Here is a 72,089-nt window from a genome sequence, read left to right on the forward strand (position 1 = left end):
GCAAGCCATCATCATAGATCATGTTGTCTACATTTTTTTAGTTGCATTTAACCAAGTCTTGCATACACATCTTAGAGAGTCAAGATCACTTCTGTTATGTGACTTATTCTCCAAGAGAAGATAAAGTTATGAAATAAATATTTTACATTTAAAAAGAGAGATAAAAAAAATAAAGGATATTATAATCCTTTGGCTTAGAGAAAGATTAGTAAAGAATGTTAATGAAAACTCTCATAAAAGAGAGGTATAATTGTATTAATGAAATGTTAAATAAAGGTGACCTTTTTTGAAAGGGTGTGATGGTTTAGAAAACCACCCCTTAAAAGGTTATATAAGTCATTTATGTGAGACTTGAGAAGGGCATGGAAATCAATCAAGGAAGAAGAAGAAGGTGGTTTGGTGGGCTATGGGCATGGGAGGAAATATAGGAATTTAGAGGGCATAAAGGAATGAAGGCTAAGGTCATTGGTTGGCATGGGAATTGGAGAAGGGGCACACAACATGTGTCCAACTCGGGGTACGGTATACGCTCAGGAGTGTCCTAGCTAGGGCTGTGTGTATTTCATGCCGTGAAGGCATGTGGGGTTCTGTGTAAGAACCGGGTTTATTTCATGCTGTGAAGGCATGCAAGATTCTGTGCAAGAACCTATCCTCCTGGAGTGCTTACTTGTTGTAAAAGAGCCTAGACTTGTGACTATTCCTTTGAATTATAAATAATATGGTTGGTTTTGTGTAAGAGCCGGTTTCCTCCGTGGGGTACCATAGCCATCAAGGACCCAAGGCCACTAGAATCTTCTTGGAGTGAGAATGACTATTCCAAGTACTCAAGATTAAGATAAGTATTGGAAAACCTTGATGCTATAAGATATTGAGAATGCTTTATATATGATTTGCCAATAATATGGTTGAATTAAGTGGTTATGTTATTCTATTTATTGTGTTGTTAATTTGCTTTATAATTATTATCAAATAATTACATGTTATAGTTACATTACTTATTTACATCTAATTTAATGATAATTACTTTTAATAAAGGAACTAAACATTAACATTTAATCTATTGATTCCGCTGCAAATAATTAATTAAGTCTTGGAAAAAAAGTGTCATTACATTTGGTATCAGAGCCTAAAGAACCTAGTGGTTATTATATCTTATAAAAGCATTGTTTAATTCAAACCATCTTATTCTAACAATAGCAACATATAGATATAAATTATGTTATAGAAATATATAATTCTTAAAAAAACAAAAAATGAATTTATGAATTTCAAATTGATATGCACAATTTATATTACTCAACAAACTAATTTCTTTTGAATATTGACTAATATGTGAACATTGTAACTAGAAGCAAATCATCAAGATTTAATGAAACATCTAATAATTCTTGATATACAAGATATTTATTTCATCATGAAAATTATATATATAACAGATCGAGTATTACAAATCCACACCCCATCAAAATGCCACCAATCTATTATGTTCTTTGCTTCCAAAAATGTCTATCAACTACACAACTTTACAAAGTCATGATAGTCATGTAAAATTTGTACAATAAAAAAAACTAGAAAGTCGACACCTCCCTTATGGTGCTATATGAATTTTCCCAAAACATAAATGAATCCCTTTTCCTACTTTGGGAAGAGACGAAGAGACCAACTTGGTTCTCCCTTGGCTATCATTCAATGTAGAAAACTCTCGGCTATAACTACCTATATGAAGAGTTGTGTCCCATTTTTTTAATTTTTAATTTTTAAGTATTTATAAATAGTTTGAAGGATGGCAATCTTGTCTATATTCTCCTTCAAAGAATGTGTCATAGAGTTTAAATTCTCTGATCTGCAAACAAATATCATAGAAAATGTAAATGACAGTACAATATTTCTTCCCTCCATTTCAAGTTTATTGCCAATGATGCTACGTGCAACTCAGATAGTTTCGATAAAGGAATCGAGACAACATTAGTTAATTTTCCCTATCATATTAAATTTCAAAGGCCACCGCTTGATATTTTCTTATCGACAATTAATTGTTTATTGAAATTTGTTCAATTTAACGATACTTCAAACTTTAATGATCTACGCAAATGGGGATGTGTTTTCCAAATAGATATGTTTGTGAACTCTTCTATAATATGCATAATTTTATCACAGATCCTTGATTGTCTATTGTGCATTATTGTTATCTTCTTGTGTTTGCCTTTCTTTTTCTATAGTTGAGCTTCTTTTATCAATCTTAATATATTTGTCTACCTTCCCTAGGAATAGGTCATAGGCATCCAAGGTAGTAATTCATGGTGCCCATGAAGAGTCGATTCCTGTGAAATTTCAGTTGTGAATCCATTCTTTCCTCCTTGCTTCCCAATCTCAGATTTTGTACTTGACACAGTCCTTTCCTCCTAAAAATCCACAACCATTACTAGTACTTGAGTTGCATTCATTGCACTCACGTTTCTTATACATATAATATTTGATACTTTTCAGGCAATCCTCAGACTGGTCGTTCCATATACCTCTTTTTGCAAGACCAAAGGAACAATGAGGGCATCCGCTTTCCTCTTAGAATTGCCAAATGATCTATTACACCGCTGAGGTGTAGCTCCTGGTTGTAAGATAGCACAACTTTCACGAAATAGGGATGTTTATGTTATCTGCCTTTGCTCAAATAACATGTCACCTGCACTTTCTTCACTGGATTTTTCCTTCTTCCCATGTGCACCTTGGTCCGATCAGGGCTCAAATCTCTGATACTCTTTCTCACATCCATATCAAAACACATTTAATTGAATAGATTTGGGACATCACATACATAACTAATGGAAAAATAAAATAAAATAGAAGATATATTCAAACAGCACAATGCATGGAAGACCTGGGAACTACGTGCTAGGTATTTTTTCGACCATTGTCCAAATTAGAACTGCAACAGCTCCTTATTCTTCACCACTCTTGCCTCCACGAAATCAACGTTTTGCTGCCCAAAAGATTGGTAGTTGTAATATTTGTTCAATATGCTTCTCATACTAAAATTATTATCATGTGCTTGAAAAATACAATGACTGCAACCTCATTATTGAGATTTTTAAACACTCCTTTGTATCATTCACAAAAATTATCGGTCTCTGTATTTTCAATGGCTATTTTGTTTCATATGAAAAAAAAAAACCAGACTTACTTTAGATGACTATTTTCACAATAACAGATATTTTTAAAGGAAAAGCAAAATTGATTTTTTTTGTAACATTAAATATAGATATTACTGTGTACAAAGAGAATCTAAGATCTTTTTCTATTTTGTTTCAAACACTTTTTTTTCTTTTTTTTAACTATTTTTCAATTCTTAATTAGAAACTAAACTAGTATATATATCACATAATGATATAAAAAATCTGCATCCCAATAAAAAAATGTTTAAAAAAATATTCTATAATGATATTTGCTTATGAAAACATAATTATATTTTTGTAAAATTCATTTATATTATAACATATATAGATTTCAAAAGAGAAATAAAATACTAACAAATGTTAATAGAATTTTGTTTTGTTAAAAAAAGAAAATTTGATTTTGAAAATAAATTTAAAATATTAAAACAAACATTTAAAAAAAGAAAAAAAAGAAGAAGAAGAAATAAAATAAATTAAGTATTTCTTTTTTAGATTTATAATAGAAAATATCCTTACAATCAAGAAAAGATTTCTTTTATAAAGAAAAATAAATAAAAAATTAGAAACTTGAGTTTTTTTTTAAGGATGTATAATAGAAACATCTCTCTATTGATAATTAATTGAAAGTGTCATAAGTTTTTCATTTTTATAAATTAAAAACTATTTATTAAATTTATTAAGTTTTTAAGTAGAGGGATCTTTCATACTCATATAAAAGCCCAATTTTGAATAAGGAAACTTTAAAATAATAACATATTTAAATGATTCATAAAGATCTATCACAAGATCTAAAATTAGAGATAATTGTTTTAATTACATTAATCTCATACTTCTATGTAGGACATACCTTCTTATAGAAGTTGTCATTAGAATAGGCGCTAGTGTATTTGTACTTGTGAAATTTGTATATCCATATTATTTTGATTTGGTTTTATTTTCCTTGGTATGTTGACTCCATACCAAAGCTATATTGTGATCCCATATCCAATAGTTCAATAGGTCCCATATTCAATAGTTCAATTTGACATCTAGAAAAAATATATTTAATTGAGTTAAAACATCGTAAGAGAAAACATGGGGACGTCAAACTTACAAGGGGAGAAACAACTTTTAAAATTTCATGTTTGAATAGAATAGTATCATTGAGTTAAAATAAAAATAAAAATACATTAGTTACTTAAACAAAAGAAAGGTTAGAACCATCTGCTATGAAGGTCTTTGTGGGTGGTCATAACTTATTACTATTTCTTTTAAGATGCTAATAACATTATTTTTAGTACTATCTTTATCTATTGTACTTTTTTATTGGACTTGATCAACCCAATAACCTTGTACATGTGATTTATTTTATAAAAGAGGATATTCATGTAGTCCGGAATGCATGATTATTGTCTTTGAATATATGTTGAATATATAATAATGAGTGACTATATAGTATGAGATATGCATATGTCCCATCATGACATAGGATGATACTTTTAAATTTAGTGTTGAACTTACATATTAAATATATATACTAAAGAACTAAAGAAAATAGATTACATGATAATACAATTTGATGAAGTTGAAATATATGAGATTAAGCATTTGGGATATACTTATAAGAAATATGTGTATATATAGTTCTCGTCAAAATTTCGATTGCCAAAATGATTCTCTTGGAATTGTTTCTTAATTTAAAAAAAAAAAGAAAAAAAAAAGGAAGAAAATAATATATTTGATGTAGTATAAACATATAATCTGGGCATATTCAATTACTGATTATGGTATTTTTTTTGAGTTGTGATGTAGATACATCTCATGCTCCTAAGGACAACAACTAAATTACAAGGGGAGAAATGTTATGTGACTTATTCTCCAAGAGAAGATAAAGTTATGAAATAAACCTTTTACATTTAAAAAGGGAGATAAAAAAAATAAAGGATATTATAATCCTTTGGCTTAGAGAAAGATTAGTAAAGAATGTTAATGAAAACTCTCATAAAAGAGAGGTATAATTGTATTAATGAAATGTTAAATAAAGGTGACCTTTTCGAAAGGGTGTGATGGTTTAGAAAACCACCCCTTAAAAGGTTATATAAGTCATTTATGTGAGACTTGAGAAGGGCATGGAAATCACTCAAGGAAGAAGAAGAAGGTAGCTTGGTGGGCTATGGGCATGGGAGGAAATATAGGAATTTAGAGGGCACAAAGGAATGAAGGTTAAGGTCATTGGTTGGCATGGGCATTGGAGAAGGGGCACATAGCATGTGTCCAACTCGGGGTACGGTGTACACTCAGGAGTGTCCTGGCCAAGGCTGTGTGTATTTCATGCCGTGAAGGCATGTGAGGTTTTGTGTAAGAATCGGGTTTATTTCATGCCGTGAAGGCATGCGAGGTTCTGTGTAAGAACCTGTCCTCCTGGAGTGCTTACTTGTCGTAAAAGAGCCTAGACCTATGACTATTCCTTTGAATTATAAATAATATGGTTGGTTTTGTGTAAGAACCGGTTTCCTCCGTGGGGTGCCATAGCCATCAAGGACCCAAGGCCACTAGAATCTTCTTGGAGTGAGAATGACTATTCCAAGTACTCAAGATTAAGATAAGTATTGGAAAACCTTGATGCTATAAGATATTGAGAATGCTTTATATATGATTTGCCAATAATATGGTTGAATTAAGTGATTATGTTATTCTATTTATTGTGTTGTTAATTTGCTTTATAATTATTATCAAATAATTACATGTTATAGTTACATTACTTATTTACATCTAATTTAATGATAATTACCTTTAATAAAGGAACTTAACATTAACATTTAATCTATTGATTCTGCTGCAAATAATTAATTAAGTCTTGGAAAAAAAGTGTCATTACAACTTCGAAGCAATAATTCATGCCATTAACATGTGTTCAAAAGGAAAAAAATCAAATAGATCCTAACAACGACCCCTTGGTCAACCCAACATGGAATATGGATCTATCCACACAACAAAAAACACAGGGTTACACACCCGCAACAATGCCAACAAACCCAAACAAGATGCCTTTCCTTGATGAAATACGACATAATTTGACAAAGGAAGAGCTCAAAGCAGCACAACAAGACCCTGCAACATTAATGATCCTCAATGCTCTCATTAATAGTGACACAGGTAGGTATCTCATTATCTTAGTACAAAATGGGACCAGACTACCGCCAGGGGTGGATATTTCAATAATATTGCCACAAGGTATGACATTAAGCCAGAATATACCTTAAATACCCATTACAACACAGACACAAGCAGCAATTGCTACAACAACACAAGGTATACCTCAAAATGCAAATATGGCTACAACCTCAATACAATCAAAAGTGACACCACCAAGTGCCAATCTTACAACATGGGAAACACCAAGTATGGCTACAACCTCAATACAATCAACAGTGACACCACCAAGTGCCAATCTTACAACATGGGCAACGCTAAATATGACGCTATAAGCTCCAATATCTCACATCACTACCTTGGAAAATATAACTCAACCAACAGTCTCGGTTGGTTCCTCCTACAATAGTCAGAATGTGAATCCAGGGATAAAAAGCTTGGCTCAGCCAAACGCTACTCCACAATTTGCATACTTCACACCACCTGCTAGGACTTATGGGACACAATTACCTGGTTTATCTATATTCCAACAAGCTCAAAGGTACTCAAATACTATTCCTTTTGTAGGCAACATTCATCAAGCTAACACACAAATAACCAAAACAAAACTTCTGACTCAACAAATGGAGAACCTACAAAAGAAAATGGCCAGTATACAAGCGAGGAATTATAAAAAGAGCTATACCATGGAAGATCTTTGTCCTTATCCTTTTGACAGAAAATTATACATGCCACCTTTTCCCCCACATTTCGAAATGCCAAAATATTACAAATATAGAGGGAAAGGAGATCCTCGAGATCATATAAGAGAATTCTTCATGACATGCATTGAAGTAGCTCACATTGATACATACTTGATGAGATTCTTTTCAAAGAGCCTGGGAGGGACAACACTAGGATGGTTTTCGCACCTTCCGCCAAAAATTACTTCATGGGGAGAATTAGCTGAGTTATTTATATCCAACTTTGCCTTCAACATAGATAATCCAATCCCATTAATGGATTTATGTGCAACAAAATAAAAAGAAGGTGAGAATTTCACTACATTCTTACAAATATGGAGAGGACTATATCGTAGATGCCTCAGTCACATCCCCGAAGCGGAACAAGTAGATATCTTTAATGCAAATCTTGTGCCTTCGATTAAATATCATTTACAAATGCAATGCCTGAATAATTTCAAAGACATAACAGGAAAAAAGAATCAAATGTGAGAAAGGTCTATTAGAAAAAGGGATATTGAAAGACCAAAAGGATAGTGGACCAACCACCAACACAAGCAATGAAAGACCAAAATTTTGGTCTAGAAACAAAAATGTCATAAACGACGAAGTTGTTGATGCATGTACTGTGAACAGAGCTCAACCACTAATTTCTTTGCATGGGCCAACTGATAAGAACTAGTCTTTGACAAATGACACCAATGTGCTACAGTCAAATATAATCCAAGGCCTCCAAGGATAGGCGCACCTAGAAGGAACTTCACACCCCTTGGAGAACCTATTGAATCAGCACTGAAGAAGTTGATACAGAGCAATGATATAACTTTACCAGAAGCTAGGCCATATGAACTAGGTCCATTTAAGCCTGCTTGGTGGAATGACAATGACTTCTACGAATATCATCGTAATAAGAGTCACAAGACAACAACCTGCTACAAATTGAAGAACTCATCCAAGATCTCATAGATCAAGGTGAGATTACAATGGATAATAAAGAAACAAATATAAATCATACCATTTTCAAAGATCCTTTTATCAAACATGACAAGGGAAAGACTTCCATTTCTAATACATGAGACAATACTTCCAATTATACCAATGTAGCATTTGACTATGCCATTAACATGCTAAGTGAAGGACATGAAATGGTAGCTACAATCATAGTGAATCCTAGAAGCAGAGATTGTGCAGTCATTACAAGAAGATTGAAAGTAACATTACAAGGAGTACCTTCGAACCAGCCTTCAATAACTAGCAACTATAATATGGTGGATCAATTGAAGAGAACTCCAACCCAAATTTCATTATTTGAGTTGTTGCGCATATCACCAGCCCATAAAGCAGTCTTAGATAAAGCCTTACAAGATTCAGTTGTTGCTAGGGACATTGATGAGAACACATTTCAATCAATGGTGGGAAACTTGTCAACCTCAAAGGTTGCATTCACTGAACATGATGTTCCTGCAAACTGACTCATGCATAATGATCCATTGAACTTAGAAGCTTTCATTGACCAAAAAAGGTTCGAAGAGTACTAATAGATGGTGGCGTGAGCCTCAACATTTGCACTCTACATTTGATCAAATCTTTAGGATATTATGAACATTATATTGACTTTACTAAGAGAATCAATAGAAAAGCCTATGACGATGAGGAACTCACTTCCAAAGGTATGGTGAATTTACTAGTACAAGTGGGACTGGATACAACAAATATCACCTTCCAAGTACTAGATAGAGAACTGGGGTACAATATGCTGTTAGGTCGCCCATGGATACATACAATGCAAGCAATACCATCAACTTTTCACCAATGTCTAAAGTTCCCATATAATGGTAGAGAGATCATTGTCCATGGTGACCTGAACCCTTTCCAACATTGTAATCATTTAAGGGCAACCTCAGATAATCAGGTACCAAACAATCAGGAAGCTCCTATTCACCTACAAATGGAATCATTATTGATTAGAGAAACAGAGAAAAATACACCAACTACATCTTCTTTGAATATTAAAGAAGTTGGTTGTGGAGAATATTCCATTTCAAACACATCAGATGACAAACAATCATCATTTTCTTCAAGGTCCTTTGGGAAGCCTCAGAACACAACAATGAAGCAAGATAAAGGCAAAGAAAAAGTAAATATTCAGATTATTGTTCCTTCATTAGATGGGGAGATCTACAAGAAGAATCTCTAAATGAAGATATTAATCACTAGATATATAGAAAGGAGGATGACATGGTAGTACCCAGGATACCTCTACATCAATATGGAAACGACTTCAAGATGTTACAAAAACATGGATATGATGGTACCATGGGATTAGGGCTACAAAAGAAAGGAATATTAGAACCTGTTTTGCCAAATGAAAACCCAAAGAATCAAGGCTTGGGATATAAATATGTGCCACCAATAATAGAAGCTATACAACAAACATTGGATATATTAAATAGACCAAAGGTACCCTCAAATTTCATACCTATAAGCCAGACGGATTTCTTTCCACCTCAGAAAAGAAAGAAACTACCAACATCTTCTATCACAGAATTAGACGGTGAAGACATGCGGTAACTTCTACAAGAACCTAACATAGAGACAACCAATAGTACAATACCTGAATCATCTGTGCAAGCAAACATGGCAACATATATAAGCTTAACACTAGCAGATGAACCAAATCCTTGGTTATTGTCAATACTCTTGCCAAGAGAAACAACTTCAACACCTCCATTTGAATCATATGAAGAAAGACTGCAAAGACTAATACTAGGCTTAAGAAGGGTATCCACAATACAAAGGAGGACTACTCATCTACAACAAATTCAGTTACCAGAACAAGAGTAGATAAGTGATACAAAATCAGAAAGTGAAATGTACATAGAAAGCATCACAGATTCTCATGACTATGAATTTCCATCTGAAAATGAAGACAACTCGTCACCAATGTATGATGAAGAAACAACAGATCATAATCAAGTATGCATGATATTTGGATCATCTAAAATTACAAGAGATAGATATTTACCCCTCATACATCCATGTTTGATTGACTGGGGGCAAGAAAGAGAGCCACAATTAGATTGGTTCCAAAATGACAAAGGTATAGCATAATTATTAGGTGCAAGTGATGGATTCCCTTATAATGATCACAAAGATGGCTATGCAGTAGATCTAGATAGAACTGCATATTTTGGAGAGGCAAGCTCTTCTCTAAATCATGATAGTGATGATAAAGATGAACACATAATAGCTTCCCTACCTATTGGTAAAGAGCGATCAATATTATTGGTAGAAGAAACTAAGGAAATCAACATCGGTGATGCTGAGAAGGTTCGTAACATTCACCAAGAAAAATCCCTCAATTCAGTGGAAAAAGAGAAATTTATCAACTTCTTTAAGCAAAGACCCATCAATTTTGCATGGTCTTATGCAAATATGCCTGGATTAGACCCAAAATTAGTCTTACATCACTTGCCTTTACTTCCAAGGGTAAAGTCATACAAACAAAAGCTCAGGAAAATGCACCCTCACATTTCCTTGTCAGTCAAAATTGAGTTACAAAATTGTTAGATATGGGTTTCATAAGACCTATAGACTATGCTGAATGGATTTCAAATTTAGGTCCGTTTGTCATAACGAAAGTAATTGGAAATGGTGCTTATCATTTGCAAATAATGGAGGGAGATTCACTCCTTGATCCCATCAACATTATGCACCTAAAAAGATATTACATCTAAGGGTGGGTTCATTTCAATTCCAATACTGCATTTGCATATCTCTTTACCACATTGCATTATTCCTTTCTCATATAGTTGCATCAATAAAATAGGGTGATTTTTTGAGTCATTCACCTGTTTGCACTGAAAGGAACGAAAGTTGTCTCATTTCCTAGATACTTGTTCATGAAGTCTTTAAGAGGTCTCTAGTCATCCATCTTCAACATCATGTTGTGATTATGCTTTATCCTTGGCTGGGTAGAGGGTTCCTTATCAATTCTTGTTACCAAAAATCTATCAATTGCTATATCTAACACATTAATCAAAAGCTCTAAGTCATTACAGATACCTAGTTGATCATGTGGCTAGTGAAAAATCCAATATTTTGCTTTAGCCCCGCTGTAATTGTCATACCCAAGCTGGTTTCATTACTTACAAGTCAAGACAAGAAAACAAAAGAAAAAAGTGTTATGTCCATCTCAAGACAAAACAAACAAAAAAATGATATATTACTGAAATATCATGCATACAAATGCGACAAAAAAAAAAGAAAAGAGCTTGACTATGGGAACATGCAAGTAACTCCATCAAGGCTATGGATGCCTATTGGCAATGGAGCAATATTTGAGATATTATAGTGCATAACCTCGTCGAAGCCCTAAAATATTGCTGGCAACAAGGCTCTATCTAGGTTGCTTTTGAAGTCATAATAACTCACATAACTAGCCACATAGGATTCCAAGGGTCTTTAATGGTTTTAAGAGTCTGAATGAACTCAAACGCACACACATGGGCAAAAGAAGATCAAAGTTTCAAGAATTGATGGAGAAGTTTTTCGTGCCTCCAATCATAAATCTTGGTTACATAGTGTGTTAGGTTGGATGGTCTAAGTCTTTTGAGAATGGATTGAACTCCTATCTCTGAAACATTTCGCACCTTTAATCCAATTAGTGCATTTTAGAATGAAAGACACACACACTCATCCTTGTTCGAATAGGAATAACATTTTTGTCATGCATCCTGCATTAGCATAACTCATATCAAAAGTTTATTGTCTCCACCTCATTATGCATCATCATGTTATACTTGGGGTCACAACTGAAAAAATTATTCCTAAAAATCATTAAATGTCATGAAAAAATAAAAAACATTCGAAAAATGATCTTGAAAAAATCCTAAACAATCAAAAAATGATCCTAAAAAATAAAAAACATTCGAAAAAAGTCCTAAAAAAATTAAAAATCAAATGTCATGAAAAAATCCTAAACAATCAAAAAACGATCCTGAAAAAATCCTAAACAATCGAAAAACAATTCTGAAAAATAAAAAACATTCGAAAAAAGTCCTGAAAAAATTAAAAATCATAAAACATCAAAATCAAAACAAAAACATTCAAATACGATCCTGAAAAAAGAATAAAAACATTGAGAAAATACCAAAAAATCCTAAACATCAGAAAAGCTCTTCGAAAACAAAAAACAATCAAAATACCAATTGTAAAACTTGCAATAAATTGTCTCACAAGAAGAAAATGCCCCAACAGATGTCCAACAAACACTTCGCACGAAGTTAAACAAAGGATACAACTATGTAACCAAGATTTATGATTGGAGGCACAGAGAAGTTTTCCGCACCTCCAGTCAAATCCTCCATCACATGTCGATACTGACCCCTATCCTCCATCAGTCATTGCAACAAAGTAGCGACCAAATCCTCTAAACGCCTAACCTGATCTCTCAATCCCTCCTCATCTCCTCTATCCACATCTACAGACTCTGCATCCTGGGACATCTCCACATCATAACCATCATCCCCGCCCTCATCTCCATCACTACTCGATGACCCTGATCCTGACTCATAACTATCATCAGAACTGGTCATGGATGCAGTATCTCCACCAATATCCACATCCTCCCTATCACTGTCCACCTGCCTTGTGACCGTTGCTACCAGATCTATACCTCCTCCATCCCTACCTCCTCCACCCCTACCTCTTCCATCTCTAACTCCTCCACCCATACCTCCTCCATCTCTACCTCCTCCACCTCTAACTCCTCCACCTCTAACTCCTCCACCCCTATCCTCTCCACCTCTCCTTTTGGAACCCCTACCATGTCTAATTTGGTGAGCACCAATCAGAACTATCGAATCTGTCAAAGGTATAGGCCTATGATGTATCCACCATACACTATATTGCATTGTGGACCTTGTATCTGCTACAACAAGCCACCATCCTAAAAAACATGAGCAAGAGCATCAAACTCAACAATAGAAACATGAGGTTGTATACAAGCACCTCAATCACCAACCTTTCGAGTAGTGTAAGCAAAGTAAGTTGTCACGTCTAGAATACCCTGTACTTCCCCGAACTATCTGAGCACACAACCAAGAAGATGCATATCAATAACCCTGTGACTACCAATGTATCAACCAATAAGATATATTTGTTGTCGACAAGAAGGAAGATGTTGAGCATCATCAGTCCAACCAGAACAAGTAAGATAAGGTCTCCATGAGAAGTACTGTAAGATATCAATCTGATGATGCCAATACAAGATGTTACCCAATGCCCTATGCCTCACACCGACAGTATATCCATAAGCATATGGCTGCTCTAGCTCTAAATATATATGTAATGTAGGAGGAAAAATAGCTATGTGTTCCCAGGCTCATGTCTAAAGAAAAGTAATACCACATCCAACTGATTTTTGCTGCAAGTAAACAACCCCATGCATCTAATGATACAAAGTCGCAAGAAGACAAGGATCCCAAGAAAACACATGTCTGTCAATAATCATATCATGTATAACATGTCCCCATCCAACAGGAAAACTATGGGCACGTCTATCAGGAATCAATAATCCAACAACAATACAAGCAAGCACAATGGTGAGATCATCATAATCAAAATCATCCCAATGAATATCATAACGACCATGGATATATAGATCCTGCTCCTCACTCTCGAACAATGTACACAAAGCTGAAATACCATCATCATGATCAAAAGTAACACACCTACCAGATATTGCAATGTGTAAAATATGCCACACATCCTCAAGTGTGATAGATGCCTCACCAGTCGGTAGATGAAAAGAACATGTCTCTGAATGCCACCACTCAACAAAAGCAATAATCATAGCCATGTTGGCTGTAACCTTAGGCAAATGTACAATATAATATAATGTAACTTGTCATAACAAAGTGGTATCCTCTACATCCAACTCATGATGTCGATCAAGACTTTTTGGCTGTGTCTGCCTAGCAAGAAGTACTGGATAATGCACATGCATTTGGAAAATATAAGAATGAGTCAACTACGTCATCAAAACTATCCAGACACATAAATTAAAAGAAGAAGGGCTTTTATTATCAATTGCGATTCAATATTATCATATGCGAAGAAAAATAAGCAAATGCGACATGATATAATCAAATGCAATACAAAACATTCAATTGCGATACAATTTTGTCAAGTACGACATAAAGTTAACAACTGCGACATAAAATATCAAATACGATGCGTTAAACTCAATTGCGACATAATAAAGTCAATTGCGGCAATGCCGATACTCAATTGTGACATGCATGAAAAATGAAACACCAAAAAATGATTAATTTTTTTTGCAAAATACAGACAAAAACAAGTAGAAAGGCAGACAACTCACCATGCCACTAGTGCCGGGAGGTCTCTGATAAGATCACACTTACTCAAATAAATGCAGCCTCACTTTATGACCCGCCATTTCGCTCCAAGGATGGCAGAAGCTCTAATATCTCTAAGAAATTCTTTTAAAACAAAAAAATACAAATGAGCTCAAACCCCTACTAGTCCTCAATTTATAAGCTCAAAAATTAGGGTTTCTTAACATAAATGCCCGTGGACCCCTCCAACTTCAATGCAGTGTTAGACATAGAAAATGAGATCAAAACTCTTTCAAACTTCATATTATCACTATCTAGCATATTTCTGAAAAACTGGTCTTTGGTCCAAAAAATTTCGACCAATTTTTTTGAGGGGGCATTATACCCTAGCGTCACTGGGGCATACTGGGGGGCAGTTTTTTCTTTTCATTTTCTTTGAAACAACGTTGTTTCAACATTGTCTCAAGGAGGGGCAAATGTAGACACCTAAAAATGTCTCATTAATTCTACACTAATTATTCGTCTATTTAATTATTAAATTATTTGATTAAACTAACTATTTCTTCTAATCATCGCTTTTCAATACTTCTAATTATTCTATTTCTATTCTCAAATCATTTTAATCATCTAAACATATCTCAATTATTAATTAAATATCAATTATTTAATTAATTATGACCTTTCCCTTAGTTAAATAATCTTTATTATTTAATTAATTCAATCTCCTAAGTTTAAATAATTTTATTTAAATTATTTAAATTAATTAATTATTCCTCCATTTTCCCAAATTATAATTTCACATAATTCCATCTAATTTCATCTCATTTCTCCCAAATTCGAATTTCATATCATTTCATTTAATTTCATATTGTCAAATTCACATTTTCCCCAAATATGAATTTCAATTAATTTCTTGTGCATTTCAGCATTCGAATGACCAAATTCAAATCCAAAATGAAAATGAAAATCAAATTCAATTTCAAATTCGTACAACACATGCCGAAATTAGAACTGATTGATCAAATCAGTTGTCTAATCAGTTAACTCAGTTAACTCATCAATCATCCTTTTTAACTCAAAATTAACTTTTTATGACTAATCCATCTATTCAGTCTTCTAATCAATCAAGTGGGTCATCTCCTCAATCTATTCAGTTCACTAATCAATCAAGTGAGTTGACTAATCCATCTATTTAGTTCACTCTCCAATTAATCCAGTTCACTCTTCAATCAATCCAGTTGACTAATCAATCAAATGAGTTAACAAATCAATCAATTAAGTTCACTGATCAATCAACACTTGAGTTCTATTTCTCACCCCCTTTGTGTTGAAAATCTATAAATTCAACCTCTTTTCATCAATTCAAACTAGCTTTTCTAGAATCGCAGTCTTCAATATTGTTTCTTATCTTATGCAGGAAATCAAGTGCAATACCTGAGAGCCACCTATATCAACAACAATGGAGAAGAACAATGGAAGCACAAGTGGAGAATAGGGAGTTTTAATTAGCTTAATCTTCTTATTTCCTTTATTTATTTCATTGAATTATGTTTAGAATCGGTTTAATTAGTTAAGGATTCTTGTGATTCATCCTTTTAGTCTAATTAGCCTTAGATTCCTGATGATTTCAAGCATGATGACATGCACTTTAATGATATTTAATTTTATGAAGTAGATATTGTCGTGTGTGTGAAGTAGGGTACCTGCAACTGCAACACAAACACTCAATAGATCATTACAAGCATGGTTAGAAAATTAAAATCAAATGAAAGATAAACCATGACAAAGTGACCTATCACCTCCTAAGAGATGCGAGTGTGGATTTTCTATCAGATCTAGATGAGCAATCCCAGTGACTTGACTACACCAAGCTGAAGGATTTAAAATGATATGATGTGCAAGCTAGATAAATGCATGATTAAGCTAGATTGATCCAAGAAGATAATTATGCTAATGATATGCATGATTATGCTAAATGATAGATGCAATTAAGCTAGATGAGAGATTGATTATGCTATATGATAAAACAATTATGCTAGCAGATGATCAAATTAAGCTAGATCTAAGATGCAATTGCCTATAATAACAATGCTTAAACTAGAATGCTAGAAATTATATGCCTATAATAACCATGCTTGAGATTTGATGAGATGGGATGTACCTATAATAACAATTCTTAAAGGATATGAGATGGGATCCTATGTGCTCCAAAATGGGGGATATTTATAGGATTTCCAAGGCCAGGGGTGAGGTGGGAGGAATCAATGGTCAAGATTGAGTTTGAAGATATCAAGGGTCAAATTGGAGGAGGTTGGAGGGAGGGACACTTGTCATCTATATGGTGACAAGTGTCACAGATTCTTGTTAACAAGAGGGCAAGTGTCCAAGGGAGGAGACATGTGGCATAAGTGCCATGTGTCTCAAGGAGAGAATATCAAACCCATAGGAGGTTAGGATAAGGAGGCTAGGATGGGGTTAGCTAAACCTAGGATTAGGTGGAATGGGTTAGGTTAAGGGGTGGTTAGGTTAGGTGGTTAGAAGTTAGGAGACATGTGGGAAATTTGAATTTAAAAATTCAAATAATAGGAAAAGGATAATTAACTTTCAACAACTCATAAGTTGATTTGTTTTAATTAATTAGGGGATTAGAAGAAATGAATTAAATGGGGGAGGATTAATTAATTCAGATTAATTAATCAAAGGGGACTATTGAAATGAAATTATTAAATAAATCCTTAGATTTATTAATAAGCAGGTGAATGGGGGAATTAATCAAATTGCTAGTGAATTCAATTAAATTGGAAAGGGGGATTAATTAAATAATTGCTTATTTAATTTATTATCTTTAGACCATTCTTAGGTGTATACATTTTGCCCCCCTTTGAAGCAAGGTGTGATGATGCATTGATTCAAAGAATAATCTCATCTTGATGATGTTGATATGATATTGGTTCTATAGGATGCCCTAGACATTGATTGATAAATTGCGATATGATGATTCCCCCTTGGAAGATCAATTTAGATAATTGACCCGTGGAGTGTTTGAATCTTTGTGAAATTGACTTCTCGATTAGAAATGATTTGATTTCTGCAACATTGATTGATGAAAGTGTGAGTTCTTTGATCACTGTGATGTGGTTCTTGATGTGATGATTAACAGAGGTTGATTGAATTGATAAGATTGATTAGACTGATGAGATCGAGATCTAGTTTGGTTTCAGGAATGCCACCTCCTGTATAAGACAAAGATGATCAAAGCATATGGTTTCAAGAATGATATATCCTGTATAAGACTTGATCAAAATGGTTGCTTCCAGGAAATATACATCTTGTATAAGACATGATAGAATGGATCAGATGAGATCGATTGATAGAATTGATAAGATTGATTGGATAAAGAACTGACATTTTGTTGATATCATGTTGCAGGAAGATTCAGATATGTTGATGTTGGCATATTCAAGGGAGTAGCATAAGATTCGCTTTGGGTGAACAACATCTGGAGAGAGATGAGTTATCGATCTGATTGTGTATACACCTATGATGATACATTGATGTTTCCTGCAATAGATTTGGCCTTGGATAAGATGAGCTTTTATGATCCTATGCCAGAATGAAATGCAATCTAAATACAAATGAAATGCAAATATGCGATTGGACGAGTCACTAGGTTATTGCGTTTTTGTCATCATTGAGCTTTTAAGATTTGGGAAGTGAGTGCAAACATCAATGATATAATTGAACCAAGATGACCTGAGTGTCGCTTGCATAAAACGGGTAGTACTAACCATTTCTATATGCAAATCGGAAATGTCTTCAATGATACTCTAATGATCATGTCTTGAGACAAATTTGCACATATTAATGATTAATTTATAGACAACAGACAAGAAAAATATCGGGTTCCTTCCTTGTTCCTCTAGTCAGAGACATCTTGGTGTCACTCAGAAATCATGATAGCGAAAATCAAGATATAAAAGCTGAACCAAAGTGTTAAATTTATTATCCAAAAGGTATCATCCATTGAGATGTGTGTGATGTGCTTAGACAGACATGCGATAGTTTGATGGTTGATAATTTGATGTCATATTCAATGTTGGATGTGTCTCAGTTTCACTTGATAAGAGTTTTCTAATTGTTGTTCTACCTGTTTGATGAAGCTCAAAACGATCAAATTTTTTGTCCCCAGCTAGGTGTAGGATTTTTACCCAAGCCTAGAAACAAATTTATTATGATATACCCAATGATCCAAAACATGGTGAGAAATCAGTTGCGATGCTTGCATATGTACAAAGGCTTATTTTGTGGATATGAACAACACTAATCGAAATGAATGCAAGTGAACCAATAGATGGAAGAGCTAGCTAACAGATAGCGCCTATTGCCAGGTTTTCACCATCTGTTTTTATTTCACTTTTTCTCATATTTGATTTTTTTTTCTCTGTTTTCGTTGTTTTTGTATTTTCTGGTTTTCACTTTTTTTGAATTTTTTTGCTTTTTCAAACATAAAACTTCTTCAGATGCATGCTATTGATGGGTTCCTCAAGCTGATCCCCATCCTATGTTGATAGCTGATATGCTCTTGACCCAAATATTGTTGTAACCACAAATAGACCCAACCAGTTTGGTTCAATCTTCCCTTTCTTTTCTCGAGCTGCCTGGTTGCATGGATTTTCCTTTAGTACTAGTTCTCAAACTTGAAAATCTTGTGGTTTGACCTTGTGATTATAAATTGGGCACATTCTTTGCTGATACACCTTCAAATGATCAAAGGCATTTTGTCGTCGTTCATGGATCAATTCTAACTCTTGTAGTCTGGATACTCTTTGTTCTTCATCTAGGATAAGACCTTTTAATGATACTCATAGACAAGGTATCTCTACTTCTATTGGCAGTATTGCTTTTGATCCATAGACAAGAGAGAAAGGTGTGGCACCTATTGGTGTGCAGATACTAGTACGGTAGGCTCATAGAGAAGGATTCAATTGAATATGCCAATCTTTGCTAGCATCATTCACTGTCTTTTTGAGGATTTTCAGAATAGTTTTGTTTGATGCTTCTGCTTGACTATTTCCTTATGGATAATAGGGTGTGGAGAATCTGTGTTTGATCTTAAATTTTTCACATAGCTCTCATACATCCTGGTTCTTGAATGGTTGCCCATTATCAGTGATAATGGTCCTGGGTATGTCATAGCGACATAGATGTAGTTCAAGATAAATGCATCAATTTGTTTTCCTGTGATATTTATGAGAGGTACTACCTCAATCCATTTTGTGAAATATTTTGTAGCTACAAGGATGAATTTGTGACCATTGGATGAAGGATGATTAATCTTTCCTACTAGATCAAGACCCCGTTGGCAGAACAACCAAGATGTTTCCAAAGCATGAAGCTCTTGTGTTGGTGCATGAATTAAATTTCCATGGATCTGACATTGTTTTCATGTTTTAGCTATTTGAAAATAATCTTTTTCCATAGTTGGCCAATAATATCCCAAGCATATGAGTTTTTTCAAAAGGGTAAGACCATTTGAATGAGTGCCACAAATATCGTTATGGACTTCATTTAAGGCCTTCTCAAATTCTTGTTGCTTGAGACATCTTAAGAGAGTACCATCTAGATCACATTTAAAAAGGGTATCCTCAACAAGAGTATAATGGGAAGATTGGTGAATAAATTTTCACTTTTGGTTGTTTGACAAGTTAGGAGGGAGGATATTGTCTTTTAGGTATGTATAAAATTGGCCATAGGGGGAGGAATCATGCCCAACAAGGTGACAAATAATTTGGGAATCAGGACAATTATGTGCAGGGTAAAACAACTCTTCCACCAGGAATTCGTAACGCTCCTAATTTTCCTGTGTCTGAAGTAGAGAAGCAAGTGTTGCCATGGCATCTGCTGCTTTGTTGTCATTCCTCGAAATCTGCTCAAAAGTTATTTTGACAAAGTATTTCTTGACATCATCAACCATCTTCTTATAAGGCATTAGTTTCTCATCCTTTGTTTGATAATCATCATTGATTTGATTGATGACAAGTTGAGAGGCTCCAAAGACCCGAAGTTGTGTAATGTTCCATTCTATGGCCATTTTGATTTATGTGACCAAAGCTTCATATTTTGTTGTGTTATTGGTACATGAGGAGCTTAATTTGTATTCTTTTGGAATTATATGACCTTGTGGTGTGATGAATAAAATGCCTGCTCTTGATCCATGCTATGTATATGAACCATCAAAGTACAATTGCCATATCTTTGTGGTGACCGTTAGGATATCAACATCAGGAAATTCAATGTGTAAAGGATGATCATCTTGAAGTGGTGCATCTTCTAGTTGGTCTGCAATGACTTGCCCATTGATATCTTTTCTGTCCACATACTCAATATCAAACTCAATTAGGATCATCATCCATTTTTCTAATCTTCCTGTTAATTTCGCCTTGCTGAGCAAATACTTCAATGGATTGATTTTATCAATCATCTTGATGGAGTGAGATAGTAGATAGTGTCTTAATTTTTGAGAAGCAAACACTACCACCAAGCATGCTTTTTCTATTGGTAAATAGTTGAGCTTGTATCCCACTAATGTTCTGCTGATGTAGTAGATGGCTCATTCTTTTCCTTCATTATCCTGTTGTGTGAGAAGAACTCCTAATGATACTTCTGTGGTTGATACATCTAGTAATAAGGGCTTTCCTCGAATTGGTGACATTAGGATGGGTGGTTGCATGAGATAGGCCTTGATCTTGTCGAATGCATCCTCACATTGATTATCCCACTTGAAATTAACATTCTTGTGTAATAGATGAGTAAACGGTTGACATTTATTTGCTAGTTGAGCAACAAATCTTCTGATTGACTGCAGTCTACCTTGGAGTGATCTGAGTTGACTGATATTCTTGGGAGATGTCATGTCCATGATTACTTTGACCTTAGCTGGATCTACTTCGATACCCCTAGCTGAAACAATGTATCCTAATAGCTTGCTTGAAGTAACACCAAAGGCACATTTCTTGGGATTGAGCCGTAGCTTGTACTGTTCTAACCGGTCAAAGATCTTTTCCAGTATTCCTATATGTTCTTCTCTGTTGTATGATTTAGCCAATATGTCATCCACATAGTCTTCCATGAGTGTATGCATCATGTCATGGAATATCATTGTCATAGCTCTCTAATATGTAGAACCTACATTCTTTAGTCCAAATGGCATGACGTTCCAATAGAAAGTACCCCATAGACTTGTGAAATCTATCTTTTCTTGATCTTTAGGTGCTATTTTAATCTGGTTGTATCTCAAGAAATCATCTATTAGAGAAAACATGGAGTGTCCAACAGTTAAATCCACAATGATGTCAAATTTAGGCAAATGAAAGTCATCCTTTGGACATGTATTATTAAGATCTCTGAAGTCTGTGCATACTCTAATACTTTTATCTGGTTTGGAAAAAGGAACGATGTTTGATACCCATTGAGGATATGCTACAGGTTTGATGAATCCTACATCCAGTAATTTCTTTAGTTCTGCTTTGACAAGAAGAGCGATATGAGGATGCATCTTCCTTAATTTTTGTTTAACTAGTTTGGCTCTTGGACTGACATTTAAGTGATGCATAATAAGATCTGGATCCAACCCTGGCATGTCTGCATATGACCAGGTGAAATGTATTTGTCGTCATTTGAAGAAGTCCATATATTGTTGCATTTCTTGCTCTGATAAAGAAGTTGTTGGATGTAGAATCTTTGGTTGCTCTATTGTCCCAATGTTAACCGCCTCTATTGCTTTGATCAAAATTGATGACCTTTCTTGATAGTACTTAGGTAAAGTGTCAAATCTCCCATCTTCCAACATCTCGAGGAGGTTTTCACCGTTAGATGCATCCTTTCTTTTTACTTTTTCTCAGTATAATGTTGCCGATAAATGGTTTTTAGCATTAGACCTAATATTATTTTCTTTATTTTCACTTTTTGCGACTGAGAGATTTGGCACCCATTTGACTGGAAGATGTGTTGTTGAAATTCCTCGTGAAATTTGTTATGGGTTTGATTACATTTAGATATAAGGATATGGCATGGTCATTAGGAAAGGTATCAATGGCAGTATGTCTTTCATTTTTCTAGTCAATAAGTTCAGGATGGATTAGAGGTAAGGGGTCCCTAGGTTGATATGTTTCAAAGGTATTAAGGGTCATGATAGAGATGTCAAAGTTTTCAATATGTATTTCAATGTCTGGAAGAATACTCTTATCAAAATGACCTCTCGCAAATAGCTCCTGATTGTCCTCGATTAAGTCCAAGTCAATCGAATGTGATTCTAATTCAAGTGGACTATTTCCTAACATTTTCCATGCATATGCATGAACTACATTGACACCTACATCTTCCTCAAAGCAAGTTTCTTCTGCTGATTGTTTATAATGATAGGAATCCCATTCCCATTCATTAGAATTTGTCTCACTTGTAGCTTGCAATCTATAGATATGTTCATATAGCGTTTTATTTGTTTCTTTTTTTTTCTTGCTATATCTTTTCTTCTCTCATATTCAGCTTCCTCTGGGTTGATATTGAGCGTTGTCAACCTTGCTATCATCTCTCCTTGATTTGTACCAGCTTCTTGTTTGTTTTTATTAGGAGTTAACACTGCTTGGGAGGTGCCTTTAGTTTGTTTTTCCTGTTGATTAGAAGCTTTCTTCTTTTGCCATTTCATATTTGTTTATTCTCATTGCTTGGTAGATGTTTCTTCCCTTTCAGTTGCAAGTTGTTCTTGTCTATTTTCATGTTCATCTTGTTGGTGGCTAGAAGATGTGTCCTCTTGTAGAGGAACTTGTCCATACCCTAAGCCTGATTTGTCTATAGCTTGCTAAGTATGTGGTTGGATAGGTTCTGAGATAACTTCTTTTCTTTTTCCGACAAGACCTGTTCTAGTGTATCCCATTTTTTGAAGAATGTTAAATCCTTTTCCATATTTTTCTGTAGGTATTTTGACATTGTTGATCTTTTGTTGGACTTCTTCATCCTTATATAGCCACTATAGCACATCTTTGTCTTCTATTTCCTCTGATAAGGTCCCAAAACTAACAAATGCTCCATCAAATATTGGAAGATGTTTCACAATTGGTTGCTATTTAGAGTTTGATGGTTTTCCATAGGATTTAGGAGAAAGTGGTAATTGTGACGGTGAATATTCTTTGTTCCCTCGATCTCTTAGCTGCATTTGTTTTTCCATACTTGACAAAATTGAGGAAAATGATTTTTCTTTGGATTGTGTGTTTGAAGACAATGCCTCCCTATTATGAGGAATAATGACCTCTTGAGCTAGTTTTAGATTACTATAGTCCTGGAATGGATTTGAATCTGTTGAGATCATGATTTCCTACCCATTGTAGGGAAATTTCAGGCACTGATGATATGTTGATGGAATAGCTTGTATGTCATGTATCCATGGTCTTCCCAAGAGTATGTTGTATGATTAGTCCAAGCCTAGAACTTAGCATGTTGTGTCCTTCTATAAAGGTCCCATTCTGATGGGTAATACCACGATTCCTTTAGTGGAACACTCTTCTTCATCATATGCTTTGATTGTGATCTTTTTCTAGGGATCAACTGCATCTTCAGATTAACCTAGAGAACATACAAGACTTAATGAGAAAATGTTTAAGCCAACTCCCCCATCTATTAGGACACATTTAACAAGCATCTTATGAATGAGGACTTCAATATGAAAGGGAGTGCTATGGGGATGTTGCAAGAAATCAATGCTTGGACATGATGGAGATGAGCTTTGAATATGATCCTCTGAAATAGGTTTGATGACCATTATAGATATCCCTTGGGGAACTTCATCCTTGGGTGTATTGTTTGGTGAGGATGCTATGGAAGGTTCTTGCAAGTTTTCAAGAGGTGTAGGAATAGATGCCTTTGGAGAGTCAATTTGCTTATGGGGGGATGAGCCATTGCTAGACATAGGTGCATGATTTTGATCTTCCTCAGAAAAATCCCTTAGGGATCTCTTTAAGAGTTGCACAAAAGAGCCACCTTTCTTTGGAGATGCATTTGAATCCTTGCGAGGTTTTGACATAGTTGGCTTTTGATTTTGGACTTTCTTAATTTCTCTGATATGTTGACCTATTATGTCTTCTTCTTGTATTTTGTTTTGGTATGCAATGTTTCTATGATCTTCATCTATTTCAAATGTTTCAATTTTTGTTTCTTCAATCTTACGCCTCTGCGCTCTAGTTAAAACGGGCATACACGTGTGTTGAATGTTGTGCAAGGATTAAATTGTCTAAAAGGTGTTTCGATAAGTGATAAAATGTCAATGTAGATATGGTAGAGTGAAATGACATGAAAAGATAATTCAAGTATTTGTAAGTTTGTAAGTTTTTCGATCTTTGGTTGAAGTGCAATGATGATGATTTTGATAAGACCAAGTCCAATAGGAATGATATATCCTATGATGTGGGACAAGGTTATCCCAATCAAACATTGTAGTTTCATGATAGAGGATGATAGATCCTAATTAGAAACTATGTTTTGAGTGATTAGTTTATCAAAGAAGGTGATGATGCACTTTGAGATGTTAGATCTTGAACTTGTTGAAGATGAATACTTGAAAATATTGGGGTGTCTAGTTCTAGAATTCATTTTGATAGAAGATTACTTAACCGAGCAAACCAAGAAGATAACCTAAGTACAAAATGACAGATATCAAGTTTATATGCTCACTATAAATTGACCAAGAAAACATGACATATCTGGAAAAGACATGCAAGAAGACAACTCTGGACTGACAGAGACATAACTTCGTACGACAGTTTACATAGTCCTAGATTACAATTCATATAGACCCATACGACAAAGGCATATTCTTGTACGACACTTCCCACAGAATGAGACGACAACTGATAACAAATAATCTTTTGTTGATTTGACTCGTACGAAAATTAACACAGAACAAGACGATAAACTAGCTTTCTCATACGACAAACTAGAAAACTCATACGACTGAGGATAGAGCAGAGACAAAATTTTGACTTTGACAGATTTTTTATCAATGTTGTTTGATGATTTGGTTATATTTTCTAGTTTTAGATGTCTTAGTCTCAGTGCCAAGGATGAAAACACAACAAACACATGATATGATAAGTGACCTCAAGCACAACATGCTAAATCCTAAGGAAGTTGGCTGAGAGAGAAAACCTTTGCTTGCAAACTTAGGTACACACCCAATAGCTAATTAGAATATGACCACTAAGTCTCACGCAATGGATTCTCAATACCCTATTATCCGAATCCAAATGCTAATGGGGGTATGATATGGCAAGTCTCTTGGGAGAGTTACTATCTCTCTTGCAAAAGATTATCCCCCTTTCGAAGGTGAATTAGGTTGCTTCTATCGTAGGGTTCCTAGTAAGGATTTTCATTTGGAATTACCCCTTGTAGTTGCGCAAGTGCGATTGAGGCCTATATCCCAACAAGATACCGAAACAAGAAGTAGTCACGCAAGCGTGATTAAGACCTTGAGGCCCTACTAAATGTATGATATGAGAGATCTCAAAAGAGAAAACTCAAATAATCAAATCCTCTGAGACTTTAATCCTGAGAGGCCTATTTTTAGAGTGAGTTGGAAAGCTTATGTCTAGCTATACTCACTTGGGTCGTTCTCACAGGGTGATTACTTTTTCCCATTGTGATAGGCCCACTAAAGGTATTCAAATCTCAAACATAGAAGCGCTTCAAGGGTCGAGATTTCTAATTGTCCAAATGGACAAGAGAATACTCTCCTACCTTTTAGACAACTTCTCAAGCATAGAAAACAAGATGTTTATTTACCAATAGAAAATTAAGTGTGCCTAGAAAACTTTAATATGACACAAATTTTGGTTGAGCTTCCTTTAGAAAACCTACAAAATAAATACATTAGTAATCATGTTGTTTTGTTGAATTGAATTTATTTAGCAAGCGTAATCTTCGATAATCATCCTGCAAAAACTAGTTAGGCTACTAGAAAACTCAAAATTAGGCAAGGGTTAGCATTAGTAATAGCCAAATTGAAGCATACAAACCCTTAAAATACAAACTATTTTAAGAAGAAGAAAATCATACGAGTATCTTTACCTGATAGTATGATTGTTCCCACATACCCGTATGAGTGCACATAGAAACTTGTACGGTGCTGTAAAGGTACTCGTATGAGATTTTGAAGTAGATCTGACCAAAAACCCATGAGATAGAAGGTTTTGATGATGCAAGAGGCCAATAAATTAGATTTCTTGCCCCATGGTGGGCGCCAAAATGTCATGTGTGTGAAGTAGGGTACCTGTAGCTACAATACAAACACTCAATAGATCATTACAAGCATGGTTAGTAAATTGAAATCAAATGAAAGATAAACCATGACAAAGCAACCTATCGCCTCCTAAGAGATGCGAGTGTGGATTTTATCTCAGATCTAGATGAGCAATCCCAGTGACTTGACTACACCAAGATGGAGGATTTAAAATGATATGATGTGCAAGCTAGATAAATGCATGATTAAGCTAGATTGATCCAAGAAGATAATTATGCTAATGATATGCATGATTATGCTAAATGATAGATGCAATTAAGCTAGATGAGAGATTGATTATGCTATATGATAAAATAATTATGCTAGAAGATGATCAAATTAAGCCAGATCTAAGATGCAATTACCTATAATAACATTGCTTAAACTAGAATGCTAGAAATGATATGCCTATAAAAACCATGCTTGAGATTGGATGAGATGGGATGTTCCTATAATAACAATGCTTAAATTATATGAGATGGGATCCTTTGTGCTCCAAAATGGGGGATATTTATAGGATTTCCAAGGCCAGGGGCGAGGTGGCAGGATTCAATGGTCTAGATTGAGTCTGAAGATATCAAGGGTCAAATTGGAGGAGGTTGGAGAAGAGATTGGAGGGAGGGACACTTGTCATCTATGTGGTGACAAGTGTCCAAGGGAGGAGACATGTGGCATAAGTGCCATGTGTCTCAATGAGAGAATATCCAACCCATAGGAGGTTAGGATGGGGTTAGCTAAACCCAAGATTAGGTGGAATGGGTTAGGTTAAGGGGTGGTTAGGTTAGGTGGTTAGAAGTTAGGAGGCATGTGGGAAATTTGAATTTAAAAATTCAAATAATAGGAAAAGGCTAATTAATTTAGAAGAAATGAATTAAATGGGGGGAGGATTAATTACTTTAGATTAATTAATCAAAGGGGACTATTGAAATGAACTTATTAAATAAATCCTTATATTTATTAATAAGTAGGTGAATGGGAGAATTTAATCAAATTGCTAGTGAATTCAATTAAATTGCTAGTGAATTCAACTAAATTGGAAAGGGGGATTAATTAAATAATTGTTTATTTAATTAATTATCTTCAGACCATTCTTAGGTGTATACAAATATTATATATAATTATAAAAAATGACATATTTAATCCAATTATATATGATCTTGCAGGTCTTCAAACAAAGAGAAAATTTGCATGTCTATGGGAAAGAAGAGACTACATCAAAACCACAAAGAACGACACCTCGCCTATGGAATTTGGAATATAATAAAATTAATCGTCAAGGTTATACATTGGATCAAATTGTTTATCTATGATATATGATATGTTTGGAATTTATATTTTTATATTGTGTTTTGTTTACTCATGAGCTATAATTGACAATGATTGTCATTGTTAATTTGTTTAACTTATATGCTTCATGAAGGTTGTCAAGGCATTAGTGGTTGGCTTCCAGAAGGACTAAAAAGTTATCCTAGACAATTTAGTAGGTTACCCTACTATGAGCAGCTACAAATTATGCATTTGTTTGATACAATTCATATAAAAAACAATATAACATAAACGTTATGGAAAATATTGGATGGAAGGCATGACAAAGAAAAAATTGTCAAAATTTGTAGTGATATTCATGAAGCCAATCATGCAATGAAAAATGTCATTTAATTAAATAGCGATGGAGACCAAATTAATATAAGCACCCTTCCTTGGTTATTAACGGAGCAGCAAAGCAATGCTATAAAAGAAGTCATACGGAAAATTTGATTTCCCATAGGATTTGCAGCGAACATAAACAATATCATAACAAAGAAAGGTGAATTTGGGTCAGGGATGAAAACACATGATTGGGATACCTTTATTAAGGTAATTATTCTGGTATATTATATATATTTGTATACTACATGTACTTTTTAGTGTATTATGTTTACTAGTTTTGGAAAAATAATGAAAAAATCATTTTATAATTGTTGCAGTACGTTCTACCCCTATCTCTCCCAGACAACTTCGACAACAATGTCAATCAATTTATATATGATCTTGGAAAATACATGAGGTAAGTAGGCGATATTTTTTCAATTCGTTGTATGCATCTTATATTTTCCATTTATTTTACTTGTTATGTAATATATTGAATATTTTTGTTAAATGTCGTTAATATATTTGCGCCTTGAATCACTTGTAGATGGCTGTCATCTAAAGAAGATATAAATTTTTGGAAGATAAAAATTCCTCATCTGTGTGAAATGCAAAAGTGTCTACCTTCAACATTTTTCAATGCATAAGAACACTACCTCATACACCAAGTTGAGGAGATTGAATTATGTGGACCTATACACACAAGGTCAATGTGAATGGCTGAGAGGCACTTGAAATTTTTGTAGGCTTTGGTTAAACAAAGGGCACATCCTGAGGGTTCTATGGTGGAGGGATATATGGTATACCAGACCATGGTGTACTTTATTGAATATCTTCCTAAGTTTGCTGCAAAGTTCCATGTAGATCACATTTGGGATCCCAACTCCATTAATAGATTCAAAGGGGGGTACCTGATGGGGAAAGGTAGATTAAGGAAAGTGAGAGGTAATTATAAGATGGTCATGGAGATTAACTAGAGTACATATTACATTTGGTTTTTTATGTATATTGTACTTATTTAATTATTAATCTTCAATATACATCAATTATAAATTAAGGTCGTATACTGTGGTAATTAACTAATTATACATCATTCGTGAATTTTAATTTTTTTTAATACAATTGGTCGAGAGTGGGTTGCACTACATTTGTACATCACAAACAATCTTGATTGGATGACGGTATGGATTGAATGATGTCAACAATCTAGTCGTGCATTAACATGGGAAGGTATGGCTTCATTGGTTAAAGAAGCTCATCATAATGTAGATTCCAATGTTACACCAAGGGAAAGTGATTTAGCATATGGTTTAAGAGATAAACAGGACGTATAAATATATTAATCAACCATATTATTTAATTATTTTTAATTATATTATTGATGTATATATATATATATATATGTTGAGTTTTTTTTCTTTGCATACATTCTACCAAGAATAAATATTTATCATTTGACGATGCAATAATTTTTACATGTTTGACATATTGGAGGTGAAACACCACAAGGCTATGTGGTGCAATGGTCGTAAATTTTGAATCAAAAAGTTGGATGACATGAAGAAAACTTGTGATTGTGGGATAACTGGAGTCTTTCAGGTGACTAATGTTTCATCAAGAAGCAACATACATCTAGAAGTCTAAGAAAATCAATACTATGAGATTTTGGATTATATACTTGAGTGTGAATTAAGTCCTTCAAATTAGTTTTGTTTGTTGTCCAATGGTATAGGCTACGATTGAATGAAAATGATCCCGAGAGAACTGTTATTGAACATGATAATGGATCTATCATGATTAATACAAGGTCATTCGAGCGAGCTAGAAATGAGCCCTATGTTCAAGTCCAAGCCAATGTGTGCAGGTATTTTACTCAGAGGTTCCAGGTAAACCGAGTTGGTCATTTTTTGTTACACATGATCCAAGAGGAAGGCTGGTAAAGTATATTGTGGTGGAAGAAGAAGATACCGAAGAACTAGAAGATGATCTAGATGATGATCAGGATCAACAGTTAGTTGATGACATGCTCGAGGAAGATGTCGAAGAAGAGGAACTAGATCATGATGATGTAGGAGTTAATGTTCATGAAGATGATATATGTGTGGATGATAACATTATCAAAATTGATATCAATGATGACGATGATGATATGACCTATCCTTACAGTGTCAAATCTAGATCAGATGATACAAAGAAAGAGTTGGATGAAGAAGAAGATCAATGACATTGAAATGTATGAGTTATGTGATTATATTATCTATTTGATATTGATTTCTTGATAGAATTATATTTGACTTATATGGTTACATTATTAATTCATGAAGTTTTTAATTTTTATGCCATATGTATCTTGATAATCCAACCATGTAATAGCATATATAATTTCTTCACATAGAGATTCAAAGCTCAACAATTATCAATTGTAGATAATAACAACAAAGAACTGATTTTAAAATGAAAACATCCACAACACCATTTGCAAATAAGGAAACTAATTTATGTATATTACTTATAAAAATAAGAGTCGTGTTCTTGGAACATAAAAAATGTTTGAAACTTGAACTTCTAAAAACTTGTAAAAGCTTAAAAACATATATCAACTTGTCATTTGTAAATGATTACATCAAGTACTTATAACACATCATAGGGTTACACCCTTTGAAAAAGTCTTTTGGAAGAAAATTAAAACATTAATCTTTAAATGAAAGTAGTTATCATCTAGTAAGGCACAAATGCACTTTGGTTAAGTGTGCCAAGTATTTCTCGCTGAAATGAGTATCATAGTCATGAACACTGTCTCGTGCCTCCACCTCCATCAAAACCATGACCTCCATGTAGTTTGCCACTTTGTCGGTGTCCTCATCTTTGACAACTTTTATTGCATCCTTGAGCACCTATTGGCATTCCCCAATCCATTCCACTTTCTCCTTCTGATCGCCATCTTCATCAAGCAAATGAGGGATGTCGTTTGATCCATCACCAAGGAAATAAACACCCTTAGATCTCAAAGCCTTCGGATATTTTTTATGAATTTTTATCAGTTGTTCACAATTTTTCATAGCCTCAAGGTCTGTTTCATCTTTGCCCTAAATCTCTTTAAGTTGTTCATGCAGTCGCTCATCCAATCTCTCTCGTGCTTGTCAATGACAGTCTCATCCTTAAAGTACATATCCCACTATTTATCCATCTATACAATTAAATTTGTGAACCTCTTTTGTATGAGTATAGATAGAGTTTCATTCTTGACATTTGTCAACTGGGCTTGGAGCTGAAGATTCTCTTCTTTCAATTTTCTAGCTTTGGTTTGAGGCTGCGAGCTTTCACCTTGTGTTAATAGTTTTTGTGGCTCTTTTTATTTCAACATTTCTCTCAAATGATCAATCTCTTTATTTATTCTAATTTTCTCAAGTTTGGTTGACTTGTTTTCTCTTAGCAACAAATGAATTTGTGCCTTATTCAATTTGGCAATATTCACTCCCAGATCAGCTATAACTACAGGATCTATTTCTCCAACCTTCAGAGTCATTATGTGCCCAAAGGCCTTCCATGTATCAATCACCATGGGTATTTTGTGTGGATGATATAAAGACCAAATCAACATAGAGTTCTCATCTGGGTTGTACACAGATCCCATATACACTTGGGTCACACCTTCTGGAGACAACTTATGTTTTGCATCAATATCATGGAGAAAACTATCAAATATCAGAGCTCAATTTAGATCCCATCCAGGAAAGATTAAGACATCTGCATCTTCAAGTAATTTCCTCCATCTCTCAGGAGTCATTTGCTTCATTTCTTGTTCTACTTCACTTCTCAAAGAAATCAATAATTAGTTTTCATTGGAGGCATTCACCTCTCTAGAACTCTCCCTAACTGATTTACCTTTTGTTTTATACAAGAAATACTTCAATTCAGAATACTTTACAAGTCTATCATCAGGCACAAAATCCTTACAACCCAATTTCCTTGGATCCTCTTCTATGGGCACTTCTTCATCTGGATCCCTAACCGGGGACAATTTCTCTTCAATCAACATCTTGGAGAGCTTCTCAAATAAAATCTCATCTCCTTCTGATGATCCCTCGTTGCCAGAAGATGATACATCAATTGTTTGCATCTCTCTCGCCCTAAGCTCCATTTCTCTGTTATGGTTATCAATGGCCAATTCGGCCTCCTCCTTATCCATGTTTCTTATCAAGTCATCCCTTATATATGGGATGTGCATATATTCACTAAGTTTTTGTTTCTTTTTTGCTGAATGAATATATCCTTTAGGGTCAAAGCCTCTCCTTGGTGCTCCCAACTTTAAGTTGAAATGTGCTAGTTTATGCCATGTGAGCTCTTGACCTTCTTTCCCAGTAACAGTGAATTCTCCTATACATAAAGTTATAGGCATAAAGGCTTGCTTGTCATGTGAACTCAAATGCATGTGATTTGAAACTCCCATCTACCTAATGATTTTGAAATAGGTAATGTCAGGCACAGTCTTGGGTATTAGAAGTGGAGATTCCTCAAATTCATAGACTATAATCATTGTTACATCAGAAAAATAGTACCAGTCACCCCAATTATACTGAAATATCTCAATCCCCAAGTCTGTAGGCCTCAAAAATTTCTTAACTTCTTTTGAAAGTGCGAAATTGCACGGGTGATCATAGAACTTGTATAAACTTTTTACAAAGAACTCTTCAAAATGAATATACTAGATCTCACAAATCTATAATCCCATATCGAAGTCCATAATTGGACTGGCAAAGGTTGATTGTCATCATAAAATTGCTTTATTCTCATCTCCTCGATCCATAGAGAAAGCTCTTTACCATATAATAACACCATATGCATTAGCATAGAATAATGGGGGAAGCAGATTTTGGAAGAATCCTTTTTGATGGCAATGAGCCCTATATCAATTTGTCTTGCTATAAATGTAGCATAGTCAAATTCTCTAGCATTCAGGCTTTGAACATCTACTACAATGACCATGGATTAAATCTTCATGAAATCTAGAGTGTTCAACCCCAGGACTTGGACAACTGAGAAATTGGTATACTTCAAGTAATTTTTGAACAAATTCACATGAAAGGCAATTCCTTCCTCTGCCTCCAATGGTGCATCAGAACTGAGCATATGAAGAGGCAATGTCCATCCTATATAGGTGGTGTCTAACCTTCGGTATTCCTTCAAAAAATCCTCAAGAATAATGGGATGTTCGTAAATCCCAGGCAAATCAAAAACTTCAAAAATTGTATCTTTTAACACATTAAAAAAGGGATTCCAATCTCCACTGCAAATTTCCCTCTTCTTGGGGTCATAGTTTTGTGCCAACAATTTCAGTATATCCACAATAACGTAAACATTGGGAACACCTAGTTTTCCCAAGCCTAATCTTCACGGGTTGCAAATCGGCTCAGGACTGTCACACCTACGGTAATGGAACAAAAAAAAATCATAACCCCTGATAGTTGTATACACATCTCTCACATTATTATAATGATCTTCTAGTCTCCATTGCGCAGACCTCTTAGGTTTAGGGGTAGAAGCAGATAATTGGTCTAACAAGTCCTAGCTCAGTTTTCCCTCCTCTACCTGAGTTTCTATGTTCATCTCATTAGTTTTTTGCTTCTTCCCTTTACCCTTACTTGTTTCCCTTCTCTTCCTCTTCTTGACACTATTGGAACTTTCCATTTTATAGGCAATTCGACCAATTTCTTGAGCAAATCACATAGGAATTGCTCGAGATACTTACTTGTTTGTCCGATGTTATTGTTCTTCTCAACCCACTCCAATTTCATCCCTAAATGTCTGCACCTTTGGTGTGAAAAACTTCTTGAATGCATTCTCAGAGAATGTCATTCATGCAACACTAAATTTTTCAACCTGCTAATCAATGGAGTAGTCTTTTTGAAGTTTGAATTGTGTTTTGTACGTGTGACATCAGTTTAACTCTTTTCTATCGATGCATCTAAGTTTGGCGCCATTCTAACAAATTTGTCACTTTAGATAAATTTTCTCTTATTTTATTTTATCAGGATAACTCACATCATATAGATAGCATTCTATTCCTATCCTGATCTTGTATATGATTCCGATAAAACTTGTATCGACATAACATGTTCTGAAATACACATGTCAAAATAGTCTACTCTATTGGCATTACAAAATTATGCTTCTTCGCCTTTGGTAGTCATTCCGATAGACATCTCAAGTGTTGCGTTTGGTATAACTAAATCGATGTAACATGATTGGAATAGCTTGTTCTATCAAAATCACAAAGAATTGTCATTTTTATTTTATTAGTTATTTCGATAGGTGTTAAGACTTCATGTTCGGTAATGTTATCCCGATGTTGATGTTTATCATTGAATTAGTTTTAACTAGGTTAATTAGATTTATTGTTCTCCAGATTTAAGCATAGTAAAGGCAATGAATGCATAAAGACAAAGCACAATTACCTTGGGAAAACCTCCTAGGAGGGAAAACCTAGCCAGAAAAGATCCTTAGATCTGATTATGGTTTTGAATTAAACTAATAATTACACACTTATCTAGAGTATAGATGTTGCAGTCACAAGGAAGATGACATAGAAGTCTACACAATTAGTTTGCTGATGGAGATCATGATTTGCAATCCTTCTAATCTGACTTGATATGCATAACAAGGGTAGCTGCACCTTTCAACTAGTTCGTAGTCCTTCTATAGGGTTTGTTTGGGCCTTCAATGGAGCTCTCTATCTCTTGGTGGTGATCTGCTGCCTTTGATGAAGTTCGTTGTCTTCTATTAATGATCTGCTACCCTTTAATGTAGTTTGTTGTTATCAACTGCCTTGAATATATATTTCGCTTCCTTAGAATATATTTCGCATCTTCTTGCAAAATTGAATGGATGAATGTTATGTGAAGTATATGCTTTATTTATAGGAGTAGCAATACTTCTTAATCATGTCGGCCTTCTTTGCAAATTAACCATATTAATTTATTTAATTCCTTTTAAGAGAAATGGATAGGGTCGGCCCTATCATGGAGGCATGTTGGGTTTGGGTGTAGCATGGGGACCTTTTAGGTGGAGCCGAGAGGTATGGGGCCTGGCCCTATATGTTGGAGAAGGGGCTAGCCCCCTTAGGTGGATTTCAATGTTGCACAAGGCAATTGGAATCCACCAGCCCTAATTACAAACAACACTCCCTCTTAATTAGGGAAGAGAATCATAACCATAATCTTCCATCTTGCACACAAGCAAGTATGAAACTACATAATCATAATCTTCTAGCTTGCACACAAGCATAGATTGGATCCACCTTACATTGCCCGCAGAGGGTGGTGAGGATATTTTCTACCATCTTACATTACCTGCAGAGGATGGTCAACAATTACACCAATACCATCTTACATTGCTCGTAGAGGATGGTTTAACAATTACACTTCTCCTTGAGAAGTTTTATAATACCATCTTACATTACTCATAGAGGATGGTTAACATTCACAATACCATCTTACATTGCCCACAGAGGATGGTTAATAATTACATTTCTCCTTGAGAAGTTTACAATACCACCTTACATTGCCCACAGAGGGTGGTTAACATTTACAATACTATCTTACATTGCCTGCAGAGGATGGTTAATAATTACACTTCTCCTTGAGAAGTTTACAATACCACCTTACATTGCTCGCAGAGGGTGGTTTGATACAACATAATGTATTACTGAGATTGAGACTCCCTCTCAATTAGGGTTTCATTTTCCATAATACCAAGTCTGTCCCTGAAGTACACAAACTTCACTTTGGATAGAGGCTTGGTAAGAATATCTACACCCTGCTCATTAGTGCTGACATACTTCAGCTGAATAGCTCCTCTTTGCACCATATCCCGAATGAAATGATAGTGGGTTTCTACATGTTTGGACCTATCATGAAACACTGGATTGATAGACATTTTAATACAACTCTGGTTATCATAGTGAATAACAGTAGGATCCCAAGCCTGACCAAACAGCCCAACAAGAAGCTTGCGAAGCCACACTGCTTCTCTGGAAGCTACACTTGTTGCAATATAGTCAACTTCAGTAGTACTCAATGCTACTTAGGATTGTTTTTTGCAAGCCCAAGAGATCACTACAGATCCCAAGCTAAAACAGATACCGGAGGTGCTTTTCCTATCTTTGACGCCTCCAACCCAGTTTGCATCTGAATAACCTTCCAAGGTTATTGAAGTGTTAAGTGGATACTTTAGCCCAAAACCAACTATGCCTTGCAAGTATCTTAGGATGTTCTTGGCTGCAACAAGATGAACATGTTTGGGCATGCTCATAAACTGGCTGAGAGCATTCACAACAAAACATATGTTTGGTCTAGTGTTAACTAGATACATCAGTGATCCAATCAACTGTCGGTACTCTGATGGATTTGCAAAATCAGAGTTAGCTGCAGAAACACTTAACTTCTTTAAGTTAGATTCCATAGGAGTAGACATGGGTTTACAATCCATCATTCTAAATCTTTTCAAAATGTCAATAGTATACTTTTCTTGACTTAGAAAATTTTTGTTAGATCTTTGCCATACTTCTAGACCTAGAAAATAATGCATTAGACCTAAGTCTTTCATTTCAAATTCTGAAGCTAGTTCTTTCTTGCATCTAATAATAAGTGCATCTTTACCAGTAAGGAATAGGTCATCCACATATAGAACTAGAATTAGCATTTCATCATTGGCTACCTTAAAGTATATGTTAGAGTCAGCATAATTTTTACAAAAACCTAGACTTAGCAAGTATTTATCAATTCTTTCATACCAAGCACGAGGAGCTTGTTTAAGGCCATACAGAGCTTTCTTCAACCTACACACATGAGTTAATCTATTCTGAATCTCATAACCCTCAGGTTACTCAATATAGACTTCTTCCTCAATGACACCATTGAGGAAGACAGTCTTAATATCCATCTGATGTAGTTTCCAACCCCTAGCAGTAGCAATAGCTATTATCATTCTAATAAAAGTATATCTAGCAATGGGAGCAAATGTTTCTTCATAGTCTATGCCTTCCTTTTGAGAAAAACCACGAGCTACAAATCTAGCCTTATATTTTTCAATACTACCATCAGCATTATGTTTAATTTTAAATAACCATTTAGAGGAAACAACGGATTTACCTTTGGGTCTAGGCACAATATCCCACACATCATTCTTGATGATTGACTGGTACTCTTCAACCATAGCAAGCTTCTAGGCATGATGAATCAAGGCTTCTTCAACATTGCAAAGTTCAATTTTGATGAGATTGCACATCAATGCAATGTAGTTGGAGAATACCTGAGGTCTCTTAGTTTCACAGAAGGTGCCACTGGGAGCAACAAATCTTTCGGCTTCTTGAATGGTGTTTCTTACCCAAAGAGGCCTCTTTTTGGTAATGACAATGTCACTAGGAATATCAATGGGATTCATGGGCTTTGGTGGATCAATAGGTTCTTCTTGAGGTGGAAGTTCAACCAGCTCCCTCTAAATGTCAGGGTTAGTATCAACATTTATATCTTGATTGTCATTAGCTTCATCAGTAACACAAGAACCTTTCGATTTCTTGAAGGCAATGTTTTATTCAAATGTATTATCCCTACTTACCTCAACATACCTTTGACCCAGGATGAATATCCTGAATGCCTTGGAGGATTCACTATAACCGACTAGCATGCCTTTCTTTCTAGAAGGTTCCAACTTTGTTCGCTTTTCCTTGGGCACATAAACATAAATGGGACTTCCAAAATTTTTGAGGTGATTGATGTCTGGTTTGGATCCTGTGAAGGCTTCTTCAAGGGTCATGTTCTTTAGAACACGGTGTGGCCATCTATTCTGGATATACACTATTGTTCTAGAAGCCTTAGCCCATAGGAAGGTCTACAAGTCTTGATCGTGAACCATAGCCTTTGCAGCCTCAACAATCGTCCTATTCTTTCTTTCAGCAACACCATTTTGTTGAGGACTGTATGGAACACAAAACTCCCTCTTAATTCCTGACTCAACACAAAAATCATAAAAGCTACTGGAGGTGTACTCACCTCCATTGTCAGATCTTAGACATTTAATTCTTTTACCAGAGGACTTTTCAGTTAATGCTTTAAACTCTTTAAATTTACTTAAGACTTCATCTTACTCTTTAGATTTCAAGAAGTAGATCCAAGTTTTCCTAGATAAATCATCTATGAAGATTACGCAATAAAGAAATCCACTAGGAGATGCTATAGGCATAGGACCACATAAATCAGAGTGAACAAGTTCTAATTTGTCTTTAGCTCTATTTTCACTTTTATGAAAAGGACTTTTAACATTTTTACCTATAGCACAACCTTTACAAGTCTTATCATGAATTTGACTGAGTTTAGGCATGCCTTTGACTAACTTTTCAAGAGAAGGAAGAGCTTGATAATGCAAGTGTCCAAGTCTTCTATGCCATAGCTTACAGGGTTTAGGAGCCTCATGAATGAGGGCTTGAATAGGGTTAGTAGAGAGCTTATATAGACTATCATATCTATGACCAATTATACGAGCAAATTTAAAACTAGATTTCTTAGGCCAAGGAAGAACTTTTCCCTCAGAAAATGCAAATTTGATAACCTTTATCTTCTAGAGCAGAAATGGAAATTAGGTTTCTTTTAATTCCAAGAATAAACAAGATATCACTGAGGTGTAGAGAAATACCAGAGTCTAAATTTAGAGAGGTAGAGCCAAAACCTCTTACCGAATAACAAGCATCATCACCAATTACCACGTGAAGGCTGGTATCTTTTTCTACTAAGTTTGAAAGATGATCACAGTAGCCTGTGATGTGTCTGGAGGCACCACTATCAATCAACCATGTATTACTATCTGAAGGGATACTGCTAGACAGAGCATAGATGAATAGGAAGTCATTACTTTGTACTGAGACTTCATTTAGGTTGGCTTCACTTTGGGTAGGGTTATTCTGACATTCTTTAGCATAGTGACCAAATTTGTCACATCTAAAGCATCCAACACGCGAGGTATCTCTTGGTTTCTTCCAAGGCTGTTGGGAACTAAATGGTCTGAATTCCCTATTTCTTTTTGGGAAAAGCTTCTTCCAATTTCCCCCTTTCTTGCATTGTGCTGCAAGCATGTGATGATCATCTACATGGGGACTTTTGGTTTTCCCTCTTGTGATGAGGCAAGACTCTTCTTGGATGCAATCATTCTTAAGGCGATCAAGGGTAGGTAACTCAGTCCTACCACTTATGGTTTGGATAAATGACTCCCATGAGTGAGGTAGACTATTTAGGGCAATCATGATAAGGTTTTTGTCTTCTATGTTATGACCAATTAAACCTAGCTGATTCTTTAGTTTTGAAATTCTCATAAAGTAGGAAATAACAAAGTCTTCTTTTGCCATTTTGATATTAAGTAGTTGTTGTCTCAAAGTAATTGCCCTACTAAGATTGTTAACTTCATATGTACCTTGTAGATGGTTGAAGATTTCCCTTGCAGTGGTAAATGAGGCAATAGAGGTGACTAGGTGGTCTTTGACTGAATCAATGAGAATCTTCCTAGCCTTGACAACATCCTTTTTGAATTATTTTAGCTCAGCTGCATCCGTAGGTTCAGTTAGCTCTTTTGCTTCAATGAATTGGAGAAGATCTTCTTCCTCTAGTGCCAACTTGATTCAAACCTTCCATGCAGTGAAATTGAGATTCCCATCAAGCCTATCTTCAACTTTCAGCCCTATTGGCCTGACCAGCAAATGTGATAATAATTTGGAAATAAAGGAGTACTGAATTCTAAATCTGAAAGTTGATCTAACCTATAGCTTTGATACCATGTTATTTTTAGTACTTTCAGATTGAATAAAACTCAGAAAATCAGAATTAGTTTTAACTAGGTTAATTAGATTTATTGTTTTCTAGATTAAGCATAGTAAAGGAAATGAATGCATAAAGACAAAGCACAGTTACCCTAGGAAAACCTCCTAGGAGGAAAAACCTAGCCAAAAAAGATCCTCAGATCTGATTATGGTTTTGAATTCAACTGATAATTACACACTTATCTGGAGTATAGATGTTGCAGTCACAAGGAAGATGACATAGGAGTCTACACAATTAGTTTGCTGATGGAGATCATGATTTGCAGTCCTTCTAATCTGGCTTGTTGTGTGTAACAAAGGTAGCTGCACCTTTCAACTAGTTTGCAGTCCTTCTATAGGGTTTGCTTGGACCTTCAATGGAGTTCTCTATCTCTTGGTGGTGATTTTCTACCTTTGATGAAGTTCGTTGTCTTCTATTAACGATCTGCTCCCCTTTAATGTAGTTTATTGTTATCAACTGCCTTGAATATATATTTCGCTTCCTTAGAATATATTTCACATCTTCTTGCAAAACTAAATGGATGAATGTTATGTGAAGTATATGCTTTATTTATAGGAGTAGCAATACTTCTTAATCATGTCGGCCTTCTTTGCAAATTAACCATATTAATTTATTTAATTCCTTTTAAGCGAAATGGATAGGGTCTGCACTATCATGGAGGCGTGTTGGGTTTGGGTGTAGTGTGGGGACCTTTTAGGTGGAGCCGAGAGGTATGGGGCCTGGCCCTATATGTTGGAGAAGGGGCTGGCCCCCTTAGGCGGATTCCAATGTTGCCCGAGGCAATTGGAATGCGCCAACCCTAATTACAAACAACACGGGTAAGCTATCCCAATATATACATAAAGTGTTGCTCAATGAAGGTTATTTTACTAATCTTCCTCGGGTCTTATCAGGCATGCTTTACACATGATTTGGGGCATAATGGAGATGAGGTGTGGGGCTCTATGCTAGATGAAAGAAAACTTCTATAGCTTCAACCTTTCACCCTTTTAAATACAAAATCTTGGTGATGACTAACATGGCAGGGGTACTAAGCATCATTATGAAATTTCAGGGTTACAAAAAATTCATGATCCCTTTTTTAATGGTAGACATGGTTATGTTAAGGTTTAGATTAAAATTAGAATTGTATTGATTAGGTACATTTGATGGATCAAAAAATGTCATATTTGCTAAACTAAACATAGGTTGATAAGATGAGGATAGCTGACCCACTATGACTTGAAATTGATCTAGATTAATATCACTAGGGACTTATGATTCTATTAAGGCATGATCCAATATGTCCATATGTATAGATGAATATAAAAGAAGCTCCAAGATACATAACTATGCTAGAGTCTTATCAGGCATGCTTTACACATGATCTGGGGCATAATTGAGATGAGATGTGGGGCTCTATGCTAGATGAGAGAAAATTTTTGTATCTTCAACCTTTCACGGTTTTAAATACAAAAGCTTGGTGATGACTAACATGCCAGGGGTACTATGTTAATCCTATGAGGATTCGGTTATTACTGAGAGGGGGGTGAATCAATATTAACACCAATTTAAACTTTAAACCAAAATCAAACTTATATTAGATCTAAAATCATTTATCAAAATATCTCAACTTCTTTTATCAGATCTAACAACCTCTTTATCAGATTTTCTAACACATTAATTAGATCATTTACCACATCTATCAATTCTTTCACCACTTGAGAATTCATATAAATTTGATCATTTACCATTTCATTATCCTCATCTATCAGATCAAACACTTTTTATACAAATTCTTATCAGTACCGATAACCTTTGATAAACCTCTGATAAAACATCATAACCAGTGTACTCAGAAATAGTGCATGAAATGTAACATAAAAAAGAACATCACATGAAAAGAATTCCACACATGAACACCATAATTTTTTTGATGTGGAAACCCAAATAAGAAAAAAACATGGTGGGAGTTGGTACCCACAAATATTTGTACTCTTTTGAAGTATGCCCTGTTAGGAGAAGACCATGTTAGGAGTCACCCAGTTAAGGGATTTGCCTAGCAGATCAGTTAGGAGCTTGATGATCTGTTAGGATCAACCTCATGAGAGGATTTACCACTCTTTTTGAGAGATGCCTTGTTATGGGACTTAAATATTCAAGGCCTATTAGGACCTACCCAGTTAAGGGATTTAACTTGTTGCAACTGTTAGGGAAAAACAATGAAAAAGTGATTTGTTACTTGTACTTCTCAGCTTGCTAAATCAGATCCAATTATGCTCAACACTTTTCAACTCTCAAGAAGATCTCACACTTCTCTTGGATGACTCAACACATTCTCTTAAGACCACCGACACAATAAACAACAACTGTGCCATTCTAAATAGCCATCACAACTATGTCGGCCACTAAACCCTAATTACATCATGAAATTATAATACAAATCATAAGAGATCATCTCAGATCAATATATAGATCATTGCATCAAATTACAATGCAATATCAACTGTTGGTTGATCGAAACCCATCATGCAAATCCGATCTGTACCAAAGTCAAAACCTCAAAACACTCCACTAAGCGTTTCATTGTTTCCCAAGAAATTATTACTTGAATCGTGCCAAAACAAAAATCAAACATTTCATGCGGATTGTGCCATGTTACCACCTTCATGTAAACTCATCATCAATCACTGCCATAACAAAAATCATTACCAGTTTGATGATATCTTCACCGGTCCTTAAACCCTACTAAAACCTTAGCAAAACTTCATCAGAAATTTGGAAAAAGCCTTCCGGTAGTCATTACAAGTTCCATTTCTGGTCAGATACTCCTTTCCATGATACAAGCTCACATTCCAAACCACAAATCACCCATCATCTCTGATCATCCAATTCAACCAAAACATCTATGCTTTACCAGTTAAAGTCCTAATTCACAATCTTTTGTTCTTTGTCGGTAAACCCTTTCTTCTGGTAAACCAAATCACTTAGATGAAAAAAAAATATTAGGAACATTAGTAATCACCATTTGACATCAGCTTACATCAATGACAACACAAATAACTAATTAAGTCATCTAATCACAAAATCTCAATCTCTCCATCACAAATAGTCTTCTATCCTCTACTGGTGCAATCATCACTCTTTAACTGCATCACCTACATCAGTTATGGTAAGTGCCAACATTCTCCCTCATTGGCATTGATGGCAACACCAATCAGATATACAATCAGAGTAACATCATCATCTACAACTTTCTTGCTCCTTTTGTCTTCTCCCCCTTAACCAATGCTTCTCTCAATCTGATCTTCAACTTCTCCCATATCTGATTTCTTTTCTTCTCCCCCTTTGACAACAATGCCAAAGGTGTAAATACATAAATTGTCTTCAATTCTTTTGCTGCCTCTTCCATCATCTCTGCTAATCAAATCAGAAAAATTATATCATAGCATTAAATCAAAACTTTACATCAAACTTGCTCCCCCAAAGGAGTAGCCTTCACCTTCATCAATCCTTAGTGAAAGATAAACATGAAATCCACAGGATTTATGCATCTCCATCATTATAGTTCTTCCAATGTAGGGGTCTAGCCCCTAGTTTGCCTCTAAGAAAATCAAAGGTAGGCTTCGGTAAGGGCTTAGTAAAGATATTAGCTAACTGATCTTTACTCTTCACATATTCCATTTTCACCTATTTTTCTTGAGCACTTTCCCTTAGGAAATGATACTTCAATTCAATGTGCTTGGTTCTAGCATGAAGTACACGATTCTTAGAAATTTTTATTACACTTGTATTATCACAATAGATAGTCACCGGTTCAGACATATCTATCTTGAATCCTTCTAGAACATGTCTCATCCATATTGCTTGTGTGCAATTCATGGATGAAGCTACATAATCTGCTTTAGCTGCAGATTGAGAAACACATTGATGAGTTGAGACATTAGCATATTTTTATCCTCAGAACTCTTAAGTTTTTGTCATATTTTGATTTACATAATAGTAATGATGTATCAAAAGTTTACTATATGTATTTCAGATGTTAGCCTGAACTTAGTAAAGCATGTTTTGTCTTTGCCAATTTATTCCTACAACCATGTTATTCATTCTTGTTGCCATGTAGATTGTTTAGGAAATATCATGTGTGAAATTAATAGATGTTTATTTTCTTGTATGTTCTTTCTTTTTGAGATTGTAGGAATAAATTGATGTTGTTAGGAAGGCTCTCCTGCCGTGCCAGTTACAATAGGAGACATTCAAGGAGGGATTGAAAGATCAAATCAGTAGAAATGCTGATGAGCGTAAGGAACAACAAAGGAAAAGTAATTGCACAAAGTTTACTGATGTCTTACTCAAAGTAGACATTAGTGTTGAAAATACCACCATGATGTGTTATGACCGTGGTTCAGTTTAGATCCACATTATCAGCGACTTAACTCTAGTTGTTTCCTTTCTTGATTAGTTATCTGCCTCTTCTAATTGGCGTGATCTATGTAATAGGAAGTAGTTATTTTATTTTAAATAAAGGTCTTTATGTTTTTTCTGAGGTTAGATAGAAAAAGAGAGAAAGTAGAGCAGAGGATTTTTGGAAATAAAGTTACAAGTGTTTTGAGTTTCTTTTGATGTTGAATCATGTAATGACTTCTGAAGAACAATGAATAAAAATATGTTATTTTGAGCACTTAGAGTTATTTTTGGGAAGCCTGTAATCACAGACCCAAGGTGGCCCACTTGGTGAATGTTCCTGTGCCTTTGTTAAGATTAGTTTTCTTCTTTAGCTGCAGTAGACGTTCTTGCATTGACTATTCCTGTAGCCATTAGAAGCAGATCCATTGATTGTTCCTACTGTAGTACCCCTACTTGTTTGAACTCATTAGACTCACATTTTATTATTGGTTGTTTTCAGTGGATACATTACCATAATATATTATTCAGATTTTTATGACATTATGCTTTATTTGGAGATGAGATGTATAATTTATTTGCAATATTTCAATATTTGTGATTTATGGCATTTTATGGATTATTGCTATGTATTGACATTTTACTTTATCTATGCAATGTGTAATTATATGTTGTGTGTTTGCGAGTGTATTGGATGCAAGGGGATGATTTTCCTTCACTCATTTCGGTGAGATAGGGAACGTCACGATTCTCCTTCATCGGTGTGTATGTCTTGTTTTCTATATTGTATATATATGCATGTGTGGTTCGGTGATGCAGATTATTGCAGGTACAAGTATCGGGTAGGTATGAGGTATCGTCTCCACCTGGCTTCACAGGTCTGAGCGTGCCTTATATTTTCTGATGGAAGTGGAGGAGATAGTAGTTGACCCTATTTTACTCAGTTACACTCGTATGAGTGTCGTCAGTTGGTCGTCTTGTCAGTTTGTTCGGCCTTCGTATTTTGTTGTTTGATCTTTTTATAGTATTTGTTTGAGTTTTGTTTAATTTGAGTGTTTTAGTGGATTTAAATAATTAATTAATTAAGTTTATGGATTTATCTCATAGTTGTATTGTTTATGCATTGAGATTATAAATTTAGTTAATTAAAAGAAATAATTAAATTAAGTTGCAAGCTGCATGATATTAGAAATATATTTTATTTAAATTTTAGAGGAAAAATAAATTAGATTAATTATATTTATTGTTTCCTATAATTTTAAATAAATAAAAGAATAAATAAATAAAATAATAAAAGAATAAATAAATAAAACAATAAAAGAATAAATAAATAAATGAATAAAATAATTAATTAGAATTAAAATATTGTTTTAATTCTTTATTTAGAAAAAGAATTAATTGGAATTAAAGTATTGTTTTAATTCTTTATTTAGAAAAAGAATTAATTGGAATTAAAGTATTGTTTTAATTCTTTATTTAGAAAATTAATTAATTGCATGAGAAAAGAAAAGAAAGAATAATGATTTTTAATTATTGCATGTTAGCTTATCTTTTGTTATAAAATTAGAAAATAAAATAAAATTACTATTATTCTAAATTTAGGTTTTTTGTGAAAAAAGATATTGAACCTAGAATTTTAGTTTAAATAGGGGAATAGGTCTTTATTTTAGTTACACAGGAAACAGGTCAGGAAATTTAGGTGAAGAAATTTATTGGAAGCTTGTTGAAAAGATTAAGGCTCTTCTATAGATTTCTTCCAGGAAAGCTATACTAGGTTTGGTGGCTTCTTTTGATTGTTGTTTTAAGAAAATATTTTATTTCTTTCTTCTTTCTGAATGATGTGTGTGTTAAGATGTTTGTCAAATCTAAAATCTTGTCTGATTATTTCTTGTTCTTGGCTAAAGTCCATTCCTGAAGTTAATTTCTAGTTTGTGGAAAGAAGTTATTACCTGGGTGTTTGTAGATTAAATTTTGAAAAAAATTGGGAAAAGTTATTTTGACAAATTTTGCCAAGATTTTTATTGTGCATGGAACTCTGTGATATTATTAGTTATTATAGAAATAAATTTAATTATTAATTAAATTTATTGTATTATTAAAAGTTAAGGGAAATTATTTTATTATATTATTTTGGAGATATTATGTATTAATTAATTTCCCTGTAAATAAATTTGATTGTAAATAAATTTTGGGTGAAAATAGAATTTACTTGTTTTAGATAATTGTATAAAAAAATATTAATTAAAAAAAAAAAAAGAAATATTATATATATGTATATGGTATTTTCTATGGTTTTAATTATGTTATTTTGGAAATGAAAGATGTTTTAATATTAAGAATAAGGAGATCAAAAATACAAGAGATTGCAGAGTATCAGAGAACAGAGGCTAAGCCTCACACCATCTAAAAAGAGTATTTACAATGAACCAACAACATATATAACTTAAATTACGACAACTAGTAAAGCACATCATCCCAGGTGTCCACCCAGGCTAGCCAACCCATAGCGCCATCCATCCACACCATGCTTTTCTGATCTTGAATTTGTTTCAGCATGTAAACCAACTCATTAGTAGCATTGTGAGGTCTTCTTTTAATCTCCTTTCTAATTCCGCTGAAAGTTTGATTGAAATCATGTATATTATCCAAATGCAACCTCCAGAAATATCCATTCTTAACGTCATTGGCAAAAAAGGTAGCATGATCGTCCTTGAGCAGCCTTTTGAATTTAGCCTTGTTGATTTTCAAGGTGATCTGAATTTGCGAAAAAATTTTAAAATATGTGAGACTTCGAAAAGACTCAGTAAGCATTCTGGGAATATTTTGAAACCTTTCTTCATTTTTGCACTTCCAAATTTGCCATAAAATGCTAGATGAGGTAATATCCCAAAACATGTTAACATCTTTTTTAGCATTAGAGATAAACCCAGTAATAACTTCAAAGAAATTGAAATTAGAAGGGATAGAAATACCGAACATTAACCAAACCTCTTTAGCAAAACTGCACTCAAAGAAAATATGATTTCCTGTTTCCGGGGTTCTGCAAATGGTGCAATAGTTAACATCAAAGAAAGAGCTCCTAACAGGAAGCTTATTAAGAATAAGTAACTATTTAAAACATTTAATTTTAAGATCAATAGAGTTTTTCCAAAGATAATCAAAATACTTTTTCCAAGAAGAAATATCCAAATCAGTATTCCAAATATTGTTAACATGATTGATAACATCAACATTATAATTTAAAACAGAATAAATATTCTTAGCCTTAAGCTTAGAAATGATAATACCATCAGGCCATTTTATCTTTAAATAACTATTAGAGTCCACATGACACAGAAAAGGAATGTTTTTACTAGCTTTAACAATCATACTATAAGTCTTTTTATGAGAATCAGGAAGTTTAAACTTATTCTTAAGATCATCCCAAAGGATAAGTCTGTCCATTTCAAAGATATCAATGAATTGCTTGATTCCAAGGTTAGCCCAATACTTAGCCGAGCACCCTTGGGTAAGAGCAAGAGGTTTATCACCAAGCTTAAGGTTCCACCAAATGGACCTTTCACTGTGGAGGGTTTTATTATCAAAAAAATCTTTGTTAGTGATGAATTGCCTAACATGGTTCCAGGCTTTCCAGATGGATTTAAAGACCGTTGAGCCTTGAACAGTAATAGGAAATTCACCACAAATGAGATCAATGAGAGGAAGATTTTTCCAGAATTTGGCACTTTTAGGATATCCCCTCTCAATATTGTTACGAATCAAAACTTTCCAAGGCTCATCTCCCTCCAGGGCATGAAAGATCCATTTGGAGGCCAAAGCAAGACCGCTAAGTCTCAGGTCTTTCAACCCCAGGCCCCCAAGGAGCTTATCAACATGACACCACTTCCAATTGACAGAATGCATCTTTTTATTTCCCTTCCCATCAGTCAAGCTTAATTTCATTACAATTCTGGTTGAATTGTCATTGTGTCCTATGTTATTATTTCTCCTTGGTCAGGTGTTGTTGTATAACCATTTTGATGTGAGCCATTGTGTGTTTTGTCCAAATGGTCAATCTTGGGTTAGTGACTATGTATCCTTCACCTGTGCTTTGACAGGATTGTTTATGGTTGTCTATTTTCGCCATAGAGTTCTCGTAGTGAGAGAGAGTGGCTTTCGAGTGGGGGCCGTGCCCAAAGTGGATGACAGGATAACCCGTTGAAAGTTGGTTAAAAAGTGATAACATAATAATATATTGGGGGGGAGTGAGAAAAATATTAATTAAGATAAGTGTACCTCATGCATAGGTGAGTGCTTGTACAGGGCTCATAATGTTATGAGAAGGCCTGGAATGACAAACTTACCACCTTGTCTTCACGAAAGGATTGGTAGGGTCTGCATGAGACTTAGTTGGAACCGGAGGCTCGGGAGAGATTACCAGGAGAAACCCAAGTACAGGGGCCGGGACCTATGGAGGCTGTACCATGGTAACCATCAAGCTATGCGATGACACTCTCTCCTTAGAGTCACTAGTGTTTTGTGAGTTGTGTTTCATGGATGGTTGCAGAGTCTTGTAGTCCTTTTGTACTTGTCTTACTTTGCTTGCTTGAGGGGTTTCTACTATCTCCTAGCACGGTGGGGTGGTTCCATTTTGGGATCAGATGGTCGGGTGGTAGTGCCACTTCCCATAAGATGATCTGGATTGTATCTTTAGGCGAGGAAAGGCTTCACTGGTGTTTCTTGGTTCGTGGTTTATGTATCAGCTCTTGTTCAAGATCATTGTTTAGTTGAGACCTTGTGGTCATTGTATCAGACTTTTATGTAACCTTGATATTGTATCTTTGTAATCTGTGGTATTATTGGAAGTCATGTATTTATGGATATTGTAATATTATGTCAGTGAAATGAATGTTATTGTTTTGATCTTAAGTTTAAATGGTTTATGGAAATTGGATACATTGGAATATTTTTATTTCTTTATTATGGAATTTGGATGTATGTGTAATTTAAACTTAAGTATTCAATTTATCTAATTAAATGGATTAACTGTGGTGTTAATATAATCTATGAAATTAATCTTCATTGGTTACCCTTAGGAAAACATATGGTAGACTTTTGCTGTGTTGTTAAACGTGCAATGGTTTTAGTTAGTGCACTTAGTCTTTAACAAAAAAAAATTTATTTCACCCTTTAGTTGCCTAGTTGTGTTGTTTTCTTTTAGGGTTCCTGGCGGGGCATTACATTTGGTATCAGAGCACAAGTTTCAACACTCGGTACTCTGGGTTTGTAGTGAGCCTATCTAGTTTGACCTTTTTGCTTAGGTCTTAATGTTTGTGTTTCCCTTGTTTTATCCTTGTCGTAGGTCTAAACTATTTTCTCTATACAGTGCTAGGTCAAGGCTAGGAAAGCTAGGGGAGTATGCAGTGAAGATGAGAGAGCTATATTCTTATTTATTTTAGGCTTCAAGGAGTAAGCCTAGTTTTGGGGGGGAGAATGTAGTACCCCTACTTGTTTGAACTCATTAGACTCACATTTTATTATTGGTTGTTTTCAGTGGATACATTACCATAATATATTATTCAAATTTTTATGACATTATGCTTTATTTGGAGATGAGATGTATAATTTATTTGCAATATTTCAGTATTTGTGATTTATGGCATTTTATGGATTATTGCTATGTACTGACATTTTACTTTATCTATGCAATGTGTAATTATATGTTGTGTGTTTGCGAGTGTATTGGATGCAAGGGGATGATTTTCCTTCACTCATTTCGGTGAGATAGGGAACGTCACGATTCTCCTTCATCGGTGTGTATGTCTTGTTTTCTATATTGTATATATATGCATGTGTGGTTCGGTGATGCAGATTATTGCAGGTACAAGTATCGGGTAGGTATGAGGTATCGTCTCCACCTGGCTTCACAGGTCTGAGCGTGCCTTATATTTTCTGATGGAAGTGGAGGAGATAGTAGTTGACCCTATTTTACTCAGTTACACTCGTATGAGTGTCGTCAGTTGGTCGTCTTGTCAGTTTGTTCGGCCTTCGTATTTTGTTGTTTGATCTTTTTATAGTATTTGTTTGAGTTTTGTTTAATTTGAGTGTTTTAGTGGATTTAAATAATTAATTAATTAAGTTTATGGATTTATCTCATAGTTGTATTGTTTATGCATTGAGATTATAAATTTAGTTAATTAAAAGAAATTATTAAATTAAGTTGCAAGCTGCATGATATTAGAAATATATTTTATTTAAATTTTAGTGGAAAAATAAATTAGATTAATTATATTTATTGTTTCCTATAATTTTAAATAAATAAATAAATAAAAGAATAAATAAATAAATGAATAAAATAATTAATTAGAATTAAAATATTGTTTTAATTCTTTATTTAGAAAAAGAATTAATTGGAATTAAAGTACTGTTTTAATTCTTTATTTAGAAAATTAATTAATTGCATGAGAAAAGAAAAGAAAGAATAATGATTTTTAATTATTGCATGTTAGCTTATCTTTTGTTATAAAATTAGAAAATAAAATAAAATTACTATTATTCTAAATTTAGGTTTTTTTTGAAAAAAGCTATTGAACCTAGAATTTTAGTTTAAATAGGGGAATAGGTCTTTATTTTAGTTACATAGGAAACAGGTCAGGAAATTTAGGTGAAGAAATTTATTGGAAGCTTGTTGAAAAGATTAAGGCTCTTCTACAAATTTCTTCCAGGAAAGCTATACCAGGTTGGGTGGCTTCTTTTGATTGTTGTTTTAAGAAATTATTTTATTTCTTTCTTCTTTCTGAATGATGTGTGTGTTAAGATGTTTGTCAAATCTAAAATCCTGTCTGATTATTTCTTGTTCTTGGGTAAAGTCCATTCCTAAAGTTAATTTCTAGTTTGTGGAAAGAAGTTATTACCTGGGTGTTTGTAGATTAAATTTTGAAAAAAATTGGGAAAAGTTATTTTGATAAATTTTGCCAAGATTTTTATTGTGCATGGAACTCTGTGATATTATTAGTTATTATAGAAATAAATTTAAATATTAATTAAATTTATTGTATTATTAAAAGTTAAGGGAAATTATTTTATTATATTATTTTGGAGATATTATGTATTAATTAATTTCCCTGTAAATAAATTTGATTGTAAATAAATTTTGGGTGAAAATAGAATTTACTTGTTTTAGATTATTGTATAAAAAAATATTAATTAAAAAAAAAAACATTAATTAAAAAAAAACATTAATAAAAAAAAAATTAATTAAAAATAAAAATAAGAAATAATATATATATATATATATATATATATAGTATTTTCTGTGGTTTTAATTATGTTATTTTGGAAATGAAAGATGTTTTAAAATTAAATCTTCTTTTTATTATATATTTTAATATGATAAAATTATATAATATTATATTCGTAGAATATATATACTTATGTAACTATATTATATTATTATATATAATTTTTTATTTGGAATTTAATTTAGATTATTTATAAAATCTAATCGGGTTTATTTGTAAATTAATTATGAACATATATTTAGGGGGTTAATTTTTATGTGATTTTATTTAACTTTATTGGACAAATGACAACATTGGTTTTCCTTTTGTAATATAGTTGTATTTTCTTATTATCTGGAAATTCTTTAATTGCAAGTTACTTATGCTTTTGGTTGTTTTAAGAAAAGATTGCCTGTATTAGGATCTTGTGTAAATGGTGTTTTTGGTCAAGCTTAATTTCATTGCAATTCTAGTTGAATTGTCATTGTGCCCTATGTTATTATTTCTCCTTGGTCAGGTGTTGTTGTATAACCTTTTTGATGTGAGTCATTGTGTGTTTTGTCCAAATGGTCTATCTTGGGTTAGTGATTATGTATCCTTCACTTGTGCTTTGACAAGATTGTTTATGGTTGTTTGTTTTCACCATAGAGTTCTCATAGTGAGAGACATTTCCTGTTAGTGTTCTATGAGAGAGAGTGGCTTTCGAGCGGGGGCCGTGCCCAAAGTGGATGATAGGATAACCCGTCGAAAGTTGGTTAAAAAGTGATAACATAATAATATATTAGGAGGGAGTGAGAAAAATATTAATTAAGATAAGTGTACCTCGTGCATAGGTGAGTGCTTGTACAGGGCTCATAATGTTATGAGAAGGCCTAGAATGGCAAACTTACCACCTTGTCTTCACGAAAGGATTGGTAGGGTCCGCATGAGACTTAGTTGGAACTAGAGGTTCGGGAGAGGTTACCAGGAGAAACCCAAGTACGGGGGCTGAGACCTATGGAGGTTGTACCATGGTAACCATCAAGCTATGTGATGACACTCTCTCCTTAGAGTCACTAGTGTTTTGTGAATTGTGTTTCATGGATGGTTGCAGAGTCTTGTAGTCCTTTTGTACTTGTCTTACTTTGCTTGCTTGAGGGGTTTCTACTATCTCCTAGCATGGTGGGGTGGTTCCATTTTGGGATCACATGGTCGGGTGGTAGTGCCACTTCCCATCGGATGATCTGGATTGTATCTTCAGGTGAGGAAAGGCTTCACTGGTGTTTCTTGGTTCGTGGTTTATGTACCAGCTCTTGTTCGAGATCATTGTTCAGTTGAGACCTTGTGGTCATTGTATCAGACTTTTATGTAACCTTGATATTGTATCTTTGTAATCTGTGGTATCATTGGAAGTCATGTATTTATGGATATTGTAATATTATGTCAGTGAAATGAATGTTATTGTTTTGATCTTAAGTTTAAATGGTTTATGGAAATTGGATACATTGGAATAGTTTTATTTCTTTATTATGGAATTTGGATGTATGTGTAATTTTAAACTTAAGTATTCAATTTATCTAATTAAATGGATTAACTATGGTGTTAATATAATCTATGAAATTAATCTTCGTTGGTTACCCTTAGGAAAACATATGGTAGACTTCTGTTGTGTTGTTAAATGTGCAATGGTTTTAGTTAGTGCACTTAGTCTTTAACAAAAAAAAAATATTTCACCCTTTAGTTGCCTAGTTGTGTTGTTTTCTTTTAGGGTTCCTGGCAGGGCATTACACCTGCAACCAAACCAAAATAGAGTAATTTCTGTTCATTAGCATTGAACTTAGCCAGTATTGCTTGGATGAATTTATGTTAATGCAGAATTTTTCCTGTAGCCTTTCAATAGTTTCAATTCTTGCTTATCTTTTCCGCATAATGTTAGTTGCTGCAGTAATGCAGAATAGCTATTGCAAGAACTTAGAGCATATATAGTACAGACCCATTTCAAGTATTATGTCCCTGGGTTGACAATCAAATGAACACTAGCTATGGAAATAGTGACTTTACCAAGTGAATGTCCAAACTTCTGGTTGAGACTTCAACTAGAGTTATTATTCTTATTGTTGGGTTGAACACACATATTTGTTTCTTGCTCGTCCATGCTACCAATCTTCCACCAAGTAGAGAAGCTCCTCCGGTTGTGCTTTTCTGATCATCCACACCTGCCCATTCTGCATCATTAAAGATATCCAAAGTAAAATCTTCTTTATAGGGATACCATAAACCATAGTCTATTATGCCTTTGAGATACCAAAAAATTCTCTTCACAGCTACCATGTGACTCTCCTTAGGCTCTTTTTGAAATCTAGCCACTAATACAACAACATGAGCAATGTCTGGTCTGCTATGAACAACATAGTTTAGCTTGCCAATCATAGATCTATACTCTTTTTCATTAACATCAGGGGAATCATCTTGCTTTGATAACTTGCACTATGTTACCATCGATGTTCCAACCTGTTTGTAGTCTTCCATACCGAAAGTCTTTAGCACCTCTTTGATATACTTGGTCTGACAAATAAAAATACCACCATCCATTTGTTGGACCTATAAGCCAATAAAAAACTTTATTTCACTGATTAGAGACATTTCAAATTATTTTTTCATTATATCAGCAAAATCCATACACATATCATCATTTCCACCAAAAATTATGTCATCTACAAACACTTCTGCTATTAGCATCTTGTCTCCATCAGTCTTCAAATAAATATTGCTATCCTCACTGGTACATTGGAATCCAATTTTGATCAAATGTGGATGTAATCTCTCATTCCATGCTCTTGGTGCCTTCTTTAAACCATACAAAGCTTTATGCAATTTACACACCATGTCCTTATCATCAGTCAAGGAAAATCCATCTGGGTGTTCAATGTATACTTCTTCTTTTAGAATTCCATTCAAAAAGGCTGATTTGACATCCATTTGATAAAATTTGAATCCCTTATATGCAGCAAATGCTAGCAACATCCTTACTCCTTCTAATATAGCAATTGGTGCAAATGTTCACCATAATCCTCACCTTCTTCTTGAGCATACCCTTTGCAGACTAACCTCACCTTGTTTCTTATAATTTTTCCTTCTTCATCCAATTTATTCCTAAAGACCCATTTTGTTCCAATTACATTCTTATCTTCCGATCTAGGAACAAGTGACCATGTCTGATTCTTCTCAATTTGATCTAATTCTTTGTTCATTGCATTCACCCAATCATCATCCTTTAGTGCTTCCTTAACTGTCTTGGGTTCAATTGTAGATATCAAACATGAGTTCTCTTAGATCTTTCTCCTAGTTTGAACACATGCATATAAGATATACAAAGATTGTCAAATCGTAAGATGACCTCTATTTCTTTCAAGAGAAAGAATTGTATTTCTAAGAATATTTTAGATTTGGGACATACTGATCTTTGTGGCCCTATGAGAACAAAGAATTATTATGGTGATAGCTATTTCATGATTTTCACTGACGACTATTCTAAAATGGCGTGGGTGGCATTTTTGAAGGAGAAATCAGAAGCATTTAGTAAATTTAAATCATTTAAAGCTCTGGTTGAGAATGAAACCATTGAGAAACTAAAGTGTTTAAGATCAGACTAGGGAGGTGAATTCACATCTGATGAATTTGTTAAGTATTGTGATGAACATGGTATCAAGAGACATATGTCTTCTTTGAGGACACCACAATAGAATGACATAGTAGAAAGGATGAACAAAACAATAGTTGAAGCTACTAGAACCATGCTATTAAGGGGTGATGTATCCAAAATGTTTTGGAGAGAAGCGGTCAGTGCTGTTGTATACACTTTAAACCATGTACTAGTGAAGAGAGGTAACAATAAGACACCCTATGAGATATGGTATGGAAAAAATCCTTGTGTAAGTTATTTTAAAATTTTTGGAAGTCAATGTTTTATTAAGAGAGATAACTACATTGAGAAATTTGATGCAAAATCCGATGAAGGAATTTTTCTTGGTTACTCCTCTAAGAGTAAGGCATATAAATGTTACAATAAGAGAACTAAGAAAATTGTTGAAAGTGCTAATGTAAAAGTTGATGATCTACCTGATAAGTCTAAAGGTACAAGAAGATTGGAACCTGAAAGGATGATAATGATGAAAAACTTGTGATCATTGAACTAGAGGCAAAGAATAATGAAGAACCGGTAAATGCAGAATTATGAAATTTTTGTATCATGACCTTTTACATGATAGTGCTAAAAGTACTAAATTTTTTTGTATCATGCAAGTTTGGGTGCATTGTCATTCAAAACTTTGGTACATGGGAATTTAATAAGGTTGGCTTCAACTAATTTTTGAAATACTACTTTGATATCCATAAACCCTAACCCTAACCATAATCATAAACCTAAACCAAATCCTAATCCTAATGCTAATCTTAACCTTAATCCTAACCTTGACCCTAACCCTAGCCCTAACCAAATCTAAATCTTCACCCTACTCCTAATTATAATTCCAATCCCAATCCTTATTGTAATTCCAACCCTACCCTTAATCCTTACAAGGTCAAATCTAGATTGGATGATACAAACAGAGTTAGATGAAGAAGAAGATAAATCACATTAAAATTTATGAGTTATGCAATTATATTATCTATTTGATATTAATTTCTTGATAGAATTATATTTGAGTTATATGGTTACATAATTAATTCATTATCTATATTTTGTTTATGGAACATACCTAATGTTGGAGCTTAAGATCACTAGTTTTATAATAAGAAGCTAAAAGAATGAGTATATTTTGTTTATGGAACCTACCAAATGTTGGAAGCCTGGTATATATTTACATTGATATTTAATAAATGTTTTACAATATATAAAAAAAGGGAGGGCTCTTATCAGCCAATTTTCTCTAACATTTTTAACAAAAAGTAACAAGTATTCTAGGCCTAAACATCTTCCAGGGTTACCTATACATATCAATTAGGCTTTCTTTCATAAGACAAAAAATGAAGCCATAACACATGCCAAAGAAGGATTACATATGGGGATTTTACATTACATCCATGAGACAAAATTGGAAGTTGTATTACAAAAAACATATTGTCTATCATTCATTCTTCCATGGCTACTGGAGAAATAATATTCTGAGGAGACTCATTATACTGGTTGATAATGAAACTCTGCCCCTGACTATGTGTCACATGTACTATAATGTGCACCCATTCTTGAATATCCTAAAAATTATACATCGAACCCATTGCAACCTTCTCATAAAATTTAATACTTTCCTTGAAAATAACCCGAGAGAAAAATCACACAATGATATGCAAATATCACGGTAAACAAGTCCATCCTTAACACATTTGTTCACATGAATTCATAAAAAAGACAATTTAGGAGACAAAGCATAGGGCAATGGAAAATTTTCTTTCATTTCGAATTGAATTCTTACAATGATTCGGTCATACTACTCCCTGTTAAAGTAGACTCTACAACCACTGATAAAACTAGCTTATACTACCCGACTTGCTAAGGTGAATATGTTCTCTCCCATTTTCTTATAGCCTTGGTATTCCTTTTATATCATAAGGAATGCATAAGCTACAATTTGTTTACATCTACCAGATTCATTATGACTCATCATTTATGCCATAACAAGAAAAGAGAATATGTCCAAAAATTGTTCTGCTGGAGTCTTAACTAATTCTGAGCCATGCCACCATTGCACTGCAGATCCTTCCAAATGGAGGTATGAATTCCACCACTTCATCCCGCAAAAAAATCCCAACTGCTTCAAAGTCATTCCCTGTGGGATGAAAAATTGAGCACCCTTAGACCTAGAGAAGGATCCCTTTGCCCTGAACTTACAACAATGAGGGTGGAAAGAAGAGCTCATTCAAAATTCCTATGAACTGAGAAGGGGTCGTAGCTTCCATGCACCAATAGGATCCATCTTTTTGCAAACCTGATCCATCCATCCTCCTTGACTTCTCCTCTTCTTCGCTCTTCCACCCCCTCTGAGTGATTCGGTGGTGTAGGGGAAAAAATAGACAATCCTTGAAAGGATCCTCACGATTCAGAAGACCTTCCAAGATCCCTTCAATTATCTAGCAGCCTAATGGCACTCTCTCCAACTAGTGTTGTAAAATGAGAACAACATAAAACCGCAACTTTGCTGCTTCATCTCAGGTAAGGCTAGCAGATTTTTCGAGAAATAAGACTCATTATGTTTTCCTATTAATGATCAACTTTGATGTTTTTATAGAAAAAAGAGGATTCCAATAATAGTCCTGCAACTACTCCATCATGCAAATTATGACTCGTTCTTTTTTTCTTTCAAATTTCTCTGTATTTTCCATCTGTAAACTTCAAAAGACTCGTATAGGCTTTTTCTCATTCTGTTCAGCCTTATTCTGAATCATGCAATTATAGCATGATCTTGTCTATCCTTTCTTACCAAATCGCAATCTTCACTAATTATGATTTGTACTCGATAAGACATTCACTTACCATGTATACTTTACTAATGGCGGCTGCATGCAAGTCGAGAAGTCACGCAATCAACTTTGGGTTACTTAAGATCTCAATTCCATATTCTAGGCACCAAGATTAAAACTTCAAATATCAACTGTCGATGCTACTGAGGTAGCATAAAGCAAAGTAGGGTTTAAGAGACTTCAAATAATTTGCCAAAAAATATTCGGTGGGAAGAAAAAACACCTTAAATTGTCGGTATAACTTGCATGACTTACCCCAATATATCTTCTATTCGTTGTAGGATATGCTTTCAACAAAGTACTTTTATATTTGGTAGAATAGATACAATACACAAAAATTTGTATTTTCAACATATTAGATGTGATTATACGCCGATATGAAATCCCTTTTCAGTACAAGTATCCCTTTTAGAGAAGATCATACTTACTATGCCATTGTTATTAGCTACTCTAAAACACTCTTTTTCATTATAACATTTCATGAGTCTTTTCGATATTGAGTATTTCATATAAGGAGGAGTATAATGTATTTCTTCCTTAACTTTTTGAAATGAATTCATAGATTTCGTTTCATTTTGTTACTACATGTTGGGCTCAACCCTCATGGGAGCCACATTTGTCCCCACATATAGCACTCATATTAATGTATTAAGAAATATCTATAATTGACACATATTTAACTATGTATCCTACATGTCTTTCATTAATGAGCTTCAATAGCAATGATCAAATAAACCATTTTTCTCAACCCATTGTTTGTAGACAACTTAGAAAATTATGAGCGGAGTCTTAGAGAACAATTTCTCTTTCTGTTTGAATACAAAAGCTTGGTGATGACAAGACCAGGGGAGTTAACTTATTATTTGAGAAAGACTAAACTTTGTCAGAAAAATAGGGTTCCAACACCTAAACCACAAGGTTTGTCACTCTAATGCTAAAACCAAGTTAAATTAATCCCTAACACCTATTGGAAAAGTCAAAACATGCCTTTCTTTCAAATTCACAAGAACATATAAACATCCTTTTTCAAACCACACATGCATGTTATGAAAGTGTACTATGATAATCCTACTTATAGTGGAAGTTCACATCATAAGATAACCAATGGCACTATATTGGAGGATAAACCCACCTATGGAATTAATTTAAGAGGTTAGGGATACCTCTTAGTGGAATTCATAGATTTCATTTCCTTTTGTTACTACATGTTGGTTTCAATCCTCATGGGAGCCACAGTTGTCCCCACATATAGAACTGATGTTCATGTATTAAGAAAACTTTGTAATTGATGCATATTTTACTATTTTATTCTTCATGTCTTTCATTAATAAACTTCAACAACAATGATCAAATAAACCATTCTTCTCATGTTGAATGGAACCTTTTTTACCAATGCATCTATGTTTTCCTACCCTCATGGATCAAGACTTGACATCACCTAAACAATCTTCTTTATGTCATAGCATTTCTCCAAAGTGCCTTTTGCATGCTTTAGATGTGTCAATATTAACTAGATTGAATATATTTTTAAAGTCTCTTAACACATTCCATGACAAGAAAATGACTCATTTGGATTAAGGAGTACTTTCCTAAACCATTCCTTCATATTCAACAATCCCTTCTCACACCCACATCATAATTCATATCCATGTTAGTTGTAATGAGTATTTAAACCAACAATCAATGAATCATAGGATAGAAGTGTTGACAATATGCTAGATTTGGTTAAGTGTTGTCATTGAAGTTAACACTGTATCTCGGTTGGATCTATCCCGGTTAGTCTTGGTGATCATTATGGTTTTGGATATGATTCTGATCCAATATGATCAGACCTTTGGAATTAGTTTAGGATGCTTATTCTAGTGGTTACATGGTTGCTATATTCTGGTGGTTTCATGGTTTGGTTATCGCTTTTTGTATTTCTGGTTACCGGTTGGTTTATGCCTTTACCGACTAGCTTTTGGCTTTACCGATATGTTATTTTGGTGACTTGGTCAATGGATTTTGGGTCTGGCTTATGGAATCAATTTATTTCATGTTGTTGGTGCTTCTTGATCATATCCCGAGCATTTGGCAACTTTGCTTTGAATGATGTGCTTTTATGGTGGTCCTATTTGGATCCGGTTAAACTTTCATTGAGGGTTTCTACCAGCAAGTGAAGCATGTTGGATTTTGATCTTAGTGGAATCCTCGATGGATATAATTGTTTGGGTACTTGATTTAGGTCCATGCCATGTAATGTAAATCATAATATTGGTCTGGTGGTATCATATGATGTAATTTTGTAATTATGGGTTTATGGGTTAAGGATTTAGCCAAACTTGTCAATAAGGTTGATGATATGTATTTATAGGTGACTTGTTCATGTAATTAAAGGAAATATGATGGTTATGGCTGGTTAAGTCTACATTATCAGAGAAATAATTAAGTGCAAATAAAGTCATATCATTCAGGTGAAGGTTGGAAAGGTTTTGTATTGCAGAGCAGACATCAATGCTTAACAAGAACTGTATCAGGCATTAGTAGATGCTACTTTTATAGTTCAATGTTTTTCGTATTGTAGTTCGATGATTTTGTAAGTCAGTGAGACTTCCCTTTGTGATGAGCAATGTATTCTAGGCTATTTGCCTTTCTGCATGTGCATACCCCATTGTAATTATTCACAATACTACTGCAGAGTATTCATCTAATTGCGGGTAGGGTTTCCCACCGTGGTTTTTCCCTTTCCGGGTTTTACATGCCAAAATATTGGTGTTATGTGTGTTGTGCTTTCATGTTATATTCTTTATTGGGTTTTGCTCCAGCTTAAGGTTTATAATTGCATTGATTGTTGTTATTGTTAGTAAATTGATTCACCCCCCCTCTCAATTTACTGATGGTATCAGTGCATTCTGACAATTGGTATTAGAGTGAGGTCCTCTCTATAGAAGCTTAACCGCTTGAGGAGATTTGATGGCACCTGCATCTAGTTCTATATTCAATCCTTACTAGAATGAGAGTCCCAGATTTGATGGTACAAATTACAAGATATGGAAGGAGCGAATGAATATTCATCTCAGATGTCTTGGAGCTGAAGTTTGGGAGATAGTGGAGAAAGGGTATATACCTCATGATCCTAATTCTAGAACACCAACACCTGTTGATGAACAAAAGAGAGATGAAAATGACGTAAGAACAAAAGAAGCATTGTTGAGCACCCTATCTGATGAAAAGCTATTGAATGTCATAGAGTTGGAGAATGCTAAGTTGATCAAAACAAAGCTTGAAACTCTTTATGAAGGTGACTAGGCTGTGAAGATTGCTAAACTTGAAGGTTTCCAGGTAAGATATGAAAATTTAAAGATAGAAGAAGATGCGAAGATAAGTTCTTTTATGGATAGAGTCAATGAAATTGTCATGGGTATCAAATGTTGTGGCGGATTTGTTAGTGAAGATGAGATAGTGTCAAAAGTTCTAAGAGTTCTACCTTCGACTTCCAAGATGAAGGTTGTTGCTATCAATGAACTCTAGACAATGTCAAGTACCCCTGTGACCAGAGATACACTACTTGGGAAATTGACTACTTTTGAACTTGAAGAACTTGGAGATCAAAGTGCTACTAAAATTGAGACTACATTTAGAGCATCTGCATCAGGTAAACAGAAGATAGATTGGAAAGAGATGTATGCTAAGGATATGGAGGAAATTGAGAAAGAAGAAAGAGAGCTTGAAGAGCTGGAAGCCATGATTTCTAGAAGAATTCTTAAAGGACTAGCTGGAAGTAAATATGAAGGAAAAGTCCCTTTTAAATATTTTCATGCAGTAAGGTTGGTCATTTTGTATCTAGATGTCCTGAAAGAGTTGCTAGGAATCATGAAAGATTTATGAGGAATTATAAGCCTAATCCTGAATATCAGAGCAGACCTAGATTTAGAAGGAATAAGGATAAATCATGTTATTATGCTGGTGATGATGATGGTACTTCTAATGATGATGATGATGAACCTATGAGCGGATCTGGTAATGGTGCTTCATCTCGAAAACATTGGGTCTTTATTTCTATCAAGGATGATTCTCTAGAATCTGTCATTGAACCAACACATACCAAAGAAAAGGATGAATGGGTTATAGACAATGGATGCTCACATCACATGGATGGTGACAAAATAAATTTCTTATCATTGCAAGAGTTTGATGGTGGATTGGTCATATTTGGAGACAACAAGGCATGTAGGATCAAAGACAAAGGAACAATATCATTGGATCGTAAGACTAATACTAATAATGTTTATTATGTTGAAGGCTTAAAGCATAATCTTAAAAGTGTAGGTTAGATGGTGGATAGAGGATTTCATTTGCAATTCAAGGATGGAAAATGCAAGATCATTAATAAATCTGGATTGGAGATTGCTTCCAAAACTCAGACTAATGGAAATATCTTTCATTTGAACTCTAGTGAGAAGGCTTGCTTGATTGCTCAGATTGATGAAAGTTGGTTATGACATAAGAGGATGTGTCATGTTAATTTTGATTGCATAGTAAAGATCAGTTCAATACCTGCTGTCAGAGATTTGCCCAAGATTATTAAACCTCATAATCCAGTATGTAGAGAATGTCAAATAGGTAAGCAAGTTAGAACTTCTTTTAGAAGCATACATGATAAATCTAATTGAATTCTTGATCTTATTTAGACTGATTTGTGTGGACTGACAAGGACTAAAAGTTTTCAAGGTGATAGATATTTTATGTTACTTATTGATGACTATTCTAGAATGTTGTGGGTAGCATTTTTGAAAGAGAAATATGAAGCTTTTGAGAAATTCAAAATATTTAAGGCTATGGTTGAGACTGAGACAAGACAGAAGATAAAATGCTTAAGATCATATCATGGTGGTGAGTTTACATCTGGTGAGTTCAACAACTTTTGTAAAATGAATGGTATTAGGAGGCAACTTTCTGCACCTAGGACCCCACAATAGAACAAATTGGTGGAAAGAAAGAACAAAACAATTCTAGATGCTACAAGGACTATGATGACTGAATCTAAATTACCGGATATCTATTAGAGAGAGGTTGTCAATACCGTTGTATACACTTTAAAAATAGTACACATTAAAGGTGATACTAGTAAGACTCCTTATGAACTATGGTTTGGTCATACTCATATTGTCAGATATTTCAGAATTTTTGGAAGCAAATGTTACATTAGAAGAGATGATGCATTAGGAAAGTTTGATCCTATAAGTGATGAAGGAATATTTTTGGGTTATTCTACTAAGAGAAAAGCATATAGATGTTATAATAAAATATTGAATAGGATATTGGAAAACATAAATGTCAAGGTGGATGAGCATGATAGTAATCAGATAAGAGCATATGATTATGGATCGAAAGATGAATTTATCAAACCTGAACCGGTAGTGCAAGAATCAGTTCAGAACAGTGAGCCTGTGACACTGGTAGCATCAAAAAATTCAATAGTGACTGAGGAACAACCAAATAAGTTAGCAAATCAAGAAAATTCAAAGACTCCTAGGCATGTAAAGCTAAATCATTTTGAAGATCAGATTATTGGAGATAAAAGGAAAGGTGTGATGACTAGGAGAAGGTTAGCTGCTGAAGAGGTATGTTAATTTCTCAAATTGAACCAAAATATTTCATTGAAGCAAGTAAGGATGAAAATTGGATAAAAGAAATGGATCAGATCTTTGGGGTGTGTGTCCTTGGTTTCCTTGTGTAGTGCACCAAAGTGGTTGGATTTATGACATTGTATGCAATCTTTCTTGGGAAGAAGTTGGTTTCATGGCTTAGTAAGAAACAATCATGCACTTCACTGTCTACAACTGAAGCAGAATATGTTGTAGCTGCTACCAATTGTACTCAGATTTTATGGATGAAACAAATGTTAAAGGATATACAGGTAAGTTATGATGATCCTATTGTTATTCACTGTGATAATACTGCTGCTATTGATATGTCAAAGAATTTGGTATTTCATTCCAAATCAAAACATATTTTTATAAGGTATAATTTCTTGAAAGAAAGGTTGAAGCAAATGAAGTTAGATTTATTTATGTGCCTACTAAGGAATAAATTGCAGATATTCTAACAAAACCATTTCCTAAAGACACTTTTGAATATCTTAGAGATCAGTTGTGGGTTACCAACCCTCTGGAAGAGACTTAGTGATGCATCAATCTGGTGAGCTTATCAAACATACTTTTCTAATCTAGGTTGATGAAGATGGCACTACTACTCAGGGGGAGTAGTCATCTATTTGGTACAATATTCTTTGTTTAGTATCTGTCCTTTGTTATTGATGTCAAAGGGGGAGAAGGTATTCATGTGAAAACTACTAGATCTTTTGATGTTTTGGAGTTTATTGGCATTCCTTGGCACTTGGATGTTTTTCACATTCAGTGTTGCCATCAATTCTAAAGGGGGAGATTGTTGGCAATATGCTAGATTTGGTTAAGTGTTGTCATTGATGTCAACACTCTATCCCAGTTGGATCTATCCCAATTAGTCTTGGTGATCATTTTGGTTTTGGTTGTGATTATGATCTCGTATGATTAGACCTCTGGAATCAGTTTTGAATGCTTATTCTGGTGGTTTCATGGTTTGGTTATCGCTTTTGGTTTTTCCTATTACTGGTTGGTTTATACCTTTACTGGCTAGCTTTTGGCTTTACCAACTTCTGGTGTTCCTAGTTATCTTTACTGGTATGTTGTTTTGGTGACTTGGTCAGTGGATTTTGGGTCCAGCTTATGGAATCAATTTCTTTCATGCTATTGGTGCTTCTTGATCATATCCTAAGCATTTGATGACTTTGCTTTGGATGGTGTGCTTTTATGGTGGTCCTATTTGGATCCAGTTAAACTTTGACTGAGGGTTTCTACCGACAAGTGAAGCATGTTGGATTTTGATCTTAGCAGAATTCCCGATGGATATAATTGTTTGGTTACTTGATTTAGGTCCATGCTATGTAATATAAATCATAATTTTGGTTCGGTGGTATCATATGATGTGATTTTATAATTATGGGCTTATGGGTTTAGTCGAACTTGTCAATAAGTTTGATGATTTGTATTTATAGGCGACTTGTTCATGTAATTAAAGGAAATGCGATGGTTATGGCTGGTTAAGTCTACATTATCAAAGAAAGAATTAAGTGTCAATAAAGTCATATCATTTAGGTGAAGGTTGGAAAGGTTTTGTATTGCAGAGCAGACACTAGTGCTTAACTGGAACTGTATCAGGCATTAGAAGATGCTACTTTTGCAGTTCATTGTTTTTCAGATTGTAGTCCCATGATTTTGTAAGTCAGTGAGACTTCCCTTTGTGATGAGCGATGTGCTCTAGGCTGTTGGCCTTTCTACATGTGCAGACCCCATTGTAATTATTCACAATACTACTACAATGTATTCATTTGATTTTGGGTATGGTTTCTCACCATGGTTTTTGCCTTTCCATGTTTTCCATGTCAAAATATTGGTGTTATGTGTGTTGTGCTTTCATGTTATATTCTTAATTGGGTTGTGCTTCAGTTTAAGGTTTATAATTGAATTGATTGATGTTATTGTTAGTAAATTGATTCACCCCCCCTCTCAGTTTACTGTCGGTATCAGTGCATTCCAACAAGAAGAAAACTTGTTATGCACAAGGATAAGTATTTCAATCACTGATTCTTAAACATCCATCATGGTTAAACATCACATATCATAAGCCTATCTAACCATCACTAGGACTATACATAATATTCAATCATATCATAGGATATAAATCATCAATAATTATAAATAAAAAAAAAGCCAATTATATATGTTCATCAAGCCACCATAAATTTTTTTTATTTAGTAGAAAATAAAATAAACTATATGTTGACATACCATATATATAAACTATGTATTTCAAATTTCGACCGTGCACGCATAGGAGCATGACATAACATACTGCACTGAGACCCTAACTGGATAGTTCAACCAAGAACCACTGCATCTAGCCCCTGATTGGAGAGTTGCGAGATTTCACTGTACAAGTGCTGCAAGCCCATTAAGTCGAGGAGGAAGACTAGGAACCGTTTGGCAGGATGAAAGCCAAAGCAAGAGTTGAGGGCACTCAAAAAGGGAAAATCAACCAAGGGACAATGATTGTAAGTGATTTTTCCCCACATGTAGAAATTACATTCAAACTTGTCATCTTGATAAAGTTTTAAATCTTTGAGCTCATAATTGTTACAATATTGTTATTAATTAGGTTTCTATTGTAGGAGAAGTAATTTTTCTGGTATAACATATGCTTTTTTTTGGATCAATAATTAGTATTTATATTATTTAATAAGAAAATGAGTACATTTAAACCAGATAAAAGTGGTTTCATAAAACCACCAGTCAGCCCTACCACCCAAAAAACACTTCTATAAAACTGCCTACTCAGACCAAATCCAAAAACCCCCATGGCATACAAAACAAAACCCCATAACCAGACACCTAGAAATACAAAATCAGTGTCCATGACACCAGTTCAAATTTACAAAGTTGGGGACTAACTCCCAGACACCAAAGACATGAAGCAATATTTTATCAAAGTAGAAGCTAGACCAAAAAAACTACAATCCAAACCAAACACAACAATTAACCCATAAGTGGCTTGTACAGTGGATCATTGTTGAAGTTGGAGAGTGACTTTATTGCTTGTGTCTGTTAGATAGTTCAAATAACCGGAAGACAACTGAGAGGGGGGGGAGTGGTGAATCAGTTGTCACAGATTACCAAAACTATTAGAAATTTAAAACTTTAATACTGGAACCCAAAACATTAATACCAAAATAGAAGTTAAACCAATTAAGCATAAACAATAATCACAACATAAAAACCATCCACATGATACCAATATTTATATGTGGAAAACCCGATAAAGGGAAAAACCATGGTGGGAATCCTACCCATAGTCAGATAATACTTCTACAGTAAGTATGTGAATTACAATTGAGGGGCCTACACTTGCAGGAAGGCCAACAGCCTAGAGCACACTGCTCATCACAAAAGCAGCCTCACTGACTACATATAAATCCAGAATACAATCTAGAGAAGTGTTGAACTGCAAAAGATAGCATCTCCTATGCCTAAGTATAGTTTCGGTTAAGCTCAATACTGAAGGACTAAATCCTCTTACATAAACCCAATTCGATCTCCAATGATCAACCAAAACCTCTGCCTGAATGATATTGCATTATTCGCATATTACATTCCTTGACCATGACCTCTAACATAACCATGATGATCTACAATGAGATCTTACATCTATATATACAAACCCTCGATCATAAACAATTAGGTCAGCCACCAGGTAATAAACCAATTACATAATTACAAACCATGTTAGCCTTAGACCAAACAAATAATATCCAACACATAAGACATCCTAGAAACACATTGAGAGGTTCAATCCATACATTACATTAAAGTCGGTCCATAACCTAGATCAACCGGGACCCAGTATAGGTCCACATGTTACAACAATGATCTCCATCTGCCAAGTTTCAAACATGATCACCAACAACATCTTGAAACTCCACCAGAAGACGCACCAACACCACTTATGCAATTCATCAAAGATCTTCATCAAAAGCTCTGCCGATGAAACCCTTGCCAAAACTAGAAACTAAGCTTCTAAGCAAGCATGATAGCATCTGATCACCAGACCAAAACTAACTAACCAAATATGAGCACAAGTATCATGAACAAGCCAATTCCATCACCAAACTATACCAGAGCCTACCGGATCATGCCGGATCCAAAACAACCAGAATCCACTCAGCCTACTGGGACCAGAAGGGTGCCGATAAAGTATCCAAAAAACTAGTGTTGGCATCAATGACAAAACATCAATGCAACACATAATCAATTCCACCAAATGGCCAATAATTTCCCCCATTGGCATTGATGGCAACACTAGATGTGAAAAAAATCTAAGTACCAAGAAATGCCAAACAAGTCTTCCCTAATGGAAGATAACCAACAATCTCCCACATATAGCTCTGAATGTCAATATCTCTCCCCCTTTGAATTTTTCTTTTTCTCTCTGTCTTTTTCACATCAATATCTCTCCCACTTTGACATCAATGCTAGAAATTTGACAAAAATTTCAAAGCAAAAACATAAACCACTGAATCACAAAGCTGACAACTCCCCCTAAGCAGTAGCATCCCACATCAGTTTCAGAATGAATAGTATATCTGATACTGCATGTTGGACTGATGCCAAACCACATCAATCAAGTCTCTATCAAAGGGGCGAAAACTCTCAATCTGTCTCTCAGGTACTCAAATGATTCCTTGGGAAAAGGTTTAGTGAAAATATCTACAATATGCTCTTTAGTGTTCACATAAACTAGTCTAACTTCATTTGCTTCCACTTTTTGCTTCAAAAACTTATACTTGATAGATATCTGCTTTGTTTTAGAATGAAATACCAGATTCTTTGATATATCAATAGCAGCAGAGTTATCACAGTGAATAACTATCAGTGCATCACAATCCACCTTTATATCCTTCAACATTTGCTTCATCCATAAAACTTCTGTATAATTAGTAGCAACAACAACATACTCAACTTCAACAGTAGATAAAGAGGCACATGATTGTTTCTTGCTGATCCATGAAACCAACTTCTTCCCAAGAAAGAAAGCTCCATCGGAAGTTCTTTTTTGGTCATCAATGTCTGAAACCCAATCAACATCTATATATGCACATAAAGTAAATTCATCATCCTCAGGGTACCAGAAACTATATTCTCATGTACCTTGCAAGTATCTAAAAATCCTTTTCACCACAATCTCATGATTTTCTCTAAGATCACTCTAAAATCTTGAAACAATACAAACAACATTCATAATGTCAGGCCTAGTCTGAGTCAAATAAAGAAGACCTCCAATCATAGATTTGTATCTTGTAGGATTTACTGGTGCAGAAACATTTTTTGTTGTCAATTTCTCATTTGTAACCATAGGAGTACTTACCGGTTTAGAATCTCCCATACCAAATTTCTTCAAAAATTCCTTAGCATATTTAGTTTGACAGATGAAAATACCTTTGTCAGTCTGAGTAATCTGCAAACCTAATAAAAAATCCATCTCACCAATCATAGACATCTTAAATTCTTTCTCCATATTCTTAGAAGATTCTATGCATAACTTATTTTCACCTCCAAGAATAATGTCATCAACAAATACTTCAATAATCAGTATATCATAATCAGTGATCTTATCATGTAAATTACTGTCAGCACTTCCCTTAGTAAAACCAATCTTCAAAAGATATTTATCCAACCTTGCATACCAAGCTCTAAGTGCTTGTTTCAATCCATATAAGGCTTTCCTTAACTTGCAAACCATATTTGTATCATCTGATAGTGAAAAACCATCAAGCTACTCAATATAAACTTCCTCATCAAGATCCCCATTAAAAATGCACATTTAACATCCATCTGATAAACCTTGTAGTTTTTATAAGCAACATAGGCAAGAAATAATCTTACAGCTTCAATGCTAGCTATAGGTGCAAAAGTCTCTCCATAATCAATTCCTTCCTTCTGAGAATATCCTTTACAAACCAATCTAGCCTTATTCCTAAAAACCCATTTAGTTCCAATAACATTTTTATTTTTAGGCAGGGAACCAAGGTCCATGTGTTATTTTTTCAATTTGATCTAATTCTTCTTCCATAGCTTTCAACCAATATTCATCTTTACATGCCTCAATTACTGATATTGATTCAACTTGTGAAATTAAACACACCTTATTAGTTGCCAGTCTACTTCTTGTCATCACTCCATTGCTCTGATACCAATTGTTAGACAATTGAAATAACCAGAAGACAATTGAGAGGGGGGGGGTGAATCATTTGTCACAGATTACCAAAACTATTAGCAATTTAAAAAATTTAATATCGGAACCCAAAACATTAATACCAGAATAGAAGTTAAACCAATTAAGCATAAACAATAATCATAGAATAAAAACCATCTACATGACACCAAGATTTATATGTGGAAAACCCGGTAAAGGGAAAAACCACGGTGAGAAACCTACCCACAGTCAGATAATACTTCTGCAGTATGTGAATTACAATTGAGGCGCCTACACTTGCAGGAAGACCAATAGCCTAGAGCGCACTGCTCATCACAAAAGGAGCCTCAGTGACTACATAGAAATCTAGACTACAATCCAGAGAAGTGTTGAACTGCAAAAGATAGCATCTCCTATGCCTAAGTACAGTTTCGGTTAATCTCAATATCGAAGGACTAAATCCGCTTACATAAACCCAATTCAATCTCCAATGATCGACCAAACCCTTTGCCTGAATGATATTACATTATTCACACATTACATTCCTTGACCATGACCTTTAACATAACCATGACGATCTACAATAAGATCTTACATGTATATATACAAACCCTCAACCATAAACAATTAGGTCGGCCACCAGATAATAAACCAATTACATAATTACAAACCATGTTGGCCTTAGACCAAACAAATAATATCCAACACATAAGACATCCCATAAACACATCGAGAGGTTCAATCCATACATTATATTAAAGTTGGTCCATAACCTAGATTAACTGGCACCCAGGATAGGTCCACATGCTACAACAATGATCTCCATCTGCCAAGTCTCAAACATGATCACCAACAACATCCTGAAACTCCACCAGAAGCTACACCAATACCACTTATGCAATTCATCAAAAGCTCGCCAATACCAGAAACTAAGCTTCTAAGCAAGAAGGATAGCATTTGATCACCATATCAAAACCAACTGACCGAATATGAGCATGAGTATCATGAATAGGACAATTCCATCACCAAACTATACTGGATCCTACTAGATCATATCGGATCCAAAACAACTAGAATCCACTCAACCTATCGAGACCAGAAGGCTGCCGGTAAAGAATCTAAACAATTAGTGTTGGCATCAATGACAAAACATCAATGCAACCCATAACCGATTCCACTAGATGGCCAACAGTGTCATCCCCTGCCTTGGTCATAGCTCTTGACCTACTTTTGCTCTCGCCCCACCTCCTCTCTCGCCACCTCATTCAAAGCCCACAAAATCTCCTTTGTCCTCATAAAATTAGAAAAGGTTTTGAATGCTGCCCACCCATGATGAGCCAAGTCCCTGCAACAAGCCTTTAAGACATCCTCTTGCCATCAGATAAAAGGTAATGGTACACCTAGTACATCCTAGCTCGCAGAGGTCCTAATGCCCACACCTAGAATTTCTCGTGCACATATATCGTCCAAATTCAACAAGTATTTTGAATCAATCAAAATTCTCAGAGCCCTCTTCACCTTCTTCACCTCTTCCTCAAATTACAATCCCTAAGCAACAACCAAAGAGTATACTTCAATGTTAGTCCAATATCAGTGACTCACATGGACAAAATCTTCCCCAAGCAACATTTTAACTACTTCATACAAACGTTGGTCTTCGAAAAGGAAAAGACCTTTCATCCTTCTATCTATTATCTTCCCCAAAAATGGTACCAATTTCTTGTCAGTCAAGAATGTGAAATTCGCTTCCATTCTACACTGACCAAAATCACCCTACACTTGCAGCTTTGAGCAAAAAAATAAAAGTGATGACCGCAAACAAGCCCAAGGCTTTAAATGCATTAACACACGAAACATCATTCCTCGTATCTACAAGACTATGTGCACTATCCTTTCACACGGGTTAGCATTGAATACACATTC

At 34.5% G+C, this 72,089-nt stretch overlaps 1 protein-coding gene across 1 annotated transcript; it reads right to left on the reverse strand.

Annotated features, from left to right (window-relative positions):
- Nucleotides 1-12,426: 12,426 nt before the first annotated feature.
- LOC131858361 (uncharacterized) lies at nucleotides 12,427-32,528 on the reverse strand. The gene is made up of 2 exons (XM_059211583.1): nucleotides 32,225-32,528; nucleotides 12,427-12,974 (listed from the first exon to the last, which is right to left on the reverse strand). The coding sequence occupies exons 1-2, from the start codon at nucleotides 32,526-32,528 to the stop codon at nucleotides 12,427-12,429; spliced, it is 852 nt and encodes a 283-aa protein (XP_059067566.1).
- Between the last annotated feature and the right edge of the window lie 39,561 nt (nucleotides 32,529-72,089).

This window comes from Cryptomeria japonica, chromosome 9 (assembly GCF_030272615.1).
Source record: "Cryptomeria japonica chromosome 9, Sugi_1.0, whole genome shotgun sequence".
Lineage (NCBI taxonomy): Eukaryota > Viridiplantae > Streptophyta > Pinopsida > Cupressales > Cupressaceae > Cryptomeria > Cryptomeria japonica.

What these genes read in the sequence shown, in the direction of transcription:
- LOC131858361 (XM_059211583.1), bottom strand. Translation starts at nt 32,528, where the DNA reads ATGGATAAGGAGGAGGCCGAATTGGCCATTGATAACCATAACAGAGAA. An exon ending in TTTCTTGTATAAAACAAAAG is followed by an intron (nt 12,975 to 32,224) that starts GTAAATCAGTTA and finishes CATGTTTTTTAG; the next exon opens with GATGGTGGCTTGTTGTAGCA.